At 43.1% G+C, this 59,952-nt stretch overlaps 4 protein-coding genes and 1 pseudogene across 4 annotated transcripts; 4 read left to right on the forward strand and 1 right to left on the reverse strand.

The window, feature by feature from the left end:
* The first annotated feature begins 4,382 nt into the window (after positions 1-4,382).
* LOC139417143 (claudin-7-A-like) lies at positions 4,383-18,948 on the forward strand. The gene is made up of 4 exons (XM_071166388.1): positions 4,383-4,863; positions 13,599-13,763; positions 15,355-15,439; positions 16,145-18,948. Exons 1-4 carry the CDS (start codon positions 4,641-4,643, stop codon positions 16,317-16,319), a joined length of 648 nt encoding a protein of 215 aa, XP_071022489.1. The 5' UTR covers positions 4,383-4,640; the 3' UTR covers positions 16,320-18,948.
* Positions 18,949-27,235: 8,287 nt separating this feature from the next.
* On the forward strand, positions 27,236-29,187 carry LOC139417144 (uncharacterized). Its single transcript, XM_071166389.1, has 4 exons — positions 27,236-27,552; positions 28,462-28,515; positions 28,785-28,889; positions 29,017-29,187. The coding sequence occupies exons 1-4, from the start codon at positions 27,486-27,488 to the stop codon at positions 29,091-29,093; spliced, it is 303 nt and encodes a 100-aa protein (XP_071022490.1). The 5' UTR covers positions 27,236-27,485; the 3' UTR covers positions 29,094-29,187.
* A 15,435-nt stretch (positions 29,188-44,622) lies between these two features.
* On the forward strand, positions 44,623-50,089 carry LOC139417145 (cornifelin homolog B-like). The gene is made up of 3 exons (XM_071166390.1): positions 44,623-44,728; positions 45,166-45,320; positions 49,967-50,089. The coding sequence occupies exons 1-3, from the start codon at positions 44,623-44,625 to the stop codon at positions 50,087-50,089; spliced, it is 384 nt and encodes a 127-aa protein (XP_071022491.1).
* A 1,001-nt stretch (positions 50,090-51,090) lies between these two features.
* LOC139417147 (cornifelin homolog) lies at positions 51,091-55,777 on the forward strand. Its single transcript, XM_071166391.1, has 4 exons — positions 51,091-51,098; positions 51,541-51,710; positions 53,719-53,903; positions 54,915-55,777. The coding sequence occupies exons 2-4, from the start codon at positions 51,581-51,583 to the stop codon at positions 55,140-55,142; spliced, it is 543 nt and encodes a 180-aa protein (XP_071022492.1). The 5' UTR covers positions 51,091-51,098; positions 51,541-51,580; the 3' UTR covers positions 55,143-55,777.
* A 342-nt stretch (positions 55,778-56,119) lies between these two features.
* Positions 56,120-59,685, reverse strand: LOC139417493 (UDP-glucuronosyltransferase 2B31-like; annotated as a pseudogene).
* Positions 59,686-59,952: the final 267 nt, after the last annotated feature.

The following is a 59,952-nucleotide window of genomic DNA, read 5'->3' on the forward strand; positions in this document are numbered from 1 at the left end:
TCAATGGGTCATAGAGTTGAGTACACACATATAGGTACTAAAGTGAAATAACATTACCTCTCTCATTACATCATAGTTTGACATAAGAAAAATGAACAAGACAATGTCACTAGGACTATCCTGCTGTCTCAGGACATTAGAGAGAAAACGAGGGAGAGCAATATAGAGAAATGAGGGAGAGTGGAGGAGGACAGAAGAAAGGAGGAGGAGGACATTAGCCCATTGTGGATTGTTGGCTATTCAGGGAAAGCTTTAGGACCCAGCATGTTTTATTGTTAACGGTTCAGTAACTTCCAAGGGAGCGTACAGGACTTTAATCACTGCTTTTCAGTCTCTCCAACACCCGAGGATGGTTGGGGGCCTGCAGGATAAAAGCAAAGAGGTGCAAGCCTTGCCCTTCTTAAGGGCTGATCTAGCTGGTTTTGCTCTCCCATTGAGCATTGTGCAACGGCAAAACATAAAAAAAGACAAATGTGTGTTTACCAGGAGGGAAAAGGTGGTAAAAAGAGAAAGGGAAGGAGAGAGAACAGTTTATTTTGTGTGTCATGGTGACTCAGGGGACTCTGGCCCCTAGTTCCAATATGGGCCAATAGGACGGTAGCTAAATCACATACTGTAACTAGGAGCAACAGCACTAGTGATCAGGAAAGAGAGAGCTATAGGGGTTCCATGAAGAGAAGTTACTTACTATCTCTTCCTCCAAGTCCAGCTATAGGACTAGAGGACATTCCTTAAATTACAAGGACCTTCATCCCAGCAACAATGGGCCCTTTGTTGACCCCCTGAGCCCAGCATTGAGGCCCCGGGCTTAGCTAGGAAGCGGCTGAACACTTGCCTAGTTTATACGTGACACTAATATGTGTCCTTCGACCTGATCTTGTCCACATTCTGGTTGTGCCCACATTTTCATAAGTATGTCTACACATGGTATTAAAATGTGTCTCATGTCTGTCCACAGTGGCAGTTGGTGTCAGTATGCTGTGATTGCTGGTGTGAGGGATTGAGATGGTTGGTGTACAGCCGAGCTTACATAAATGGTTCTCTACCACGCCAGTCAGGTATTTACGAGGCTAACAGTCTACTGTGAGAAGAGAAAGGGAGAGTGAGTTATGGCCCATGGCTGATCAGTAGCCTAACTTACTGTACAGAAGTAGGTCAGTGGCACTGCAGCAGTTAGGGTCCAACACACATGTGACCGCACACACACAACTCCAGGTCGTAGTCAGTACAAATAACATTATTCCCCCAAGGATTTTATTCTAGATTGTTAATGAGATATTCTATTGAGGTGTATCCTGTTTTTCTAATTACATAACTTCACAAACAAGTTTAACCTACTGACTTGCTAAACTGTGGACCTGCACAATGCAATCTGACTGTTGAATATTTTGGTATCACTTAAAACACTTAAAGCATCCAGGTATCATGTTATAAGCATGCATAAGCCTTTATAATGTTATAAACAGAAATGTAAAACATATGACTACAAGGAGAGCTGTGGTGATTTTAGCGTGTACATTTTGGTGGGGGCGGGGGGGGGGGGGGGGGGGGGGGGGGTGCATGCCAGCAAAGCCACTACACAACACAACACTAAACATTAATTGCGCTATAACGTTGACGAAAGGTGCCCACAAACTCTTAGGGCCTACATAAAGCTGTCCCAACAGTAGCTAATACAGCGAAAAAATACCATGCTATTGATTGAGGATAGTGCACAACAACAAAACACTTTTATCACGGCAACTGATTTGATACATTCACTTCGGAAGGTAAATAATATCCTTACATTCAGTAATCTTGCTCTGATTTGTCATCCTGAGGGTCCCAGAGATTAAATGTAGCGGTTTTGTTTGATAAAATCTATTTTTATATTTAAATGTACGAACTGGGTTCTAAAGTTTGACCCCACTGCTGTCTCTGGCTCCACACCCAACCGCCTGGCCATCTAGATCAAATCAAATCAAATCAAATCAAATTTATTTATATAGCCCTTCGTACATCAGCTGATATCTCAAAGTGCTGTACAGAAACCCAGCCTAAAACCCCAAACAGCAAGCAATGCAGGTGTAGAAGCACGGTGGCTAGGAAAAACTCCCTAGAAAGGCCAAAACCTAGATGAGTGAAGGTTAGTGTCTTTTCTGTAAGGAAGTTAATGATCCTTCATGTATGACATTCCCGGGAGTGTGTAAACTTAATTTTTTTATTGCTATAGCATTTTTGTATGTTTTCTATAGTTATGCACTTGAAAATGTATAAATTGGCCAATTCGGCACATTTGGGTAAACTCCAGGAAGATTTGATACAAAATATTGTGTTATGATGTAATTCTTCACTGGATCAGTCTGACACTTTGCACACAAACTGCTGCCATCTTGTGGACAATATCTAACTTACACCTAGAATCCTACATCACTGGCTGGCCTTTCTCTTGCATTTCAAAGAGAGAAAACACATGTTTTTTTTGTTTGTATTATCTTTTACCAGATCGAATGTGTTATATTCTCCTACATTAATTTCAATTTTTCACAAACTTCAAAGTGTTTCCTTTCAAATGGTATCAACAATATGCATATCCCTTCTTCAGGTCCTGAGCTACAATTAAATTTGGGTATGTCATTTGAGGCGGAAATTGAAAAAATTGGTTTTAAGAGGTGAAAGTATACCAAATTATTAGGGTGCGGTACATGGGCTACTAACAGTTTACTACACAACATAGACTTTGCATTACGGTCTTAGCTACAGCATACATATCTACCTGGCATATTACATAATTTATTCAGCAGCAAACAAAACATTTTTGGACTTACCTTGTTGTGCTGTGCTCACTTGAACAGGAAGGTGGCCCGGCGATGCTTCGTGGGGAAATTTTGTCATCAAACGCTGTCAAAGTCTGGCATTCTCTGGATTTATGGTGCTTTCAAGACAACTGCAAACTCCAAAAAAAATCATGATGATGTCAGTGATCTTCAGGTCGTAGATCTAGGCCCGAGTTCCGAATTTACAATTCCGAGTTGGATAAAAGTTCAAAATGTATTTTCCCAGTCGTAGCTCGTTTTTCCCCGAGTTCTCAGTTGTCTTGAACTCACTAGTCAGATTTTTCAGTTCTGGGTTAACAGTTGTTTTGAGCACGGCACAAATCATGCTTCATTGACAGCATGGCCGATGTTGAATGTTTATAATTTTAAACTATCATTTTAATCATTTCAATCTTAGACTCGGGAGCACACAGCCACTCCACTGAATAGCAGGCTAATGATGGCTTTGCAATGTTTGCAGTTAGCCACTGATTCCTTCCAAACCACTCATTGTTGAATTTGCAATTTCCAACTTGTTGTGTAATGTTTATATCCAATGGCCGATGTGCACCGATACAGTTTATCTATAATTTATCTTCATTTTTTCTCTTTATATGAGAAGGATTAAAAAGGATTTACCAGTAGATTGTCAACTTGATTTATGATGATGACTGCAAGCTAAGATTTTGATAGTATGATGTTGACATGACCAGTCCAATCAAAGCTATTGTAGATATGTCATTTTATCTGTGGCCAATGACCTTGAGCCTACTTGGCAGCACCCAAGGGGTTACAATTTTCTAGTTCTACCTTTGGTGGTGATGTAGTGTCCCCATGAGTGACAGAACACTGAGCCAATCACGGCGTAATGCTGAAACACCTGCATTTTGCAAGTGCCTTACTCAAGAAAACAAAAAAGATACCACGTTGGTATGCTGCTTTATTAACTCAATGATATATGTATATATATTACATTGTTACACTGATATTATTATTGCATATTACACTGATATGTGACACATATAAATGCCAAAATAACATGCAAAAACAGGAAAGCTCCCCAAAAATATGGGGCTCTGCCCCACCTGCCCTGCATGAAGGATCTCCTCTGAAGGAAAGGCATCCCTCACTGGAAAACAAGTTCTAAGAAAAAGTTATTTATTGTCATTTGGCCAGCTGTTGAAGGTAAAATATGAACCTGATGTGTCTCTAGACAGTTCCAGGAGAAAATGTACAAACAGTTTAATCTTTAAAAAAATGTGGAGGCGATTTTTTTTTCAACGGATAAAGCCTGGGAACACCTGTCAGCTAAGCAACGCTGGCATTCTGAAGCTGAACAAATAGTTACCGTCAGCCCGGTAGGAACTGTACGGTTGTTTTACAGTACCCACTTGCTCGAGAAACAATTGTAGCTTCCCTGGAATGAAGAAGTAGCATGGCCAATGGGCGTGACATAACGGTAAGGGCCCTGGGAGGAGGGGATGCGAGAAGAGACCTCTCACGCATCGCCGGGCACGGTGACTGGACACACACACACCCTCGCAGGCCCTCATGCAGAATTTAAATCCCCCTTCCCGCAAGCTCAGCACTACTATTCAAGGTGCGGCTCAAGCTATAACAGGTGGAAAGGAGATCAAGAACCACAACAAGATTGTGTTTACTGACGCTATTCTGACGCGTTTAATGAAGATAGGTAGATCTACCTTGCAAATATAGACTGCATTAAGATAACCGTTGTGTGCCTTTGGACACGCACAAAAGGATTCATAGTTTTTTCATCAACAGAAACGTATTTATTTAGACATATAGACAAAAATAATCGACAAAATAATTGTATTTTTAAAGATGGCAAACTCGGGAATTCAACTTTTAGGATTCGCCCTGTCACTCGTCGGTGTCATTGCACTTATCGTGGGGACCATTCTTCCACAGTGGAAGATGTCTGCATACGTAGGAGACAACATCATAACGGCGGTTGCCATGTACCAAGGACTATGGATGTCATGCGCTTTTCAGAGCACAGGGCAGCTCCAATGTAAAATCTACGACTCGATCCTGCAGCTAGACGGTGAGTATAAATAAACGAAATATTTATTCGACCGTTATATTTCTATGACGGTATGCGCGTCCTGTGCGCACCTCACGCACTGTGAATTACGCATGCATATAACCCGATAGGCTATCTTATTATCAAAGGAGGAATGTCATGATTATGGTGACTTGTTTCGGGAAAGTCTCACGTTGTACCAGTAAATGGAATTGATTGACGGGAGATACAGGTGAGCAGACATCTGAGCAGACACCTGAGACGGTCAGCTGAGGTCCCCACCCATTTTCCTATGGAGCAGTTCTTGTTCAATGGAGCACATTGGTGTCACTGATAAAGGTGTGACCTCGGGACTGTTCGTCATTTAATTGCCCCTCTCGTGGTTATCATTTAGTAGCGCCTTTTGTATTATTATACAGTGCGATACTGTTAACTCCTTTCCAGGTGCCACACTCACTGACACTTCAATCACTCTGGATATTACTCTTGAAAAATCAATTACAAACGTATCTGACATTTACTCTTATCAGAACCCCATTGAACACCTGGAGTTCTCAATCCTGTTACTGTTCCCGGCAACCTCTCCCCACCTCCCAACCCATTTTCCCCTCCCCTCTCTGCTGTCTATTCTCAAATGGCTGCGCCGGTCCACCCCCAAGGTGGTAAGGCCCCGACTGGCATGCCCCCTGCCCATTCATCACCCACTATACCCTGGCATAGAAAGGTGGCACAGGGAGGGTGCTGACTGGGGCTCCAGATGCCAGAGATGTCCTGGTCCTAACTAACTAACTAACTAATTAACGGTGAACAACCAAAAGAGTTGCCATTGCAACAGCAACACAGTAATCTGTGCAGGAATTTTACGCCCTTCCCCTCCCTCTTCCTCCCACCTCGGTTTGCCCCAGACCCTTAGGGCACCATAATGAAGAGAACCTGGGTGTAATTTGATATAACTCCCCATCTACTCTTCTTGGTTTCTCATGTCATACTGGTTGGTGAGAGGGATTTCATTGAACAGAGATGCCTGTTCAGATTTAGAACACTTAGAGTTCCAGTTTTTACTGGATGTAACTGCTGACAGTGAGCAGGTTTGGGGGTTCTAGGAATGGTACGGAGGGGGGGTCAGGGTGGCACTGTGGAGTACAGAGGGGTGAGGGTGGCACCGTGGGGTACAGGGTGGGGAGTCTGGGTGGCACTGTGGAGTACAGAGGGGTGAGGGTGGCACCGTGGGGTACAGGGTGGGGAGTCTGGGTTGCACCGTGGTGTACAGGGGGGTTAGGGTGATATTCCATGGTATTCCCAATTTGCATGCCTGGCATGCCCTCATTGTGTTTAGAATATAGCAGAGGAGGAATTTTTCTTCCTTCCTCTCTCCTCCATCCCTCCATCCCTCCATCCACCCATCCCTCCCTCCCTTTCTCCGTTTCTCAGGCCTGGAGTTTTTTTTTGTGAACTCAGGAATGGCCTGGACTGGCACAGACTGGTTTGGGGTGGCCTCTGCTTCTCCCTCTCTGTCAGTTTTATGAGATGTGGTGACAGATTAGGGGGTCCTGGCAGTAGCTTTCAATCCCCCCTCCCCTAAACAACAGCAGACTGTGTGATCATGCTCTCCACAGCCGACGTGGAGCAAGGGAGAAAGGGTGAAAGGGAGAAAGGGAGGGAGAGAGAGAGAGAGAGAGAGAGAGAGGGAGGGAGGGAGGGAGGGAGGGAGGGAGGGAGGGAGGGAGGAAAGAAGGAAGGAAGGAAGGAAGGAAGGAAGGAAGGAAGGAAGGAAGGAAGGAAGGAAGGAAGGAAGGAAGGAAGGAAGGAAGGAAGGAAAAATTCCTCTTCTGCCATATTCTAAACACAATGAGGGCATGCCAGGCATGCAAATTGGGGATACCATGGAATATCACCCTAACCCCCCTGTACCCCACGGTGCCACCATTGCAATAAATAGACCTCTGAACCTTTCACCTATTACTACCTGTCAGGGCAAGGAGATTGAGGTTGTAACCTCATATAAATATCTTGGAATTTTAATTGATGACGGCTTCTCTTTTTTTTGCATATTCAACAACAAAAATTGAAGCTGAAATTGGGATTTTATTTTAGGAATAAGGCCTGTTTTTCTTTTGAAGCCAGAAGGAGGCTAGCATCAGCTACATTTATGCCTTTACTAGACTATGGGGATATTTTATATATGAATGCTTCCGCTCAGTGTTTGAGATCAATTGACACTCTTTACCATGGTACTTTAAGATTTATTTTAAACTGCAAAACCCTTACGCACCACTGCACTTTGTATACCAGGGTTGGCTGGCCTTCTCTAGTCACTCGTAGGCTCAGTCACTGGTATACTTTTATTTACAAAGCCATTTTGGGTTTACTACCTTTTTATTTGTGCATTTTTATTGTTCAGAAATATGGTGGGTACTCTCTTCGTCCGCAGGACTTTATCCTGATAACTGTTCCAAATGTCCAAACTGAATTTGGTAAAAGGGCTTTTATGTACTCTGCGCCATCGTCTTGGAATACCTTACAAAATACTTTTAAACTGGAAGAACTTGTCCCGATTGTAGTTTTTCATGTTGTCTGTCTGTAATTTTTTTGTAATGACTTGGTGCTGCCTATCTTGGCAAGGGCGCTCTTGTAAAATAGATTTTAATCTCAATGAGCCCTTCCTGGTTAAAGAAAGGTTAAAAAATTTTTTTTAAATGTAAGACCTTCAGTCAAATTAAAATCAAATTGTATTTGTCACATGCTGCCAAATACAACAGGTATTTGGTACAACAGGTATTTGTATCACTGTATCTTACAGTGAAATGCTTACTTAAAGACCTTAACCAACAATGCCGTTTTAAGAAAATACCCCCCCCAAAAAATTAAATAATAATAAGAGAGAAGAAAAACAAATAATTAAAGAGCAGCAGTAAATAACAATAGCGGGGTTATATACAGGGGGTAAAGAGTCAATGTGTCAATGTGCGGGGACACATTGTCGAGGTAGTTGAGGTAATTACAGTGCCTTGCGAAAGTATTCGGCCCCCTTGAACTTTGCGACCTTTTGCCACATTTCAGGCTTCAAACATAAAGATATAAAAACGTATTTTATTGTGAAGAATCAACAACAAGTGGGACACAATCATGAAGTGGAACGACATTTATTGGATATTTCAAACTTTTTTAACAAATCAAAAGCTGAAAAATTGGGCGTGCAAAATTATTCAGCCCCCTTAAGTTAATACTTTGTAGCGCCACCTTTTGCTGCGATACAGCTGTAAGTCGCTTGGTATGTCTCTATCAGTTTTGCACATCGAGAGACTGACAATTTTTCAGCTCGAGCTGAGCTCGAGCTCAGTGAGGTTGGATGGAGAGCATTTGTGAACAGCAGTTTTCAGTTCTTTCCACAGATTCTCGATTGGATTCAGGTCTGGACTTTGACTTGGCCATTCTAACACCTGGATATGTTTATTTTTGAACCATTCCATTGTAGATTTTGCTTTATGTTTTGGATCATTGTCTTGTTGGAAGACAAATCTCCGTCCCAGTCTCAGGTCTTTTGCAGACTCCATCAGGTTTTCTTACAGAATGGTCCTGTATTTGGCTCCATCCATCTTCCCATCAATTTTAACCATCTTCCCTGTCCCTGCTGAAGAAAAGCAGGCCCAAACCATGATGCTGCCACCACCATGTTTGACAGTGGGGATGGTGTGTTCAGCTGTGTTGTTTTTACGCCAAACGTAACGTTTTGCATTGTTGCCAAAAAGTTCAATTTTGGTTTCATCTGACCAGAGCACCTTCTTCCACATGTTTGGTGTGTCTCCCAGGTGGCTTGTGGCAAACTTTAAACTACACTTTTTATGGATATCTTTAAGAAATGGCTTTCTTCTTGCCACTCTTCCATAAAGGCCAGATTTGTGCAATATACGACTGATTGTTGTCCTATGGACAGAGTCTCCCACCTCAGCTGTAGATCTCTGCAGTTCATCCAGAGTGATCATGGGCCTCTTGGCTGCATCTCTGATCAGTCTTCTCCTTGTATGAGCTGAAAGTTTAGAGGGACGGCCAGGTCTTGGTAGATTTGCAGTGGTCTGATACTCCTTCCATTTCAATATTATCGCTTGCACAGTGCTCCTTGGGATGTTTAAAGCTTGGGAAATCTTTTTGTATCCAAATCCGGCTTTAAACTTCTTCACAACAGTATCTCGGACCTGCCTGGTGTGTTCCTTGTTCTTCATGATGCTCTCTGCGCTTTTGACGGACCTCTGAGACTATCACAGTGCAGGTGCATTTATACGGAGACTTGATTACACACAGGTGGATTGTATTTATCATCATTAGTCATTTAGGTCAACATTGGATCATTCAGAGATCCTCACTGAACTTCTGGAGAGAGTTTGCTGCACTGAAAGTAAAGGGGCTGAATAATTTTGCACGCCCAATTTTTCAGTTTTTGATTTGTTAAAAAAGTTTGAAATATCCAATAAATGTCGTTCTACTTCATGATTGTGTCCCACTTGTTGTTGATTCTTCACAAAAAACTACAGTTTTATATCTTTATGTTTGAAGCCTGAAATGTGGCAAAAGGTCGCAAAGTTCAAGGGGGCCGAATACTTTCGCAAGGCACTGTATGTACATGCAGGTAGGGTTACTATAGTGGTTATGCATAGATGATAAGAGAGAGAAGCAGCAGCGTGGGGGGGGGGTGAAAATATTTTGGGTAGCCATTTGATTAGCTGTTCAGGAGTCTTATGGCTTGGGGGTAGAAGCCTCTTGGAGCTAGAATTGGCGCTCCGGTACCGCTTGCCGAGCGGTAGCAGAGAGAACAATCTATAAATTGGATAGCTGGAGTCTTTGACAATTTTTAGGGCCTTCCTCTGACATCGCCTGGTTCAGAGGTCCTGGATGGCAGAAGGCTGGGCCCCGGTGATGTACTTGGCTGTATGCACTACCCTCTGTAGTGCCTTGTGGTCAGAGGCTGGACAGTTGCCATACAAGGAAGTGATGCAACCCGTCAGGATGCTCTCGATGGTGCAGCTGTAAAACCTTTTGAGGATCTGAGGACCCATGCCAAATGTTTTCAGTCTCCTGAGGGGGAATAGGTTTTGTCTTGCCCTCTTCACAACTGTCTTGGTGTGCTTGGACCATGTTAGTTTGTTGGTGGTGTGGAAGCCAAGCTTTCAACCTGCTCCACTACAGCCCCGTCAATGAGAATGGTGGCTTGCTCGGTCCTCCTTTTCCTGTAGTCCACAATCATCTCCTTTGTCTTGATCAAGTTGGGGGAGAGGTTGTTGTCCTTGCACCACACGGTCAGGTCTCACCTCCTCCCTATAGGTTGTCTCATCGTTGTCGGTGATCAGGCTGTTGTGTCATCAGCAAACGTAATGATGGTGTTAGAGTTGTGGCTGGCGTGCAGTCATGAGTAAACAGGGATACAGGAGGGGACTGAGCATGCACCCTGAGGGGCCCCCGTGTTGAGGATCAGCGTGGCGGATGTGTTATTACCTACCTTACCACCTAGGGGCGGCCCGTCAGGAAGTCCAGGATCCAGTTGCAGAGGGAGGTGTTTAGTCCCATGGTCTTTAGTTTAGTGATGAGCTTTGAGGGCACTATGGTGTTGAAGGCTGAGCTGTAGTCAATGAATAGCAGAATAATGAATAACACGTAGGTGTTCCTTTTGTCCAGGTGTGAAAGGGCAGTGTGGAGTGCAATAGAGATTGCATCATCTGTGGATTTGTTGGTGCGGTATGCAAATTGGATTGGGTCTAGTGTTTCTGGGATAATGGTGTTGATGGGAGCCATGACCAGCCTTTCAAAGCATTTCATGGTTACAGACGTGAGTGCTATGGGTTGGTAGTCATGTAAGCAGGTTACCTTAGTGTTCTTGGGCACAGGGACTATGGTGGTCTGCTTGAAACATGTTGGTATAACAGACTCAGACAGGGAGAGGATGAAAATGTCAGTGAAGATACTTGCCAGTTGGTCAGCACATGCTCGGGGAACACGTTCTGGTAATTCGGCTGGCTCAGAGGCCTTGTGAATGTTGACCTCTGATACACTCATGCATGTTTCAGTGTTACGTGCCTCAAAGCGATTATAGATAAATAAAGTTATTTAGCTCGTCTGGCAGGCTCGTGTCACTTGGCAGCTATTGGCTGTGCTTCCCTTTGTAGTCTGTAATAGTTTGCAAGCCCTGCCACATCCAACGAGCATCGGAGCCGGTATAGTACGATCCGATCTTAGTCCTCTATTGGCGCTTTGCCTGTTTGATGGTTTGTCAGAGGGCATAGCGGGATTTCATATAAGCTTCCGGGTTAGAGTCCCGTTCCTTGAAAGCGGTGGCTGTACCCTTTAGCTCAGTGCGAATGTTGCCTGTAATCGATGGCTTCTGGTTGGGGTATGTACGTACAGTCACTGTGGGGACAACGTCCTCGATGCACTCATTGATAAAGCCAGTGACTGATGTGGTGTACTCCTCAATGCCATCGGAAGAATCCCGGAACATATTCCAGTCTGTGTTGGCAAAACAGTCCTGTAGTTTAGCATCTGCTTCATCTGACCACTTTTTTATAGACCGAGTCACTGGTGCTTCCTGCTTTAATTTGTGCTTGTAAGCAGGAATCAGGAGGATATCGTGCACCAGCTGTTGTTTACATAAATGCCTAGGCACCCACCCCGTGTCTTACCAGAGGCTGCTGTTCTGTTTTGCCAATAGAGTGTGTAACCCGCCAGTCTTATGTTCTTAATGTCGTTGTTCAGCCAAGACTCGGTGAAACATAAGATATTACAGTTTTTAATGTCCTGTTGGTAGGCTATACGTGCTTTCAGTTCGCCTCATTTATTTTCCAGCGATTGAATGTTAGCTAGCAGAACGGAACGCAAGGGCAGATTAGCCACTCATCGGCTGATCCTCGCAAGGCACCCTGATCTTTTGCTTCGAAATCTCTGTTTCCTTCTCCAGCGAATCATGGGGATCGGTGCCTGATCGGGTGTCTGCAGTATATCCTCGTGTCCAACTCATTGAAGAAGTACTCCTTGTCCAATTTGAGGTAAATATAATCCCAGTTCTGATGTCCAGAAGCTCTTTTCGGTCATAAGAGACGGTAGCAGCAACATTATGTACAAAACGAACAATTAGAACAATGCAACAAAAAAAAATTGCATGATTGGTTGAGAGCCGATAATACGGCAGCCCTACCCTCCGGCACCATCAGAAACAGGTCAACATTCACAAGGCCGTAGGGCCAGACAGATTACCAGAACGTGTTCTCCGAGCATGCGCTGACCAACTGGCATGTGTCTTCACTGACATTTTCAATCTCTTCCTGTCTGAGTCTGTAATACCAACATGTTTCAAGCAGACCACCATAGTCCCTGTGCCCAAGAACACTAAGGTAACCTGCCTAAAAGACTACCGACCCGTAGCACTCAAGTCTGTAGCCATAAAGTGCTTTGAAAGGCTGGTCATGGCTCACATCAACACCATTATCCCAGAAACCTTAGACCCACTCCAATTTGCATACTGCCCCGAAAGATCCACAGATAATGCAATCTCTATTGCACTCCACACTGCCCTTTCACACCTGGACAAAAGGATGGCAACTGTTCAGCCTCCGACCGCAAAGGCACTACAGAGGGTAGTGCTTACGGCCCAGTACATCACCAGGGCCAAGCTTCCAGACATTCAGGACCTTTATACCAGGCGGTGTCAGAGGAAGGCCCAAAAAATTGTCAAAGACTCCATCCACCCAAGTCAGAGACTGTTCTCTCTGCTACCGCACGGCAAGCGGTACCAAAGTGCCAAGTCTAGGTACAATAGGCTTCTAAACAGCTTCTACCCCCAAGCCACAAGACTCCTGAACATCTAATCAAATAGCTACCCAAACTATTTGCATTGCCCTCTTCTACGCTGTTGCTACTCTCTGTTATTATCTATGCATAGTCACTTTAATAACTCTACCTACATGTATATATTACCTCAATTACCTCAACACTGGTGCCCCCGCACCTTTACTCTGAACCGGTACCTCCTGTATGTAGTTCCGCTATTGTTATTTTTCTGCTGCTCTTTAATTATTTGCTATTTTTATCTCTTACTTTTTTTTGGGGGGGGGGGGGGGGTTTCTTAAAACTGCAATTATTTATTTAGTTTTATCTAACCTTTATTTCACTAGGCAAGTTAGTTAAGAACAAATTCTTATTTACAATGACGGCCTAGCAAAAGGCAAAAGACCTCCTGTGGGGAAGGGGGCTGGAATTAAAAATACAAAATAAATCAAATATAAATATAGGACAAAACACACATAACGACAAGAGACACAACACTACATAAAGAGAGACCTAAGACAACATAATAGCAAGGCAGCAACACATGACAACACAGCATGGTAGTAACACAACATAACAACAACATGGTAGCAACACAACATGGTAGCAGCCCAAAACATGGTACAAAAATTGTTGGTTAAGAGCTTGTAAGTAAGCATTTCACAGTAAGGTCTACTACACCTGCTGTATTCGGCGCATGTGACAAATTAAATTTGATTTGGAAGAGAGCGAGAGATGGAGAGAGAGAGGGGGGTAGAGGGGTGTAGAGAGACTTGCTGATCTTTTATTTTAATTTTAAATTCTGCAATATATCCCACAAGTCTATAAATTAAAGCTATCTATAGCTGTGCCACACCTCTCTCTCCCTCACTATCTTGCTACTCCTTTCCCTACTCTCCCTTTCCTGCTCTGGTGTGTGTGTGTATGTGTTTGCGTGTGTTTCTCAGGCACTCTCCAGGCCACTCGTGCCCTGATGATTGTTGGCATCATCGTATCCATCGCTGGGCTGGGCGTGGCCACCATGGGCATGAAGTGTACCACCTGCGGAGGAAACAACAAAGTGTGGAAGTCTCGCACCGCCATGACTGGAGGTGTCATTCTACTGGTTGGAGGTGTGTGTGTGTGTGTGTGTGTGTGTGTGTGTGTGTGTGTGTGTGTGTGTGTGTGTGTGTGTGTGTGAGAGAGAGAGAGAGAGAGAGAGAGAGAGAGAGAGAGAGAGAGAGAGAGAGAGAGAGAGAGAGAGAGAGAGAGCGCTATGTTGGAGGGGCTATAGAGAGCGATCAGAATAATCACCATAAGCGTTATATGTTCTTAGGGTCCAGAGTTTTCCTTACATGATCAAATGACTTGGTCATGACAATCTCAGGGCCCTACTTTTTTTAAACATTCTTTCTGAGCTGGTCTGAGATCTGTGCTTATTATGTCACTTCGTCATTCTGGTCCCTAACAGGGGCATGGCTATATAGAGAGATCAAGAGAATCATCCCAGGCATATACTGTATTTTTCTTTATGTGTAGGCACTTCTTATTTAACATTACATGAAAAGATCTGTGTTAGAGGTCACTTGATCATTCTGGTCCAGCATCTGAGATCTTAGAGAGTACCGTATGTAGGGGGTTTGACCCTCTATCTGGCCACCAGCTGCTCTCCCACTCATCTAAGCCTGACGAAGACCTTCGATTTGAAACGTTGTGCAATAAAAGTCACACTCATCTACCCAGGTTCCCCTGGAGGTCACATAGGGAGAGAATGGAGGATTTTTTACTGACTATGTGGCTTAGGGCCTCCCGGGTGGCACAGTGGTTAAGGGTGATGTACTGCAGCGCCAGCTGGGCCATCAGAGACTCTGGGTTCGCGCCCAGGCTCTGTCACGACCGGGAGGTCCGTGGGGCAATGCACAATTGGCCTAGTGTCCTCTGGGTTAGGGAGGGCTTGGCCAGTAGGGATGTCCTTTTCTCATCGTGCACCAGCGACTCCTGTGGCGGGCCGTGCGCAGTGTTTCCTCTGACACATTGATGCGGCTGGCTTCCGGGTTGGATGCGCACTGTGTTAAGAAGCAGCGTGGCTTGGTTGGGTTGTGAATTGGAGGACGCATGACTTTCAACCTTCGTCTCTCCCGAGCCTGTACGGGAGTTGTAGCGATGAGACAATATAGTAGCTACTAAAAACAATTGGATACCACGAAAAAGGGGTAAAATTCTTCTTTTTTTAAATAAATACATTTTTAAAAAGACAATGGCTATTACTCTGACACTATTCCTTGTTTAGTGCATTACTTTTGACTAGGGCCTATAGGGATCTGGTCAAAAGTAGTGCACTATATAGGGAATAGTGTGCCATTTGGGATGCTGGTTGCCTGCATCATGGCAGATATGCCCACATATACATCAACTCATTATTAACTCTCATCAGACAATGGCAGTAAAATCTAATGGTTAGGGCCTGTTATTCACAAAGGGTCTCAGAATAGAAGTGCTGATCTAGGATCCGTTCATTATTTTAGATTATAATTAATGGACGGGGGGACTAGATTTTTGCTCATTTGAAGACTCATAGGTCAATGGCAGTAAACAGCTAATGACTGGAACTCAATAGCTAGCCTCCCATTGACTACTTGAGTGTATAGCTCCCCTCTCTCAAATACCTCTTTATGATGTCTCGATGTACTGATTTGTCTGTATCTGTTTGATCTTCTCCTTCAGCTCTGTGTGCATTAGTGGCCTGCTCGTGGTTCGCTCATAATCTCATCCGGGCCTTCTATAACCCGTATTCTCCTGTCAACACCAAGTAAGTATCCCTACAAAATTCCTGAATGTATTGGCCTTTCCCTTCTATTGAGTGGTCTTATTTAAAAAAAGGTCCAATATGCAGAAATCGCACCGCCATTTCCTGGCTTCTAAAATTCTAATAGTTCACCAAATATCAGTTTGTGACAAAACAAACAACCCCTAGTGTAGTGCAGGGGTAGGTAGCCATGGTCCTCGTAGAATGCCGCATTCACTTCAAGTTTTTTTATTTAACTGACCTGGAAGACCAGGTGTGTTGAATTTAGGCAATCACTGAACTAATCAATTTACTCAATTGGGCAGGTGGGGTGCCTAGTTGGGACAAAGGGTTGCCTAACCCTGGGTTAGAGAATCATTGTATCATCTGAACCACTATGAAATATATTTTCAGATGTTTGAATCTGGTGTACAAAAACTAAAGTAAAAGACACAAAAACGAAACAAGAAAAAAAAATGAACGAGAAGCATAGAAATAGAGCACATAGAAGAGAGCTATCACTTCTTAGACTTGCTTTCAATGCAATGCACATTCTATGTGCATTAATACCTATCAAGCAAAGTTGGCTTGGCGCCGTGTTAAGTCTTTGATTATGGACTTAAAAGGCTGGAGAAAAAATGTGCACACCACATGGCTTTCCAGGAGAATAATGTAAGAACACTGTTCTAGAACAACGTCTCACTCTTCTCTCCATCTCCCCAATAACAGGTTTGAGTTTGGGGCAGCCATCTTCATCGCCTGGGGGGGTTCTTTCCTGGACCTGCTGGGGGGAGCCATGCTGGCATCTTCCTGCCCCAGGAGTAAAAAGCTGGTGCCCAAATACCCTGTCATGAGTGGCGTGAGTGCTCTCTCACCATCCAGCAGCACCAAGGAGTACGTGTGAGCTAAATCATGCTGCCAGATTATAATGAGATTCACAGCACAGAAATTGTTGTGAGGTTTACAGATATGCCCACACCCCACCCCACCCCAGCAGGACCGTTGTGATGTCTCTCACCCGCTCCCAAAATTCCACAATTGTTTATGAGTGGGCCTCACAAATACACTATAATTGGTTATTGGATCCCCCTTATATTATGTTTTAGGGTGCATGTTCTCGTATTACACAAACACACACACACTTCTCTTATTACAGCCAAGATGCAGCATCATGGCAAACACTCACCTCCCTGTAAGAAACACTGTCTACTTAAATGAACATTTCCATTGTAATTGAAGGTAGTCAATTAAACTTGTTGTGGTGCTAAGGTCCTACTCTTGGCATACTCATGGGACAGCTATGTATGTAAAATAGGAAACGGGACTAGCGCACCACCAATACTTTTACAATGGAGATTTTTGTAGACATGACCATCTCCAATTGTGTTCAATGTTCAATCCAAGTGGAACTTCACACTAGTTGTGAGTGACTGTATACGCTATGGTGAATCACCGGACAATTCACTGTTGCACTACAAAAGGGGGGGGGGGGCTTTTCATACAGGCCTGCAATGTACTCTGTCCCATTATAAAATCTCTCAGAAAAGTGATTCTCAACAGGTGCATTATTACAAGAAGTGTTTGTTTTTATTATTGTACTACGTAATATACAGTGCATTCGGAAAGTATTCAGACCACTTCCCTTTATCCACATGTTGTTGCATTACAGCCTTTATCTAAAATGTGTCAAATAAAATTAAATCCTCATCAATCTACATGCAATGTCCCATAACGGCAAAGCAAAAATAGGTTTAGAAGTTATTGCAAATGTATTAACATTTTTTTTTTTAAAGAAATACCTTATTTACATAACTATTCAGACACTGCTATGAGACTCGAAATTGAGCTCAGGTGCATCCTGTATCCATTGATCATCCTTGAGATGTTTCTACAACTTGATTGGAGTCCACCTGTGGTAAATTCAATTGATTGGACATGATTTGGAAAGACACACACCTGTCTACATAAAGGTCCCACAGTTGACAGTGCATGTCAGAGCAAAAACCAAGCCATGACGTCGAAGGGATTGTCAGTAGAGCTCCGAGACAGGATTGTGTCAAGGCACAGATCTGGGGAAGGGTACCAAAAACTGTCTGCAGCAAGGTCCTCAAGAAAACAGTGACCTCCACGATTCTTAAATGGAAGAAGTTTGGCACCAGCAAATCTCTTCCTAGAGCTGGCCACCCGCCCAAACTGAGCAATCGTGGAGGTGACCAAGAACCTGATGGTCACTATGACAGAGCTCCAGAGTTCCTCCGTGGAGATGGGAGAGCCTTCCAGAAGGACAACAATCTCTGCAGCACTCCACCAATCAGGCCAGACAGAAGCCACTCCTCAGTAAAAGGCACATGACAGCCCACTTGGAGTTTGCCAAAAGGCACCTAAAGGACTCTCAGATCATGAGAAACAAAATTCTCTGGTTTGATGAAACCAAGATTGAACTCTTTGGCCTGAATGCCAAGTGTTATGTCTGGAGGAAACCTGGCACCATCCCTACGGTGAAGCATGGTGGTGGCAGTATCATTCTGTGGGGATGTTTTTCAGCGGCAGGGACTGGGAGACTTGTCAGGATCGAGGGAAAGATGAACCTGCCCCAGAGTGCTCAGGACCTCAGGATGGGGCGAAGGTTCACCTTCCAACAGGACAACCCTAAGCACACAGCCAAGACATTGCAGGAGTTGCTTCGGGACAAGTCTCTGAATGTCCTTGAGTGGCCCAGTCAGAGCCCGGACTTGAACCCGATTGAACATCTCTGGAGAGACCTGGAAATAGCTGTGCAGCGATAATCCCCATCCAACCTGACAGAGCTTGAGAGGATCTGCAGAGAAGAATGGAAGAGATTCTCCAATACAGGTGTGCCAAGCTTGTAGCTTCATACCCAAGAAGACTCGAGGCTGTAATAGATGCCAAAGATTCTTCAACAAAGTACTAGAGAGTCTGAACACTTATGTAAATGTGATATTTCAGTTTTCAAAATTTCTACAAACCTGTTTTTTCTTTGTCATTATGGGGTATTGTGTATAGATTGATGAGGGGGGAAAACAATTTCATCCATTTTAGAATAAGGCTGTAACGTAACAAAATGTGGAAACAGTCAAGGGGTCTGAATACTTTCTGAATGCACTGTACATTATCATCAAACTTGGTTTATTATGTGTTTTATCATTTGTTCATGATTCTGTATGAAGGCATGCTCTGTTCTGATGTCCACAATAGCATTCTACTTAGGATGGAACAATTTATTTGGGACGCATTATAGATAGTATGCTAGTGGTGTTCTTAGAATGTAGCCTGTGTTTTAAATGTAGCAGACTACAGTAGTACCATTCCTAAGTGCTAGCGTAGTTCAGTTCAGCCTTGTATTTTTGCCATTGGCTTTAAACAGCATAAGGAATATTGGATCTTTGTGCTGCACATTACGAAGCTCAACCATCCTGCATTTGTCTGAAAAAGATGTTCAGCAGAATTTTAATGCTGGGTCCTTTTGTATTTGTTTGTTGTAAGCATAGAAATGAAATTGCTAGATAGTAATTACTAGGTTACTTATTTGTAATATTTCTACGGTTGTAAGATTAAGATGTTCTGAAAGGTTTTTAGAAATGTTTGTTTTAATAAAATGCAGTTTTAGGTTTTTTTTCTCTATCTAGCCCATTTTTTTGAATTATTGAAAAGTTGGATCAATGTTTTTTTCTCATCACAATAGTTTAAATGCAATGTCTTAACTGTCAACATCCCATTATACAACAAGTCTGGTAGTAAAATACACAACAGGAATATTATACAGCTTGTGATGTGTTTTTTGTCGTATTTGTCTCGACATGGGGGCTCGTATTTGGCTGTTTAGAAGTTTGACATAGCGTAATTCTGGAGGATGCTTAGCAATCAAATGTTACATTAAAAAAGAAAAGCTACTCTTTTACTTAAAATAATACATTATTATGCAAAACTCCTCCCATTTTCATGCAAATACTCCCAATGCACATAACAATTCCATCCATTTAAGTAATGTGATTGTGAAAGCATCACAATGAGCTATGATATGAAATGCAATGTTTCACTGAAAGACGTGACCAAAGTGTACAAGAAAGTTACAGGCTTTGGGTAGGTCAATATTGTCCATATGACATTGAAACAGTGTGTGTGTCTCAAACAGCACCATTTTCCTATATAGTGCACTACTTTTGACCAGGGCCCATAGGTCCCATGTAAGGAATAGGGTGCCATTTGGGACTAAGTCAATATTATTATAATATTTAAACACCAAAGAAGAAAGTAGCCCTTCTAGACAGGAAAATTGTCCTGACATGTTTTGATGCTTCAATAGAATCTGTGCATAGAAATATGTAAAGTTTCATCATCACATACAATTTAACAGTCATTCCCACAAAGTGTACCATTACGCCATAATATGAAAAACAACATATATTACATAAATTCTTTGAAAAAATGTGCTAAAAATTGTATAAACCAAAACTGTATTTAGTTTTTTTTCAAATGTTGCCCTTCAGAAGCTTTAAAGACGAGCCACAGTGTACTTTTCCAAGTGCAGATATTACTGCCGTAGTGGACTAGGAGCGGAACACGTTTTAGTACAATTCATTCACAGTATAAGAACAGCTAAATAAAGCACATTGTACAAGCTTTAGATGCAAAGGTCTATAGAATCCTAGTATTCCAGCAATAGAATTGTACTATTTGTGCCACGATGAGCGTTTCCATCTAATTTGGAGGTCACTTGTAATATTGATGGATTAAGGCCAAATTGATTCAGTTGAGTTTGGCTTCGAAGAACTTCATGGTCACATGTGGTGTTTAGGAGATGGGTGAGAGGATGAGGGACACGGGACATTGTCTGTTATTATTCATGTTATCATCCACGTCCTTGTCCCCTGGGTCCACTGGAAAGCGAGCAGTAACATGAGAGTTAAGGTTTAGTAGTTGCAATCTACTCATACAATTAGTGTTTAAGGTAGATAATAGCAGAATCATATTTTCTTCTTTATTTGGATAAGATAAAGTTATAAAGTGATGGGTTTAAATGAATCTCTGATGCAAGATACACTCTTGTTCTATACTCACTAAAAACAGAAATTATCACAAAAGTACAATATGGTATATCTCGCTCTAAAAATGTGTGGGTATACAATGAGAACATATATATTTCCACTTAAGGCTACTCACCTTTCTAAGAATGACTAATTTGTCCGAGCTTGGGCACACGGTGCCCTAGTCTCTGTGGGTTCAGTCTCTCTGTGCTACCACCCGGGTATGTCCCGGGTTGAACTGACCTGTTGGACCTGACTGTCTCGGGCCATTAGGTGGAATCAAATCTAGCATCCTGTACATCTCTACTCTACAGCAGGGAGCGCGCGCTCTTCTCCGTTTCGTCCACTAGATGCCCTCCTTGTTTCTCTTTTCTCACGTTGCTGGGGTTTACTTCCTCAACGGCATTAAAACAGTGTTCTGGGATTGTTTATAAGCGAAAGCAGCAGAAATAGCCCGTTGACACAACCTGTGGATGGGGAAATTGTTGCCATGAAAACATGGCGAGGCTACACGGACACACCTAGTGCCCAAATGGACGACTTAAGAAGCGCAGCTGAGAGTCGCGTGTGGAGACGAATGGATTGGGCTCAGGTTCAGTCAGTCCTTATAAGCCCTTCCAAATTAGTTTATGCTGGCTAGCTGGCAACAACAGCAGCATGGCGCTAGTTACAACTTGTGAAAGTAAGTGATGTTTATTTCGATGGGCGAGGGGAAAATAACTTTGTAGCCTATTGCTCCACATCTCCAATTTTTTCCATGCCACTTAATTTTATTTAGATTAGGATAGCATCCTACACGATAAATAACTTTTAATATCGGTAGTAAACATCTGGATGTCACCGTGATACAGTCTACACTGCTCAATGGGTAGAGTTTGCGCTGCAAGCCGATAAAACAACACCGGACACAGTGCCCTTCGCTCCCGCTTGCCGCAGGATGCCGCATGGTGAAACACCGCTTTCCATTCATTTCAATGGAAGGGGGGTCTTGGGCGGTGCGAATGTGAAGGTGGCGGGGGAGGTGGTGAAAAATGTCAACTTTTCCCAACTTCATGCAAATCACCAGCGTTGACCGCTGGGCAATGACCAATCATATCGAGTGGTTCCCATGACGAATTTGACGGCTGGAGGCTGGAGACTCCAAAAGGCTGGAGACTTTCTTCAGCAAAGATGGCTGACAAAAATACTAGGATGGAAGCAAATGTAAGTGATTATAACGTCATAATGAATCATGTAAAAAATGGACAGTTGACAAGAATACGGTAGTTAACGTAGAGACAAAACATTTATCATAAAGTTAATTAACCAAAATTGCGATTTAGCAAGCTAGCTGGCTAACTTTTTTGGTGTTGTGACATGAGTATGACATTGTAAATGTGATTGTTTAATGTTTTAGGTACTCCTGAAACAACCAGCAAACCGGGCTGTTGTCTTGTGAAACAGTGGATGTAAAGAATCTAGCTAGCTAAAGCATTTAATGCAAATTGAATGTACAATTTTGTAAGCTTGCCTTGCTGATATTTGCCATGCAATGCAGATACAGTTGAATTCCGAAAGTTTACATATACCTTAGCCAAATACATTTAAACTCGGTTTTTCACAAATCCTGACATTAAATCCTGGTAAAGATTCCCTGTCTTAGATCAGTTAGCATCACCACTTTATTTTAAGAATGTGAAATGTTAGAATAATAGGAGAGAGAACTATTTATTTAATATTTTATTTATTTCGTCATATTCCCAGTGGGTCTGAAGTTTACATACACTCCATTAGTATTTGGTAGCGTTGCCTTTAAATTGTGGGTGAAACGTTCCGGGTAGCCTTCCACAAGCTTCCCACAATAAGTTGGGTGAATTTTGGCCCATTCCTCCTGACAGAGCTGGTGTAACTGAGTCAGGTTTGTAGGCCTCCTTGCTCGCACACGCTTTTTCAGTTCTGCCCACAAATTTTCTATAGAATTGAGTTCAGGCCTTTGTAATGGCCACGCCAATACCTTGACTTTGTTGTCCTTAAGCCATTTGCCACAACTTTGGAAGTTTGCTTGGGGTCATTGTCCATTTGGAAGACCCATTTGCGACCAAGCTTTAACTTCCTGACTGATGTCTTGAGATGTTGCTTCAATATATCCACATAATGTTCCTTCTTCATGATGCAATCTATTTTGTGAAGTGCACTAGTCCCTCCTGCAGCAAAGCATCCCCACAACATAATGCTGCCACAGTCGTGCTTCAAGGTTGGGATGGTGTTCTTCAGCTTGCAAGCTTCCCCCTTTTTCCTCCAAACAACAATGGTCATTATGGCCAAACAGTTCTATTTTTGTTTCATCAGACCAGAGGACATTTCTCCAAAAAGTATGATCTTTGTCCCCATGTGCAGTTGCAAACCGTAGTCTGACCTTTTTATGGCAGTTTTGGAGCAGTGGCTTCTTCCTTGCTGAGCAGCCTTTCAGGTTATGTCGATATAGGACTCGTTTTACTGTGGATATAGATCATTTTGTACCTGTTTCGTCACAAGGTCCTTTGCTGTTGTTCTGTGATTGATTTGCACTTTTCACACCAAAGTACGTTCATCTCCAGGGGACAGAACACGTCTCCTTCCTGAGCAGTATGACGGCTGCTTGATCCCATGGTGTTTATACTTGCATACTATTGTTTGTACAGATGAATATGGTACCTTCAGGCATTTTGAAATTGCTCCCTAGGATGAACCAGACTTGTGGAGTTCTACAAAGAAATTCTGAGGTCTTGGCTTATTTCTTTTGATTTTCCAATGATGTCAAGCAAAGAGGCACTGAGTTTGAAGGTAGGCCTTGAAATACATCCACAGGTACACCTCCAATTGACTCAAATGCTGTCAATTAGCCTATCAGACGCTTCTAAAGCCATGACATTATTTTCTGGAATTTTCCAAGCTGTTTAAAGGCACAGTCAACTTAGTGCATGTAAACTTCTGACCCACTGGAATTGTGGTACAGTGAATTATAAGTGAAATAATCTGTCTGTAAACAATTGTTAGAAAACGTACTTGTGTCATGCTCAAAGTAGATGTCCTAACTGACATGCCAAAACTATAGATTGCTAACAAGAAATTTGTGGAGTGGTTGAAAAACGAGTTTTAATGACTCCAACCTAAGTGTATGAAACTTCCATGCAGACACAGCATCATTCAAAGACTGGAATATGATATTCCTGGTATTGGATATGACTGAAAAATGATCTCAAAGACATTCATACCTGAACTGCACCTTTATTTGCCAAGGTGAAGTACATGATCAGTGAATATATTAAATGTACAGGCTACAATATGCGGATCTCATGCATGGTAATAACTACATGTACTGTATATACGACTTTCATCCGTGGCAAAACGTTATATATTCTACTCAATCCATAGGCTTCATTAAAGTCATTCAAACTGTTTTGAAGTTGATACAACTGGCTATGATAGCTGAGGTTCATAGCTAGGTTCTGCACTAATATGTATACCAAACGTTTGGGTCCAAGCACAGATCGGCTAGATAGATAGCTACACATCCAAGCATACTGGTGTTTTTATCAGCACTCTGCATTTGACTCTGCACCCACCACTCCAGTGACAGAGTCAGCAGGAGCAGCTGCACCTCCTCTCCCATCCATGGAGGAGTGAGTCCTCCATCATATGGCCATTTTCCACCATATCGGTCAGCAATGGACCAGATGATGGAGAGGATGGACCGATGGGAGAGGAGTGGCCTCCCTACCTCACCGCCAGCACCACTTACCCCTCCTACGGCGTCCGGATCCGGTGCTCTGCGTCTGGCGCTCCCAGGGAGTACGATGGAACGGCGGCTGGGTACCAGGGGTTCTTACTACAGCTGGACCTGGCTACCGGTCATCCGACTCCCTCCGGGGAGGAGAGCGTGAGCGTCCTCGTCTCCTGTCTAACGGGTCGAGCCCTGGAGTGGGCCAACGCAGTGTGGAATGGCCCAGACTCGGCGAGGGATCACTCCCCCGAGTTCACCCTCCAGTTCCGGGCCGTGTTTGACCACCCACCGGAAGGCCGAGCGACAGGAGATGAGGAGCGCACAGGACTTTGCACTGGAGTTCCGGACCTTGGCCGATGGGGCGGGGTGGAACGACAGTGCCCTGATGGACCACTATCGCTGTAGCCTGCGGAAGGATGTCCGCCGGGAGCTAGCTTGTGGGGATTACACCCTCTCCCTCGACGAACTCATTGACATGTCCATCCGACTAGACAACCTGCTGGCTGCGCGGGGGCGTCCAGAACGGGCCCTGTTGGTTCCACCTCCAGGCCTCCCGCTCCAAGGGGGGACCGGAGGAGGAGGCTCCTCCTGCACCAGGTGTGGTCGTAGAGGACACACTGCCGATCGGTGCTGGAGGAGCTCATCTGGGAGTCGGGGTGGCAGGCAGAGCACACCTTGTTCACCCCCAGGTGAGTCAGCACTAGACTCATCCAGAGCTCCCTGTTTGTCATATGTACCTACTAATTTCTTTCTCTGAGTTTTCTCCCTCTCTATAGCATAAGGCGCTAGCCGATTCAGGCGCAGCTGGGAACTTTATGGATTGTGGGCTCGCGTTAAGGCTAGGGATTCCCCTGGTGGCGCTAGACCAACCTTTCCCCGTGCACTCCTTAGATAGCCGACCATTAGGGTCAGGGCTGTTCAGGGAGGCCACAGTTCGACTGGACATGGTAACGCAGGGGAATCATAAGGAGAGGATTAGTCTCTTCCTTATTGATTCACCTGCATTTCCAGTGGTGCTGGGAATTCCCTGGCTGGCTAATCACAATCCTGAGATTTCATGGAGACAGGGGGATCTCCGAGGGTGGTCAGAGGAGTGTTCAGGTAGGTGCATAGGAGTTTCCATCGGTGCGACGACGGTGGAGAGTCCAGACCAGGTTTCCACTGTGCGCATTCCCTCTGAATATGTCGATTTGGCTATCGCCTTCAGTAAGAAGAGGGCGACCCAATTACCACCTCATCAACGAGGTGATTGCGCGACAAACCTGTACTTCCCAGGAGTCACGTGTACCCGTGGTCCCAGGAAGAGACCGTGGCTATGGAGACATATGTCACTGAATCTCTGGGACAGGGGTACATTCGGCCCTCCACGTCACCCGTCTCCTCAAGCTTCTTTTTTGTGAAGAAAAAGGAGGGAGGTCTGCGTCCGTGCATTGATTATAGAGGTCTAAATTCCATCACAGTGGGATTTAGTTACCCGCTACCTCTCATCGCCACGGTGGTGGAATCATTTCACGGGGTGCGTTTTTCCACAAAACTGGACATTAGGAGTGCGTATAATTTGGTGCGTATCCGGGAGGGAGATGAGTGGAAGACGGCGTTTAGAACCACATCTGGCCATTATGAGTACCTCGACATGCCGTATAGGTTGAAGAATGCTCCAGCCGTTTTCCAATCTTTCGTAGATGAGACCCTCAGAGACCTACACGGGCAGGGTGTGGTGGTGTATATCGATGATATGCTGATCTATTCTGCCACACGCGCCGCGCACGTGTCTCTGGTGCGTAGGGTACTTGGGCGACTGCTGGAGCATGACCTGTACGTCAAGGCTGAGTGTGTGTTCTTCAAACAAGCCGTTTCCTTCCTGGGTTATCGCATTTCCACCTCTGGGGTGGTGATGGAGTGTGACAGCGTTAGAGCCGTGCGTAATTGGCCGAGGAGGTGCAGCGGTTTTTAGGGTTTGCCAATTACTACCGGAGGTTTATCAGGGGTTTTGGTCAGGGGCTGCGCCCATTATCTCACTGCTGAAGGTGTATCCATTGATACAGAACAGAAAGACGGAGCAACTGGGCCACGTCTCTGGCAACCGAACCGATAGAATGAACGACCGGTGTCAGGACTATATCTTGTGAAAGGATGAAATAGTATGAATACATTAATCAATATAACGTTTTTAATGAAAATATATCAATCATTATTTGAATATGTTGGTAACCCGATGTATAAAAGTGATAATGCCTTGAACCAGTGTTTGGAGGATATATTGGTATGGTTTGCCGGCCCTCGACTTCATCTCGGGCCTAACAACACCTGTGCAAATATATCCTCCGAACACCGGCTTCTCGGGCATTATCAATTAACTAGAACCAACCCGCTCCATCCACTCAATGCGTAATGAATGATGCGCGAACCACACAAAATAGGTGACTCATGTGGAGTTAGTTGCTCGTGTTTGCCAGATGCATTGAGGTCAAATGACAACATTTCATGGTAGCCCTTTAGCATCTATAAAGGATCTTTAGGCCTATGTAGAAAATTAAATGTTAATATTTCATTAAGAAATACTTTAAAACACAATAATAATAGGCCTAATGTGATCTAATTTCACAATTTTCATACGATTCAGAAGAGTTAGGCCCCAATGACCAAAAATACCTAATAGAAACAGATTGTGTTTAGAAAGTAACCTACAGGCCTATACCTTGCTTTTTAATAGTTACAAACTGAAAAACACATGGGTAAAAAAGCAAAGACTTAGCATTGGACAATGATCATCCACCTTGCAGATTGTAACTGTAATTGCAGAGATTTAATCTTTGCCAGATGAATAGAAACACTGTCCCAATCAGGCTCCACAACCACCACAACAACTCTTGAGTCCTCGAGGCTGACCGAAGAAGAGCCTTCATAGGAGTTTGTGTTTCACTTCCTCTTATGCTGCCCTATCTATCTCCATCATCATCGCATATCAGATGTTAGGGCATGCATGGTGGCAGAGAAAAACAAAAAGCCCATAAAACCTGTCCAGACTTATCTATCTAGCTCTCTGGCTGCAACACAAATAAGACGCATAGAGAGGTGATTATTGCCTGAGATTATAATGTAAATTGAACGGCTACGGATAGAGAAGAGCAGATGCTCTGAGCTTTCCTCCCAAGACCAAGACACTTCTACTACTATTCCTGTAACAGATTTACTGTAACAGTTTACTATTCCACTTGAACACATTACCAAGAAAAGAGACAGCACTGCTCTACTTTGTCCAGTGTCCACGGCTGCCATCATCATGTCCAAGCTCATCTGTGTGGCTCTCCTACTGGTCTTTCTGGTCTCCATTTGGTGCCACAACACAGGTGAATATGCACAATACTTTATGTGGGTTTACAATATAGGTGATATCAGCTTCATGTCACACTTGAACAGTGGTGTAAAGTACTTAAGTAAAAATACTTTAGAGTACAACTTAAGTAGTTTTAATGGGTAGCTGTAATTTACTATTTATAATTTTGACAACTTTTACTTTTACTTCACTACATTCTTAAAGAAAATAAGGTCCTTTTTACTCCATACATTTTCCCTGACACCCAAAAGTATTAGTTATATTTTGAATGCTTAGCAGGACAGGAAAATGGTCCAATTCATGCACTTATCACGAGAACATCCCTGGTCATCCCTACTGCCTCTGATCTGACGGACTCACTAAACACACATGCTTCATTTGTCAATTATATCTGAGTGTTGGAGTGTGCCCCTGGCTATCTGTTAATTTTTTTTAAGTGGTGCTGTCTGGTTTGCTTACTATAGGGAATTTGAAATTATTTATACTTTTACTTTTGATACTTAAGTATATTTTAGCAATTCCATTAACTTTTGATACTTAAGTATATTTAAAACCAAATACTTTTAGACTTCTACTTTAGTAGTATTTTACTGGGTGACTTTCACTTTTACTTGAGTCATTCTCTATTAAAGTATCTTTAGTTTTACTCAAGTATGACAATTGGGTATTTTTTCCAGCAGTGCACTTGAATTAAACAACAAAGTATTTGTTGTCTGCATATAGTCAATTCTGTACAGATAGATTTATCATGCCTGAACACTACTAGGTCAATGACTAACAGATCTTTTACAGTTAAATGCACCTTTTGAATGAACTGTTGTTTTCTCAAGGGTTACTCAGTAATGAATTGTTGCAGTAGTTCAACATTTATGACAAAATGGGACCAATGATTAAGTTAACTCTTCCTCCACTCTGTGTATAGTCTCTTCTACCAAATGGTCTGTGAGGGACGTGCTCCGTAAGTGTCGGTGCAAAGGTGAGCATGCCTATTTAGTAAGTGCTAAATGATAAATGCCAATGGTAACAGATTCATTGTATTTGTTGACTATAAAGCAATTACTGTAAGTTAACACCACTGCCTAATTAAAAACTTTAACTCAAACTTAAACTTAATTCTGTACAGTCTCCTACAAAGGTTATCATCATCATCATTCTCACTTGCATACTTATGATGACTTATTGAATATGATATGAATATAAAGAGATGTGTGTAATTTAGAACTGTGGATTTCATTCTCTCTCCAGTTCTTCCCAATGGGAGAGAGATCTGCCGCAAGCCACTCTTTCCCAAAACCCCTGAGGAGACAAAGCAACTTATTAAATGCTTCTGCAGGAAATATAAGTTGTATAGTGAGTATACTGTGTGTGTGTGTGTGTGTGTGTGTGTGTGTGTGTGTGTGTGTGTGTGTGTGTGTGTGTGTGTGCAGTTGTTTTTTGCTTTCTATAACTTTGTCTGCCTGTCTTTCTGTCTTTGTAGAACACAGTGCAAAGCTGAACTTACAGACAAAGCGGGACTTGGAGAAATGTTCATTTATCTGGTCCAACCCCTTCTGAGGATGAGAGGGCAAGGGGGTGAACAAATTATTTTAAATCATTGTTACACCAGCATAATCAGTCTTTTAAACATGTCAATCGAATAAATACATGATTTTTCTGTATTATCAATTCACATGTTGTGTTTGTATTCATTTTTGTGTATGTGTGTTGCGTTTTAGTCATAGTGTGAAAACATAATCACAACTTATTCAATTCAATCATGTTTTGCATGCAGAGCCCCTATACCATACAGATGAGTGCTTACAGTAGGTTTCACGGTGTCGGGTTGTCACACTCTAGAGCCCTTTTTATACCTGCCGTTAACATGCGTCCCTTCGTCCTGAACTTGACCTGAACTTGTCTCTTTAAACTTATGAGGTGCGTATTTTAATCGTTTACACCTGTCTGAAAAAATTGGGCACAATAAGAATGTGGACAAGATCAACTAACTAAAAACAAACTAGGTTTACCTTTTTGCCTGTGGATTACTCGTCAGAGTAGAGAAATACACTATTTTGTATGACTCCAGGTCAAAATTCAGGTAAAATAATGACCCAATCTCCAAGGATATGTACATTCATGTTTATTGTGTGTTTTGACCTGCCCCCAAATTAATATAGTTGGTTCACAGTTTGTTCTGATATTTTAACCTGCATGTCAGATTACAGACTCACACCATTGGGCTTTGGCACTAGAGTTACATCTCTCTCTCTCACTCAATCACTCAATCACTCTCAAATCATTGTTGCATGAACAGGCCTTCATGGTCAAATTGCTGCAAAGAAAGCACCACTAAAGGACACAAATACTAAGAAGAGATGTGCTTGGGCCAAGAAACATGAGCAATGGACATTAGAAAGGTGGAAATCTGTCCTTTGGTCAGATTAAATTTGAGATATTTGGTTCCAACCGCTGTGTCTTAGATTAGGTGAACAGATGATCTCTGCATTGGTCGTTCCAACCGTGAAGCATGGAGGAGTGATGGTGTGAGGGTGCTTTGCTGGTGACACTGTCAGTGATTTGTTTAGAATTCAAGGCACACTTAATCAGCATGGTTACCACAGCATTCTGCAGCGAAACTCCATCCCATCTGGTTTGCGCTTAGTGGGACTATCATTTGTTTTTCAACAGGACAATGACCCAACACACCTCCAGGCTGTGTAAGGGCTATTTTACCAGGAAGGAGAGTGATGGAGTGCTGCATCAACTGTTGGAAAAGCATTTCTCATGAAGCTGGTTGAGAGAATGCCAAGAGTGTGCAAAGCTGTCATCAAGACAAAGGGTGGCTACTTTGAAGAATCTCAAATATAAGATATATTTTTATTTGTTTAACACTTTTTTGGTAACTACATGATTCCATATGTGTTATTTTATAGTTTTTATTTTGCAATGTAGAAAATAGTAAAAATAAAGAAAAACTCTTGAATGAGTAGGTGTCCGAACTTTTGACTGGTACTGTGCATAAATTCCTTTTATCATATGATGCTGTACTTACTATAAAGTCAGACACCTTTGGTCATTCATAACACATACATAACGGCTTAATGATATAAATACACATGTATTAATACTTAGGGAATTATTACTAACAGCTAAAACAAAAAAAAATATTGAAGACGTTTTAAACATACATTTCCTTTTATTAGTATTTTTTTTCAGCGATCACTGCCTCATTGCCTACGTCCGTAATGGGTCTGCGGTGAAATGACCACCCTTCATCACTGTCAAACTCTCCCTAAAACACTTCAGCGAGCAGGCCTTTCTAATCAACCTGGCCCAGGTATCTTGGAAGGATATGGACCTCATTCCGTCAGTAGAGGATGCCTGGTTATTCTTTAAAAGGGCTTTCCTCGCAATCTTAAATAAGCACGCACCATTCCAAAAATGTAGAACCAGGAACAGATATAGCCCTTGGTTCACTCCAGGCCTGACTGCCCTTGACCAGCACAAACATATCCTGTGGCGTACTGCATTAGCATCGAACAGCCCCCGCGATATGTAACTTTTCTGGGAAGTTAGGAACCAATATACACAGGCAGTTAGGAAAGCAAAGGCTAGCTTTTTCAAACAGAAATTTGCATCCTGTAGCACAAACTCCCAAAAATTCTGGGACATTGTAAAGTCCATGGAGAATAAGAGCACCTCCTCCCAGCTGCCCACTGCACTGAGGCAAGGAAACACTGTCATCACCGATAAATCTGCGATAATTGATCATTTCAATAAGCATTTTTCTACGGCTGGCCGTGCTTTACACCTGGCAACCCCTATCAACAGCCCTGCACCCTCCTGCGCCCCCCATAGCAACTTGCCCAAGCCTCACCCATTTCTCCTTCACCCAAATTATGTTCTGAAAGAACTGCAAAATCTGGACTCCTACAAATCAGCTGGGCTAGACAATCTGGACCCTCTCTTTCTAAAATTATCAACCGAAATGGTTGCAACCCCTATTATTACCCTGTTCAACTTCTCTTTCGTATCTTCTGAGATCCCCAAAGATTGGAAAGCTGCCGCGGTCATCCCCCCATCAAAGGGGGAGACACTAGGCCCAAACTGCTACAGATCTATATCTATCCTACCCTGCCTTTCTAAGGTCTTTGAAAGCCAAGTTAACAAACTGATCACCTACCATTTTGAATCCCACCCTACCTTCTCCGCTATGCAATCTGGTTTCCGAGCTGGTCATGGGTGCACCTCAGCCACCATCGACCTGGCCAAGGCTTTCAACTCTGTCAACCACCACATTCTTATCGGCAGACTCAACAGCCTTGGTTTCTCAAATGCCTCGTCTGGTTCACCAACTACTTCTCAGACAGAGTTCCGTTGTCCGGGCCTGTTGTCCGGGCCTCTGGCAGTCTCTATGGGGGTGCCACAGGGTTCAAGCCTCGGGCCGACTCTTTTCGCTGTATACATCAATGATGTCGTCTTGCTGCTGGTGATTCTCTGATCCACCTCTACACAGACGACACCATTCTGTATACTTCTGGCCCTTCTTTGGACAATGTTTTAATGCTATGCTAGTCTATGATAAACTTACACCCATGCTTGTCTAGCTTTGGCTGTAAAGCATATTTTGACAGGGTGATTAACAAAAGGCTAAGCTGTGTTCCAATATATTTCACTTGTGATTTTCATGAATAGGAAGATTTTCTAGGAAGATTTATGTCCGTTGCGTTATGCTAATTAATGTCAGGCGATGATTACGCTCCCGGACCCGGGATGGGGAGTCACAAGATTAAAGTAACAACAAAGAAAGTTAGCAGGTCTGTTAGGAAACGCCTTTGTCACACCATCTGGATATGGGGATTTCTGTGCTGTGCCAGAAACTGTAAATGTGAAGATGGGAAACTGAGACATGGCTGTATCTAGGGGGATTTCAATTTAGCTGAGTCTGCTAGTTTGCACAATTTCGACTAGCTAGAAATTGCTGTGAATTCACCAAAATTATTTTAAATAACAACTGAGGTAGCTACAGTATATAATCTAACACTTAGCTACGATAAACTAATTTCAATTACAATAAATAAAGGCTAAACTTGCTTTTTTCTGTCCAGTGGCAGCATAACTGGGCCGTTTGATTTGCGAACACATCACATGATAAGCATCTCATCAGCAACACTAATACATACTTCTGGGTCACAGAATAGTAGAAAAGTGTCAATAACCATTCATGATATATGAAACATAATTCTCTAACCATGAACAATTATTCCTATTTTGGTTTTGGGTTTCACCTGTCTTTGTGCTTTGGGTTTTAAAACATGTTCCAAGTTCAAATAAATTCCACCAATGCAAACCACTGTATATGGAATACATATTGGCTTAAATTAAGAACTATTCTGGGTGCTGTCACACCCTGATCGGTTTCACCTGTCTTGGTGCTTGTCTCCGCCCCCTTCAGGTGTCACCTATCTTCCCCATTATCCCCTGTGTATTTATACCTGTGTTCTCTGTTTGTCTGTTGCCAGTTCATCTTGTCTTGTCAGGTCTTACCAGCATGTGTTCCTGTCTTCCTGCCTTTTCAAGTTTCTGTTTCCTAGTTTCCCCGGTTCTGACCATTCTGCCTGTCTTGACCCAGAGTCTGTCTGTCGTTCAGTACCTGCATGACTGTGAACCGATTACAAACCTCTGCCTGCCCTGACCCCGAGCCTGACTGCTGTTCTGTACCTCATTGACAATGCCCTGATTACGGACCTCTGCCTGCCCTGACTTGTCTTTTGCCTGCTCCCTGTTTAGGTCAATTAACATCTGTGATTCTAGCTGTCTGCATCTGGGTCTTATCCTGAGTTCTGATAGTATGAACTGGCCATTACTGACCCAGCAGATTCAGACCAGCTCCACAATGCTGTCTCAGAGCAAGGAGCCACCATTGGAAGACATGAGGAGTTACTGCACTGCCTTATGGAGGGACTCCATACCCTGGTGGAACGACATGACCAGGCGTTCGATACATTGCTTGAGCAATTCAAGAGATTCTCTACAAGGTAGTAAGCCACATCAGTAATGCCCCAGACTCTCAGCAACCCTGCCACCAGTGGCGCTTCTTCCCAGCCTACCCCAGTGTCTCGAGAACCCCGCTTACCACCTCCGGAGCGTTACGCTGGAGATTCTGGAACCTGCCGGGCCTTTCTCTTCCAGTGCTCCCTCGTTTTCGAGCTGTAGCCTTCTTTGTTCCCCTCGGACCGCTCGAGGATAGGGTACATTATAACGCTTATGTCAGGGAGGGCACATGCCTGGGCTACGGCGGTGTGGGAGCAACAGTCCGCCGTCTACCTCAGTATGCAGAAGTTTGTTGCGGAAGTACGGAAGGTGTTTGAGTCTCCATTGTCCAGGAGAGAGGCTGCTCGTAAACTGCTCTACCTACGTCAAGATGCCCGTAGTGTGGCATACTATGCGGTGGATTTTCGCACATTGGTGGCTGGGAGTACCTGGAACCCGGAAGCATTGTTTGACATGTTCTTTCACGGATTATCGGAGGTGATCAAAGATGAGCTCGCAGCCCGGGAGTTGCCCATGGACCTCGACTCCCTCATAACCTTGACCATCCGGATCGATGGGCGGCTACGAGAATGTAGGAGGGAGAGGGAATCTGTCCCCTGTCACCTTCACTCGCCCTCGAACCCCTGAAGGCATTTCCGAGAGTCTCCGACATCACCCGAGTGCTCACGGGAATCACAGAGGGCGGTCGACTCGCCTCCTCCAGAGCTCAAGCTACTGGGAAGGGCTCGATTGTCTCCAGATGAAAGTTTACGCAGACTGAACACCAGAAGCTGTATGTATTGCGGGACTACAGGACACTATATTTCCACCCGTCCATTGAAAGACCAGGCTCATCAGTAGGCACGAGTACTCTGGTGAGCTGTACAGGGATTTTTCAATCTCCCATTACTCGCACCCCTCTCCATGCCACCCTGTTATGGGATGACCAGGCCAAATCACTCCTGGTGCTCATTGATTTTCTGGGGCCAATGAAAGCTTTATCGATGCTACCTTAGTGTTGGAGCTTGGTATCACCACTCAGCCCTTCTCCATCCCCATGGATGTCAGAGCACTGGATGGGTGAAATACTGGCAGAGTGACCAGCAGTACAATTCCTATTGACCTACGAGTATCAGGGAATCACAGTGAATGTATGCAGTTCCTGCTCATCGAGTCTCCCCATGTACCTGTGGTTTTGGTGTCACGCCCTTTTTATGTCTCTATTTTGGTTTGGTCAGGGTGTGATTTGGGTGGGCATTCTATGTCATTTTTCTATGTTTTGTATTTCTTTCTTTTGGCCGGGTATGGTTCTCAATCAGGGACAGCTGTCTATCATTGTCTCTGATTGGGAACCATACTTAGGTAGCTTTTTCCCACATGGATTTTGTGGATAGTTATTTTCTGTTCAGTGTTTGCACCTTAGGGGACCGTTTCGGTTTAATTTATTCTCTTGTTATTTTGTATTAGTGTTCAGTTCAATAAACAAACATGAACCCTTACCACGCTGCGCTTTGGTCCGACTACTCTTCCTACCCTTCCTCACCTCAAAGCCGTTACATTTGGGATATTCATGGCTCCAGAAGCACAATCCCCTGATCAACTGGTCTACTGGTGCTACTGTGGGTTGGAGATTGTGCTGCCATGCTCATGCTCATCGCCCATCTGCCTCCCCCGCCGGCGCAGGGTTCTTCTTTGTGGAGAAGAAGGACCAAACCCTGCACCTGTGTATCGACTACAGGGGCCTCAATGATATCATGGTAAAAAAAACGTTACCATCTACCACTCATCTCCTTGGCTGTCAAACCTTTTCGGGGAGCGACCATCTTCTCCAAGTTGGACCTTCGGAACACCTACCATCTGGTTCGGATATGGGAAGGAGATGAGTGGAAGACTTCCTTTAACATGGCTAGGTGGCACTATGAGTACTTAATTATGCCATTCGGGCTGACCAATGCTCCCGCTGTGTTCCAGGCCCTGGTCAACGATGTGCTCCAGGACATGCTGAACCGGTTCGTGTTTGTGTACCTCGACAATATCTTGGTCTTTTCCCGGTCAGCTCAAGAACACATCCTCCACATCTGACAAGTCCTTCAGCATCTCCTGGAGAACCAGCTTTTCATTAACCTCTCTGATACAAGTGGGACGGTAGCGTCCCACCTCGACAACGGCCAGTGAAATTGCAGGGCACCAAATTCAAAACAACAGTATTCCCATAATTAAAATTCCTCAAACATACAAGTATTATACACCGTTTTAAAGGTAAACGTCTTGTAAATCCAACCACAGTGTCCGATTTTAAAAAGGCTTTACTGCGAAAGCACACCATGCGATTATGTTAGGTCAGCCAGCGCCTAGCCACAGAAAACCATACAGCCATTTTCCAGCCAAAGGAGAGGTGTCACAAAATTCAGAAATAGCGTTAAAATTATTCACTTACCTTTGATGATCTTCATCTGATGGCACTCCCAGGTCTCCATGTTAGACAACAAATGTTTGTTTTGTTCGATAAAGTTCATCTTATGTCCAAATACCTACTTTTTGTTTACGCGTTTAGTCCTGTAATCCAAATGCACAATGCGCGGGCACTAAGTCCAGATAAAAAGTCTAAATTGTTCCATTACAGTTTGTAGAAACATGTCAAACGATGTACAGAATCAATCTTTAGGATGTTTTTATCATAAATCTTCAATAATATTTCAACTGGACAATTCCTTTGTCTTTAGAAATGAAAGGGAACAGAGCTCATGCTCACAGCCGCGTGCGTGACTAAACTAAAGGCTTTCAACCAGACCACTGGTTCAAACAGCTCTTATTCCCTCCCCCTTCGCAGTAGAAGTCTGAAACAACGTTCTAAAGACTGTTGACATCTAGTGGAAGCTTTCTGACCCCATAGACACAGTATATTGGATAGGCAATCACTTGAAAAACTACAAACCTCAGATTTCCCACTTCCTGGATGGATTTTCCTCAGGTTTTCGCCTGCCATATCAGTTATGTTATACTCACAGACATTATTTTAACAGTTTTGGAAACTTTAGAGTGTTTTCTATCCAAATCTACCAATTACATGCATATTCTAGCTTCTGGGCCTGAGTAGGCAGTTAAACTTGGGCACGCTTTTCATCCAAAATTCTGAATGCTGCCCCCTACCCTAGTGAAGTCAAAACGTAGAAATGTGAGTTCCATTGCTCCAATATCTCCTTCCTTGGATACGTCATCGCTGCAGAACATATACAGATGGATCCAGACAAGGTGAGAGCGATGGTAGATTGGCCTCAACCCACATCCAGAGTGCAGCTGCAACATTTCCTGGGGTTTCTAACTTCTACCGCCACTTCATCCGAGGTTTCCTGGCTTACCTCATCTCAGCACTCACCTCTCCCAAGGTTCCCTTCACATGGTCGCCAGCAGCTGACCAGGTGTTCTCGGACCTCAAACGTCGATTCACTACAGCCCCCATCTTAGTCCATCCGGACCCATCCCGTCGGTTTGTGGTGGAGGTCGACGCCTCGGATGTCGGAGTGGGGGCCGTCCTGTCCTGGCCGGGACCAAAAGCTGCACCCCTGCGCTTTCCTCTCCCATCGTCTTAACCCTGCTGAGAGAAATTATGATGTGGAAAATCGAGAACTCCTTGCCATCAAGATAGTGTGACTTACAGTCATGCGTGAATACATTTTTACATATGGGGTTGTCCTGGGAATTTAACCCAATATCTTGGCATTGCAATGCTCTACCAAGATGCATTACAGGGTTAGAGATGCTTTTTGGGGCTTCAATTTAATATGATTTATAAGGCCTATATTAAGCAGTGTTTATGTCACCCTTTATAAAGCACAAGTTTATGTCATATTTGACATAGTGGGTTATGTCACATTTGACATGGGTGGTCATCCCACACACCCTTTATAAAGCATGGCCTGTGGTTATAGATGATTTGTAACACATGTATGTAGTGTTTATGAAGGATTTATGAAGCCTTTATAAGCTGCATGTCATTTAAAGCGTGACCACATTCTATTCTTATTTACAATAAAAATGACTACAAAATGACACAATACATAATTTACCATTAATTTCTATTGTGCAGAAAATAATCTGAAACACAACCAAAACAAACAGCAAATGTGTAGAGCCACAAGCTTGATGTAGTCATTGCATGCTATGAATATGGGACCAAATACTACAGTTTTGAGTACTTTAATACACATATAAATTCATTTGTCACAATATTTTTGGTCCTCTAAAATGGAGGGACTATGTACAAAAAGTGCTTTTCACCCGATATGGATTAAAATACCTTCAAATTAAAGCTGTCAGTCTACACTTTAACATCGTAGTCATTATATCAATTTAAATCCAAAGTTCTGGAGTACAGAGACAAAACAACCAAAAATGTGTCACTGTCCCAATATTGTATGAATTGATTAAACTACCTTTGGGCTATGAGCAAAAGTATGCCTCTGGGGTCAAAATGACCCCAGTCGGTAGCTTGAGGGTTAAACATGTAAATCAAATAAATAAAGGATTTTGCTATATTTTTACGTCACAAATGTGTTCTTGTGTTGATCCACATTATTTGCAAGTGGAAAAGCATAATGGTATTGGGTGTGTATATAAATTGTAAAGTAGCAATCACTACCATACTTAAGTCATTTGTTAAATGCATTGTGTCTCAGTCAGCAGTAGCCCCGATACACAACAGGAGAGTACATAGGTTTCAGTGGTGGGAATTCACACTCTAGGGCTCTCCTGATCTCTATCAACTCTCACTGACATCAGGGTCATCATTATATCTCAATGACAGGTCACACACACACACCACTGGGCTTTGGCGTCAGTTACATCATCAATCAACAACAGGAAGTCACAATCTTCAGGTGACAGTTTAATACTGTGAAAAGTGTTTAATAGTTATATTCAATATGGGTGATATACACCTGATTTGTTCTAGGATTCACACTCTTGGATGAATAACAGCAGCAAACAAATCAACGTCTGCACAGAAACAGGTTAGACAGCTCTATGGCGCCTCAAAAATCTGATTAGCAAATTTTTTGTAAACTTTCATGGGAACGTGAGTCCACTGCTGTTTACTCCATGTGGTTCAGTCATTTTACACTATGAACCCCTGGTAAGGAGGAGGAGCAGAGAGGCAAAACGTGACAGTCCAGTAATCTGAGAGGACTGAGCGATGGGTAAACACTGATCTAGAGAGTCCTGTACAGGAACCCAGTATTCTGTCCTCTCTTCTTCCTTCACACACTCTTAGAAAAAAAGGTGCTAGCTAGAACCTGAAAGGGTACATTGGCTGTCCCTCCAGGTAGAACTATCTCGGGTTCCAGGTAGAACACTTTCCACTGAAGGTTCTACGTGGAACCCAAAATGGTTCTACCTGAAACCAAAAAGGGTTCTCCTATGGGGACAGCCAAAGAACCCTTTTTTGTTTTACCTGTCTGTTTTAACCTGTAAGACCACCAGTGTGGTGGGGGTGTGTCCCTGTCTTCCTCTGCTGGACTGTATCAGCTATGTGCCCCCTCTGTCAGGAAGTGATAGAGGCATAGAGGTAAGGTCAAACTAAAGGGCCTTCTTCATTGATTCATGGTATTACACTAATTAATCAATTGTTTAATTGATATAGTACTATCAGGAAGGCATATTATTAGAATATATGAATAATATTATATTAATATACAGTATATCCTCCCACGTCAACATGATAATGTAATAACAGTCCAACAAAATGGTTTGCCAAAGAAAAACTTCCATATTTTTCTTGGTAAGCACTAATGTTGAATTTTTGTCGTTGTTGTTCAGTACCCCTAGTACCTTTATCTTTTTGCCGTACAGCGGAGGCCTATCTGAACTTTAATGTAATAACAGTGTAATACACATGCATCTTGCTATGTAGACAACGTGCGCAGACGCTAGTGGCTGGTAGGTGTTGTTTGTCAACACAATACCTTGACATGGCGCCTGTTTGTCTCTAGGGCCTTTGAAATTGATGATCATCAGGTCACACAGTCTCAGTCACTGACTGCACTTGGCAGTAAGCAAATCTGGGCAACATAGTAGGCCAAAAGTATTACATTTCTATGGCCTGACTCCAAGAGATGGTCTCAGCCCACTGCCAGTGCTCATCAGTTCCTCTCTTATCGCTCTTCTTTCTCTCTATCAGAGACGTTCAGTTCTGTCCTTTTGGTCCAAACATGCCCCTTGGCCCAGGCACCCTCTTATTGTTGATAAAGTGGACTGTTGCTACTACTGCAGTCTATAAACTATAGATACTTTCTGCTAAGCAGTATGTGTCTGAAGGTTTTCTTATGGAGGAGCATCTGATTTTCTTGTCATGACAAATAGAAAGAGATTTATTCACCTGTTGGACACCAAACGTGTTCCTAACGCATGGGATTATGTCCTAACCATGTGATCTAAACAGAAAACCACTCAAATCAGGACCGCAATTCCGATTACTCTGGGGTGGCCCTGCAGTACACTGCTTCTGTCTGTAGAGAGAGCTCTTTTACTTGTTTCTGCTTGTCACCCATTGACGTTATAGAAAGAACAGGCCATTTAAAAACTTGAAGACTAAGTAAAGATTTGAGCCACGCATGTACTGTATGTTATGTCTGTTGTCAAGATGTGTTGAGTTCGAGCAGTTCTAGAAGTCATTGGCATGTGAAGGCTAGATAATTCTATGTGATATGTCATCCAGGCTACGTTAACGCCCGTAGACAAATTCAGATAACACCCTACAAGGGCTTGTTTATTGTTTGTTTGTAACCACCTACATGGTTTGAGCTATTTGTATTTTTTCCCTCCCTCCCTCCCTCCCTCCCTCCCTCCCTCCCTCCCTCCCTCCCTCCCTCCCTCCCTCCCTCCTTCCCTCCCTCCCTCCCTCCCTCCCTCCCTCCCTCCCTCCCTCCTTCCCTCCCTCCCTCCCTCCCTCCCTCCCTCCCTCCCTCCCTCCCTCCCTCCTTCCCTCCCTCCCTCCCTCCCTCCCTCCCTCCTTCCCTCCCTCCCTCCCTCCCTCCCTCCCTCCCTCCATGGGAAACATATATTTTTACATTGCCAAAGCAAGTGAAGTAGATAATAAACAAAAGTGAAATAAACAATAAACAAAATGTACAGTAAACATTACTCACAAAAGTAAGAATAGAGACATTAGAGAAAGAATCGAGACATTTCTAATGTCACCTCTAAATACAGTGTTGTAATGATGTGCAAATAGTTAAAGTACAAAATAAAAAATAAATAAACATAAATATAGGTTGTATTTACAATGGTGTTTGTTCTTCACTGGTTTCCCTATTCTTGTGGCAACAGGTCACAAATCGTGCTGCCGTGATGGCACACTGTGGTATTTCACCCAATAGATATGGGAGTTTGTCAAAATTGGATTTGTTTTCGAATTCTTTGTGGGTCTGTGTAATCTGAGGAAAATATGTGTCTCTGATATGGTCATACATTTGGCAGGAGGTCAGGAAGTGCAGCTCGGTTTCCACCTCCTTGTGTGGGCAGTGTGCACATAGCCTGTGGCGGTCTCTCTAAATAGCAAGGCTATGCTCATTGAGTCTGTACATAGTCAAATATTTCCTTAATTTGGGTCAGTCCCAGTGTTCAGGTATTCTGCCACTGTGAAATCTCTTTTTAGGGCCAAATAGAATCCTAGTTTGCTCAGTTTCTTTGTAAATTCTTTCCAATGCATCAAGTAATTATCTACCTCTCTCTCGCTACCTCTCCTCTCTTTTGCTCCCTTACTCCCCCCATTTAAACAATGGCGAATGAAGGGATTATGAAAAACAGGGATGATGAGTGATATGCAGTATAAGTGGGTGACTCAGCTTTAAAACCCTTCCCTGCAGTCAAGGGAGCACATCGCCCTCTATAGTTGCATCATGTGTGGAATGTTATTAGTATTTTTCATTTATTAGTATTTTTTGCATTATTTCCAAAAACACGCCGAAAATACGAGTTTGAAAATGTTTCTATGTCAAACGGTTTTGTTACATTTCAGTCTTCTGTGATGTATATAAAGTGTCATATTGGGATGCCAACTCAAATTGAAATACATTTCAACTCTCTATCTGACATGATACAGGTGTCTGCTTCTTTGTAAAGCCCCTAACCATGTGTGTTAGGTGTATACCTTTGCTTCAAAGTAGATTTGTTTAAGATGACCAAGGAACACTCTGTCACCCTGATTTAGCACACTGCTGTATTAAAGTAGCTGGAAACAATCATGTTGATGCTGACAACTGGTCTTTCCTGTCTGGGTAAATAAACAGAGAGGGTAATTTCCACTGCTGCTTCTCTTTGTATTCATTCTGCACAACATGCACACAATGGAGTTACCTAAATTATTGCTACAACAACAATTGTCTCTCAGTGACTCTTTTAACGTCACTTTGGGTGTGATGAGGTGGAGGTGGAATGCAGTCAGTCGATGTTCTACTATCTCTCAGGTTTTGTTTTAGAGGTTGAGATGACCTCCTTCAACCAACTAACCCAGATTCCAGGAAACATGAAAGGAATTGAGTCATTGTCTATCTTTTTGTGAAAAATTACACTGGTCATTCAAAAAATGTATTCAGTTAAAATAGACCTCACTTTAGATTATCCCACACAAAAATACTTAACTAATGATTACTAAATGGTTTATAATGACCTATATTAAACATGTTATGAATTATCTTATTAATCATTAGTGCAAACTTTAAAAATGGTTTATACATGTGTTAATAACTAGCTTACTAACATTTACAAATGTAGGAGTAAAGATTAATGAAGATTACGAATCAACTATTTACTAACCCATTATAAATACTTAATAATTATGAATCATGGTTCTTATTGGTGTTATTATAAAGCGCTACCAGACACATTTCTTCAATATTTTAATTGTTAAACATTTTTTGGCCCCAGACTTTTGCAAGAAGTGGGACAGCCAAGCTTAGTACTGATCTGTTTGCGTACAGTATAGCACATTATTTTAGGTGATTCTAGAGCAGAGTTGTTCCTGGAGAACTGCTCTCTGTAGGTTTTCGCTCCAACCCGCAGTTGTTACTAACCTCATGCAGCTGATCAACTAGCTAATTATTAGAATCAGGTGTGGTAGACTAGGGTTGGAGTGAAAACCTACAGGACTGTACCTCTCCAGGAACAGGGTTGGAGAGCCCTGTTCTAGAGAAACAGTAGCACTGCAAGCTTTTTGGAAGAATCTTGATAAACTACAATGCTAACATACCTTCATATCTTCAATGCTACCAGATATCATAATTTAAAATAACTTGCATGGTTTGCAAGGTTTGTCAAGCTTAACTTGTTTGGACACAAAAAAGGCTTGATGATAATGATTAGGGCCCTGACGTTTTCCTGACCATGTGACCTGACCAGGAGAAACTATGCACATAACAGTAAATTACAGTGCCCCAGAATTTCGAGTTTGTCGTGGTCGGGTCAGTCTTTTGAGGTGTGTCTGACAGTCTCAACTATTTAGTCAAACTGGATGGACTAGTTAATGGGTGAACCAGTAAGCCATTGCCAAGTGTGTGTGTCCGCGTGTGCGTGTTGAGCCTTTCCTACATATGCCACACTTCTTGCTTGGTTTCAGTCACTCAGCATTCCTCTTCACCATCCTCTTCTCTGAAGCTAACTCAGGTAAAACTATGTCTATGAGCAAAGACCAGGGAACTTAGTCCCTCTATATGGAAAATCAATATTTGTGAAAATATGAAATATCTTTTGGCTATATTTTATATTTCAAATTTATTTTGAAGTATAAAAAATTGGCCAAACGTTTATTGAATATTTACACATATATTAAAATATGTATTTATTTTCTGTATGTCATAAGGAATGAAAGGGAAAGGGAAAGGGGAATCACATACTGCTGAATGTAATGATAATTTACGAGCCTGGTCTCACTAGATGTAACACAGTAAACATAAATCATGGACTCTCAAATTAGAATATGTTACGTATAGTATGGTTACATAAGACAGAGGGTTACTTGTAGGGTGGTTGGTCATGGTTAGTGGGCGCATAATCCAAACATCTAGGAATCCCAAAAGGGTGCGGGTTCGAATCTCATCACAACTTCAGCGCTTTAGCGGATAAGTAACTACTTACTACTTTTAAGCTACTTTGCAACTACTTAGCATGTTAGCTAACCCTAATCCTAACCTTAACCCTTTAACCTATCTCATAACTCTTTAATTTAACCCTAATCTTAACCCTAACTCTAAACTTAACCTTAACCCAAAGCCTAGCTAACATTAGCCACCTAGCTAACATTAGTGTTAGCCCCCTAGCCACCTAGCTAATGTTAGCCACAACAAATTGGAATTCTTAACATATCATGTTTTGCAAATTCGTAACATACTGTACAAATTGGAATTCGTAACATATTGTACAAATTGTCATTCGTAACATACACTCTCAAAACAAATCTAGAACCTAAAAGGGTTCTCCCGGCTGTCCCCATAGGAGAACTCTTTGAAGAACCCTTTTAGGTTCAATGTAAAACTCTTTCCACTGAGGGTTCTACATGGAACTCAAAAATAGTTCTACCAGGAACCAAAAAGGGGTCTCCTATGGGGACAGCTGAAGAACCCTTTTTGAACCTTTTTTCTATGAGTATATAATGTGAAATGGGTGACGGACATCCACAAATGAATACATACCATACCATACGAAATGTAACATGTCATACTAATTGGAGTGTTATGGATTTACAGTTTTACTCTATTACGTCTACCCCTGAGTCCAGGTTGAATTTACAGTTTGAGTTGGACTATGACTCCTTCTAGCTCATGTTCAAAGGAGCAGTTGTAAAGCCTGGGGACAACTAAGCTCTAAACACTAGGCTTCTCTGTACAGCATACAGCATTTTGAATAATTTCAACTCATTTTGAAGAATTTCACAAACTATCTTGAGAACTAGTTCTGGTGCCATTATTATTAAGCATGAAACATCGCCCTATATTCATTTGCTGGTGGGGTGACTTCTGTAAAAAAATACATATATACATATATATTATTTTTTAAATAAATCCTCACAGAAGACGCCACCATGGCAAACACGATGGTCATCCAGCAGCCCAAGCCCTTTGTTCAGGCCATTACCTCAAACCAATGGAGCTCCGAAATCTGTGACTGCACCAAGGATATGTCTTCGTGTAAGTGTGTGTGTTTGTGTGTGCGTACGAGCATGTTTGTGTGTGTACATATATTGATCGTATTTAAACAAGGCCTCTGTTACTGCTCAACTCCATTCAATGGGGGGCAAACTGGTTTCAATCAACAGCATAACACATTCGTTTAGAGTTTGAGCTCCCGAGTGGCGCAGCGGTCTAAGACACTACGGTCTAAGATACTGCATCTCAGTGCAAGAGGTGTCACTGCAGTACCTGGTTTGAATCCAGGCTGCATCACATCCGGCTGTGATTGGGAGTCCCATAAGGTGGTGCACAATTGGCCCAGTGTTGGCCGGGGTAGTCATTGTAAATAAGAATTTGTTCTTAATTAACTGACTTGCCTGAATAAATAAATGTCAATAAAAAATTAACCCATGGGTAAATCACTGTCATTTCTTGTCCTCTATCTCTCTTTATAGGTTGCTTAGCATTCTGGTGCTTCCCCTGCTTTGCCTGTATAACGGCGAGGGAGGCTGGGGAGTGCCTGTGTCTGCCCCTGCTAGACGGCTTCGGCCTTATCCCCCCCGCCACCATGTCCCTGAGGGTGGGGATCCGCCAGCGCTACGGCATCGAGGTAAGGACACACAGAACGCCATGACCTTGTCTAGAGTCATGACGTTTGGTTTTCTCATTGTTTACTGTTAGCACAAATCAAATCAAAGCAACATTTGTCACGTGCGCCGAATACAACAGGTAGACCTTACAGGGAAATGCTTACTTACAGGCTCTAACCAACCGTGCAAAAAAAGGTATTATGTGAACAATAGGTAAGTAAAGTAATAAAAACAACAGTAAAAAGAGAGTGAAAAATAACAGTAGCGAGCAGAGGTGGGACCAAGTCATTCTTAAGTCTTAGCACTCAAGTCCCAAGTCAAGTCTCAAGTCACGACAGGGAAGTTCAAGTAAAGTCTCAAGTCAAGTCTCAAGTCCTAAATCTTAAGTTTCGAGTCCTAAACAAGTCATAATGTGCTCTTCACCAAATGTAATACCAAGAGTAATAGTTAGTATATTACATTTACGCAAATCTTAAATGCTTTTAAAAATATGCATATATTTATTACCTTTCCCAATAAACATTATATTTCCATGGGTAGACATGAGAAAGACCCCCCCCCCCCAACAATAGTTATCGACTATCAAGGATCGCTATGGGGCGCAGTAGACTTGTGCACAATCGCCCAACCTTAACACACACACACACACTTTCTCTCTCTCTCTCTCTCTCTCTCTCTCTCTCTCTCTCTCTCTCTCTGTGTGGTTACAGTAGGCTAACGTATGTCAATGGTTTTAGGAACAGCAGTAACATCAGGCAGGATCTAGGCTACCAACTGCCTAGCCAGTTGTAGCTCAATCTTGGGTGCAATGATCACGTTCCCGCACTGACTGACTGTGTGGAGGCTCATTGATTTAACGTTACGTTAGCCTACATGATACACTGTAAAGTCCATGGAGAATAAGAACACCTCCTCCCAGCTGCCCACTGCACTGAAGATAGGAAACACTGTCACCACTGATAAATCCACCATAATTGAACATTTCAATAAGCATTTTTCTACTGCTGGCCATGCTTTCCACCTGGCTACTCCTACCCCTGTCAACAGCACTGCACCCCCAACAGCAACTCGCACAAGCCTTCCCCATTTCTCCTTCTCCCAAATCCATTCAGCTGATGTTCTGAAAGAGCTGCAAAATCTGGACCCCTACAAATCAGCGGGGCTAGACAATCTGGACCCTTTCTTTCTAAAATTATCTGCCGAAATTGTTGCCACCCCTATTACTAGCCTGTTCAACCTCTCTTTCGTGTCGTCTGAGATTCCCATAGATTGGAAAGCAGCTGCGGTCATCCCCCTCTTCAAAGGGGGGGACACTCTTGACCCAAACTGCTACAGACCTATATCTATCCTACCATGCCTTTCTAAGGTCTTCGAAAGCCAAGTCAACAAACAGATTACCGACCATTTTGAATCTCACCATACCTTCTCTGCTATGCAATCTGGTTTCAGAGCTGGTCATGGGTGCACCTCAGCCACGCTCAAGGTCCTAAACGATATCTTAACCGCCATCGATAAGAAACATTACTGTGCAGCCGTATTCATTGATCTGGCCAAGGCTTTCGACTCTGTCAATCACCACATCCTCATCGGCAGACTCAACAGCCTTGGTTTCTCAAATGATTGCCTCGCCTGGTTCACCAACTACTTCTCTGATAGAGTTCAGTGTGTCAAATCGGAGGGTCTGTTGTCCGGACCTCTGGCAGTCTCTATGGGGGTGCCACAGGGTTCAATTCTTGGACCGACTCTCTTCTCTGTATACATCAATGAGGTCGCTCTTGCTGCTGGTGAGTCTCTGATCCACCTCTACGCAGACGACACCATTCTGTATACTTCCGGCCCTTCTTTGGACACTGTGTTAACAACCCTCCAGGAAAGCTTCAATGCCATACAACTCTCCTTCCGTGGCCTCCAATTGCTCTTAAATACAAGTAAAACTAAATGCATGCTCTTCAACCGATCGCTACCTGCACCTACCCACCTGTCCAACATCACTACTCTGGACGGCTCTGACTTAGAATACGTGGACAACTACAAATACTTAGGTGTCTGGTTAGACTGTAAACTCTCCTTCCAGACCCATATCAAACATCTCCAATCCAAAGTTAAATCTAGAATTGGCTTCCTATTTCGCAACAAAGCATCCTTCACTCATGCTGCCAAACATACCCTTGTAAAACTGACCATCCTACCAATCCTCGACTTTGGCGATGTCATTTACAAAATAGCCTCCAGTACCCTACTCAACAAATTGGATGCAGTCTATCACAGTGCAATCCGTTTTGTCACCAAAGCCCCATATACTACCCACCATTGCGACCTGTACGCTCTCGTTGGCTGGCCCTCGCTTCATACTCGTCGCCAAACCCACTGGCTCCATGTCATCTACAAGACCCTGCTAGGTAAAGTCCCCCCTTATCTCAGCTCGCTGGTCACCATAGCATCTCCCACCTGTAGCACACGCTCCAGCAGGTATATCTCTCTAGTCACCCCCAAAACCAATTCTTTCTTTGGCCGCCTCTCTTTCCAGTTCTCTGCTGCCAATGACTGGAACGAACTACAAAAATCTCTGAAACTGGAAACACTTATCTCCCTCACTAGCTTTAAGCACCAACGGTCAGAGCAGCTCACAGATTACTGCACCTGTACATAGCCCACCTATAATTTAGCCCTATCAACTACCTCTTTCCCAACTGTATTTAATTTATTTATTTATTTTGCTCCTTTGCACCCCATTATTTTTATTTCTACTTTGCACATTCTTCCATTGCAAAACTACCATTCCAGTGTTTTACTTGCTATATTGTATTTACCTTGCCACCAAGGCCTTTTTTGCCTTTACCTCCCTTCTCACCTCATTTGCTCACATTGTATATAGACTTGTTTATACGTTATTATTGACTGTATGTTTGTTTTACTCCATGTGTAACTCTGTGTTTTTGTATCTGTCGAACTGCTTTGCTTTATCTTGGCCAGGTCGCAATTGTAAATGAGAACTTGTTCTCAACTTGCCTACCTGGTTAAATAAAGGTAAAATAAAAAAATAAATAAAACACTAGTAAAGTAATAAAATATATAGCTGTCGGCTATATTAGCCATGACTTACCGTTCTTTGTGCAGCTTCAAATGTCGAACAAAGTTGGAAATTGTTGCGCCTCCGTCTGTAATTTTCTTCCTGCATGTTTTGCAAGTTGCAATCTGTTTTTTGTTGATACAGCTTTGTCTTTCTATCTGAAAACAATAATTTTGGGTATCATCTTTCCAAGGGCTCCATCTGAATTCACCTGCCAACTTTCCTCTGCACTGCCACGCACAACTTTTTCTCAGCTGGCACAACTTGATTGGCTGCTGTCCGATTCAAACTGTAATCCGTTAAATGAAGAGTTGATGCGCTGCACACTTTTTTTAATAGCATAATTGTTTATATTTGGGCTTGGGGAGGGTATCAAGTCAGGTTGAGTCATAAGGCTCAAGTCCAAGTCAAGTCACGAGTCATTGGTGTTAAAGTCAAAGTCGAGTTGCAAGTCAGCATATTTGTGACTCGAGTCTGACTCGAGTTCAAGTCATGTGACTCGAGTCCACACCTCAGGTAACGAAGCTATAACATTAGCGAGGCTACATACAGGCACCGGTTAGTCGGGCTGATTGAAGTAGTATGTACATGTAGATATGGTGAAAGTGACTATGCATATATGATGAACTGAGAGTAGCGGTAGTGTAAAAGAGGGGTTGGCGGGTGGTGGGTGGTGGGACACAATGCAGATAGCCCGGTTAGCCAATGTGCCGGAGCACTGGTTGGTCGGGCCAATTGAGGTAGTATGTACATGGAATGTATAGAAGAACACGAGTCATAAGGCTTGGCATGCCTTATGTCTAGAGTTTTTCCTGATCACAGGATCTGACCAGGAAAAACTCTGGGCTTTATAGTTCTAGGCCACAATTATTGTTGAAGATGTTGTATTATTTAAACATTTTGTGAAAATAATGCATATGAATACAATGTCCATACAAATGATGTGTATCGCCCAGTTCCTTTGACTGTACATGTGAAAGTGTTATATCTCAAAATAGTGTACAACTATCAGTCCCTCCATCTCTCAAGTAATTCATGATCAAATCAAATCAAATTGTATTTGTCACATGCACCGAATACAAAAGGTGTAGTAGACCTTACATTGAAATGCTTACTTACAAGCCCTTTAACCAACAACGCAGTTTTAAGAAAAATACCTTAAGATAAAGAAGAAATATAAGTAACAATGTTCACCTCACCTTCTAATCTGATCTCAGAACTCTCCTAACCAGTTCCAATGACCTAAGTTTCAGGAGTACCTGTGGCTCAGACCATGCCCAATTTTTTTTTTTTGAGTACTCAAACTCTGTTTCAATACCTGCATACTGAGGGAGTTGCCTGTGTACCAGTCTGTCTGTGTTAACATTCCTCTCCTTGCCAATCCTAGTCATGCCAATCAATGAGTTGTAATGATAGAACAAACTGATCCGGGACCAGGCTACTCAGGGATTAATGCATAATGTTCTGAAGATGGCACAGTGCTGAACTCCGATCAGACAGTCTGTGTCCGCTAATTGATTAATTGATTCATGTAGTCAATGTTAACTGATCCTAGATCAGGTGTAATGTGATGTATCTCTGTCTCCTCCCTAAAAGGGCACCATGTGTAATGACTGTGTCTATTCATTCTTCTGCGGGCCCTGCACCTGGTGTCAAATGTCAAGAGAGATGAAGACCCGCCTCCAACCAGTCACTCTCATCAACCCACATGTAAGATAAGGACAGACCTCGTTCTTCCTCATCCTCTTCTTCGTCATCCTGCATCATCATCATCATATATCCCTCCTCTTCATCCTCTTCCTCCTCTACCTTCATCATAGTAATTAGACTAATAATAATCAACATCATCATCATTAGACTCGTGTTAATGGAATAGTAACAATACCAAGCCTGTACTTTCTACTACAGGAAGCTGCTGATGGGAGGACGGCTCATAATAATGTCCGGAATGGAGCAAATGATGTATTTAATACCATCCCATTAATTCCGCTCCAGCCATTACTACGGGCCCGTCCTCCACAATTAAAGGGCCACCAATCTCCCGTGCTTTCTATCCTCTGTTGACTCTTCTATCACCGACCACTGTCACCAAACTCATCACCATTGAACGTCACACACGTGAACACCTGTACTTTGAGCCACCCAAAACTGTTCTCCATTCAGTTTCAAGCAGGTCTGCAATAGTGTCCTGTTCTTAGGTTGTTCACGTTCACTTCCACCCGGCTGACAGCTGAAATAGTTTACTGTGTATCTGTAAAGGCCCTTTAGATTTTCTGGGGTGTGTGAAAGATGAATGAATATGTGTGTATAAACACATTTCCAAAACCCTTTTGAAAACTGGACCTTTTTATCTACCACTATGCGAAATGTACAAAACACGTCCAAATGTATTGTAAAAACATATGAGAGAAATAGGTGTGACACATTTCCAAACAACAAAACATACATTTATACTGCAAACATGAAAGATATATCTGAATGTATCTTAATTAATGGTGAATAAATGATTAAAAGATGAGTGCCTGTCCTGTCTCTGTGACGTTAATACAGAGGATACTGTATGTCACTGATCTTTAGTGAAGGTGTTGAATCTTATGCAAACCACACACATGCAAATAGTGACTGTTCTACAATTTAGTTCCTGAATGATATGATTTTTAAGGCCACCTCTGGTCCGGAGATACCTATCACAAACCTGGATACATCCAGGCAGAGCTGTCCATTTCAGGTGAGTATATTTTATTAAGAGTCATAATTCAATAAAACAGGACTTAGATTGAACACACCCCACTACTAGAATTATAGGCTGCAATGATTTGTATTTGATGGGGAGACTTATACGTAGACTACATAGACTTATACGTTTTAACATCAGATTAATGGTGAATACTCTATAGACTACAGTTTGAAAATAAACAGTACCAGAGTGCACACAGTAGCCTATTGGTTTGTTAAGTGATGATTGAAGGGGCTCCACTTGTAAGACGTGAATTAGCCACTTAGAATAGAAGGAAGTGCAGAGCTATTAAAGCGCATTTTGAAGCCAGGTGAAAGATGTGTGTGTGTGGGGGGGGGGGGGGGGATATTTCATATTTGATTTCAGCAAGTTGGCATTGGGGGGGCAGGAAAAAGTAACAATCCATTGATGTTTGTTGTTGCTTTTTGTTCAGGTTCTTTGTCCTTAGTCGAGTGGCCAGCCGGCCAGTCACCATGGCAACGAGTGTGATAATCAACAACCAACAATCTCAGCCTCCTCAGCCCCAGACACCAGCTTTCATAGCTGTCCACTCTAACCAGTGGAACACTGGCATTTGTGACTGCTTCGACGACTTGCAAGTCTGTGAGTTTGTCTGTCTATTTGTTTGTCCATTTATCCAGTGTCCCAGCGAATCATTCACATTTCTCTGCAAAAATGTTGAATTCAGAGTTCACTATTCATTTACATTGTTCACTATTCATTCACATTCACATTGTATTTCGGAATACCTTATTAAAACATTATTTTATAAAAAGCACATAAGTTATACATGACATTGTTCCGTTTTGACTTACGTCGTGCTTGGAATATTTTGAGACATCAATGGAGTATTATAGCCCATACAGTCAGGTCCATAAATATTTGGACATAGTCCAAGTTATTATTACTTTAGCTGTCTACCACAGCATATTGGAGTTCAAATTAAATAATGAATATGAGCTGAAAGTGCATACTTTCAGCTTTAATTTGAGGTATGCATTTACATCCAAATCAGGTGAATGGTTTTGTAATTACAGCACTTTTTATTTGTGCCTCCCCCCTTTTTTAATGGACCAAAAGTAATTGGACAATTGGCTGCTCAGCTGTTCCATGGCCAGGTGTGTGTTATTCCCTCATTAGTTCATTTACACGTAAGCAGATAAAAGGTATAGAGTTGTGTGGCATTTGCATTTGGAATCTGTTGCTGTTAACCCTCAATATGAAGTCCAAAGAGCTGTCACTGCCAGTGAAGCAAGCCATCATTAGGCTGAAAAGCAAAACAAACCCATCATAGAGATGGCAAAAACATTAGGTGTGGCCAAATCAACCATTTGGTACATTCTTAAAAAAAGAAAGAACACACTGGTGAGCTCAGGAACACCAAAAAGACCCGGAAGACCACGGGAAACCACTGTGGTGGATGACAGAATAATTTTTTCCCTAGTGAAGAGAAACCCCTTCAGTTGGCCAGATCCAGAACACCCTTCAGTAGGTAGGCGTATCTGTGTCAAAGTCAACAATTACGAGAAGACTAGTAAATAGAGGGTTTACCACAAGATGTAAACAATTGGTAAGCATCAAAAACAGGAAGACCAGATTAGAGTTTGTCAACAAAGATCTAAAAAAAGCCTGTATAGTTCTGGAACAACATCCTATGGACAGATGAGACAAAGATCAACTTGTACCAGAATGATGGGAAGAGAGAAGAGTTATGGAGAAGTGAAGGAACTGCTCATGATCCGAAGCATACCACCTCATCTGTGAAGCATGGTGGAGGGAGTGTTATGGCGTGGCCATGTATGGCTGCCAATGGAACAGTGGTTCCTTTCTATTTTCCTTTCTATTTATTGATGATGTGACTGCTGACAAAAGCAGCAGGATGAATTCTGAAGTGGTTAGGGATATATTATCTGCTCAGATTCAGCCAAATGCTTCAAAACTCATTGGACAACATTTCACCGTACAGATGGACAATGACCCGAAGCATATTGTGAAAGTAACGCAATACTTTTTTAAGGCAAAGAAGTGGAATGTTCTGAGATGACCAAGTCAATCACCTGACCTGAATCCAATTAAGCATGCATTTCATTTGCTGAAGGCAAAATTGAAGGCAAAATGCCCCAATAACAAGCAGGAACAGACAGCTGCAGTAAAGGCCTGGCAGAGCATCACCAGGGAAGAAACAGCATCAAGTGATGTCTGTCGGTTACAGACTTCAGGCAGTCATTGACTGCAAGGGATTTCCAACCAAGTATTAAAACACACAATTTAATTTATGATTATGTTAGTTTGTCCAATTACTTTTGAGCCCCTAAAATTGGGGGGCTATGTATAAAAATAGTTGTAATTCCTACACGGTTCATAAAATTATTTTGACAAAACCATTCAATTAAAGATGAAAGTCTACACTTAAAACAGATCTTGATTGTTTCCTTTCAAATCCATTGTGGTGGCGTGCAGAGCCAGAATTATGCAAATTGTGTCACTGTCCAAATACATATGGACCTGACTGACAGCGTTACTAGCCACTAATCAAAGTGAGTGAGATAAGTGTCGTAATCAGTGTTAACAGATCTCTTCCCTGACCTGCGCTTTGCGACCCTATGATCAGGCTGTTTTGCCTTCTGGTGCTTTCCCTATTTCGCCTGCACCACCACCTCAGAGTTCGGAGAGTGTTTCTGTCTCCCCATGCTGGACGGCTTATGTTCCTCCACCCAGCTGGTAGGGGTGCCAACCTGCATTCCTCCTGTGTCCATGTCCATGAGGGTGGCTGTACGTACCCGCTATGGTATTCAGGTGGGTTAATGAATGTCAATCTGAACGCCTGAATAAAGAAACTAGACAAGGACGATTGTTAGGGTAGGCCTACAGACTGTGTAAATGTGAGGCAGTACACACAACACAGCAAATCAAAAAACATGTTATTGGTCACATACACGTGTTTAGCAGATGTTATTGCGGGTGTAGCGAAATGCTTGTGTTTCTGGCTCCAAAAGTGCAGTAATATCTAACAAGTAAAATCGAACAATACACACAGATCTAAAGTAAAGGAATGTAATTAACAATATATAAATATTTGGGCCAGCAATGTCGAAGCGGCATAGAGTAAGATATAGAAGAATAGGAAAGAATACAGTATATACATATGAGATGAGTAACGCTAGATATATAAACATTATTAATTAAAGTGGCCAGCGATTTCAGGTCTATTTATATAGGGCAGTCACCTATAATGTGCTAGTCATGGCTTTTTAACAATCTGACCTTGAGATAGAAGCTGTCCCTCGGTCCCCGCTTTGATGCACCTGTACTGACCGTGTCTTCTGGATGATATCGGGGTGAACAGGCAGTGGCTCGGGTGGTTGTTGTACTTGATGATCTTTTTGGCCTTCCTGTGACATCGGGTACTGTAGGTGTCCTGGAGGGCAGGTAGTTTTCCCCCGGTGATGCGTTGGACAGACCGCACCAGACCGCAGTTTCCGTACCAGGCGGTGATATAGCCTGACAGGATGCTCTCAATTGTGCATCTGTAAAAGTTTGTGAGGGTTTTAAGTGCCAAGCCAAATTTCTTCAGCCTCCTGAGAGCTTCTGTCCAGTTAATACAACAGCCCGGTAGTCAGTGTAATCATACAGTATCCCAGGTTTGAAACCTCTGCTGATACCTCATTGCAAGTAAAAACAAAATCCTGGGTGGAACATTGCCAGAATCAGGCAGGAATAAGCAAGAAATCCAAGAATCATCCAAACTGGGATTTCTAGAAAAACAGGGAATTTTGGGATCATAACCCTGTCTATATATGTGTTCAGGGTGGCATGACGGCAGACTGTGTGTACTCCACCTTCTGCAACATCTGCTCCTGGTGCCAGATGGCCAGGGAGATCAAGAGACGCAAACAGACCTTCACCGTCATCAACGCCCAGCCCACCATGCTGCCCGGTCAGCCCATGTTGATGGCCTCCCAGCCTGGGGTCATCACATCTCAGCCTATGATCACCTCTGCCCCTCAGGCCATCTTGAGCACTAGATTCATGTAACCTTTGACCCAAGACACAGAAACCACACTGGGTTAGCCACGCCCTCTGGTGGTGATTTCATAGAGGTGATGTAATGGAGGTGATGCACAATGTATAAGACTTGAGGCATTGGAATTCATGTAAAATCTTGCACAATTCCAGCATTTACTGTACATAAGGATAGCTGTGAAATGTAAGTATCTACTATTTTAACTATGTCAATCACCCAATGCAGATTGTTATGTAATAATGAACATTTGGTGGGTGCCTATATTTGTCCTATTTCATATGTGCAAGTGTGTATTGTATGCATGTGTGAATTGGAAATGTATTTTTTCCATATCCCAACTCCCCCTGAGACACCCTCTGAGAGTGGGGTCACGGCCAGGGTCTGCCATTATCAACGGCGACCCTGGAGCATTTAGGATGAAGTGCCTTGCTCAAGGACACATCGATTCACACAATGTGACGTAAGTAAGCCTTCTGTTACCTTGAGAGCCAGACAGTTATTAATGTCTGTGGATAAGGCCAGTATCAGAGGGAGAGAGAGAAGGAGTGAGAGAGGGAGAGGGAGAGTAAGAGAGAGAGAGAGAGGGGAAGGCTGTAGCCCTCTCTGATAGGACTGTGCTAACAGTCACAGTGACTCATGTTCATCATTAAATGTTTATTTTTATACTGCTGTGACCTCCCTCCCTCTGACTTTCCAAAACAGTAAAGGACGTTACTGTACTTCAGGGAAGAGTGGAGTCCATCTCTAATGTCATGGATGTAATGTTGAATATGTTACAGTATGGTCCTACTGCATTTAAAAATTAAAACATCATCTATACAAAGATAATGTTCATGTGTAATGTTGCTTTGCCTGAAACGTGTATATTCTCAGTTAAACTCAATAAACATTTATCGAAAACAAGGATTTTCCAGTCTGCTTATGAAAATGTTACAATATAAACAATTTGGCAATATATTACGCATCAAGAAACTGTCAGTTAACAAGCTCACTCCAGCTTGGTCTTTCTCCTGGAGCTCTTGCAGCACAGTCTGCTGCAGACAGAAACTGAGGCCCAGAGAGAGGCCCCGCTGAGGGCCAGGAGCAGCGTCGCCACATCCAAGCTGTGGTTGGAGTACCAGGACATGCTGTAGGCTTCGGTGTGCAGGTGGGACGACGTTCCTCATCACGTAATCAAACCAGAAAGTGGTGCTGGCGACAGGGGACAAGGGCGTGTTGCGGTACAGGCCAAATATCTTCTGCATTCTGTGGCAGTAGGAGGGATTCTCCAGGACGTCCCTTAGGACCTCCAGGAAGTCCACTGTGGTGAGAGTGGCAGCCTCCAGACATTGCCAAACTTGTCAAAGAGGAGCGGCAGGCCCAGCACAGTTGTAGATGGCCTCTTCCAGGCCATTGGTGCCTCCGTGAGCCACGACGCAGGTTTTGGGTTGGCCCAGGAGGTTGCTCTGGGGGAGCCAGTGTAGCAGCAGGGTGTTGTTCCCCAAGGAAGAGGGTCTTTCTCCCAGGAACCTCCACAACACCGTGTGGGGCAGCAGGACAAAGGCTTGGGCCACCGCCTCGGTCACCTCCTTAGGCAGGGCGGACACCAGCATTCCCACATGACCACCACCCCGTGCTCTGCATGAAGGCCTCCAGGTCAGCAGAGAGCGGCCTGGCCGGACGACACAAGAAGCCCCCCATATAGACCACGTTGGGCATGGTGGGCCACAGGAACTCAAAGACAAAGTCCACCCGCATCAGCCACACGTCTGCTGAACGCTGCATGGAGAGCAAGTCAGCAGCAGAGGGGAAGTGACATTTGAGCAGGTTGGCGTACCGATGGTTAATAAAGAAATATTGCGCCACCACACTATAGACATAATGCAACACATTTCTGGTTCTCTAGAGGAAGTCCATGTGGTCAGAGAGCTCTTTGCCCGACACTGGGACGTAGGACAGTGGCGAGGGGGCAAAGGCGAAGTGACCCTCTCCCGTGTTGATCCAGGGCAGGTTGAAGACCAGAAGCAGACGGAGGTAGTTGGCCAGGTCATACTGAGCATCCCAGAGCTGAGCCATGAACGCTGGATCACCATGAACGCTGGATCATCTGCGCCAGAACGTCTGCTCTGACGCAGATCTTGTGGCCTGTCGGCTGCATGGATGTGATCTCGTACTGATGGAGGAAGGACCGCAGGAAGGGCGGCAGGGTCCGGATTCCCAGAATCGTTTGCAGCATCTTGTCGTGGAAGTTCTTGTCCACCTCGTCCTCCAGCATGAGGACGGTGATGGAGCTGTAGAGAGGGAACTTCTGGGAGATGTACCAGCTCTTGGCAGAGCACAGCACGGTGAGGTCGTGATCTCGGGAGTGGAGCTCATGGAGGATGACCTCCATGTTTACCCAGTGGCTGCCATCCACTGGGACCACCAGGATCTTCCTACTGCAGGCGCTACAATGGCAACCATTGCCGGGCGATAGAAGCAGGAAGTAGAGGGCAGCCAAGAAAGGAGATGACACTCATCATCATAGCTGTCTGTGGAGAAGTCATACAACAGATATGGAATTGATTAAGGAGGTGAAATCCAACACAACAAATAAAGAATGTGTGTTAAACAGAGCCAGCTCTGATGTGACTCATGTTTTGTGTTTTTTTATTTTATTTAATCTTTATTTAACTAGGCAAGTCAGTTATTTACAATGACGGCCTACCGGTGAACAGTGGGTTAACTGCCTTGTTCAGGGGCAGAACAACATATTTTTACCTTGTCAGCTCAGGGATTCGATCCAGCAACCTTTTGCTCTAACCACCAGGCTACCTGCTCCATGTGAGCTAATGCGAGCTAGTACTTTAGACGAGACTCTACAATACTTATTAAAGTGTGGTAATGCATCAACAAACAAAGTGTTGTATTATTTAATACAACTCAGAAAGCAGGCTACTGAAATACCATTACAGCCCAACTTCACTAAAGTCCATAGTGAACTTTAGTTTAATGAACCTTAATAACACTGCCCTGGTAACAACACAGTTAAGGCAATATGCTCTACAGAGGGGGCATTGTATCATATCGGTCTGCTTGGTCTGCTGGAGCCAGAAGCAGGGGACTGGAGTATTAAGTACTGAAAGGCTTCATGGATCCTGATCCATGACATGGAATATAAAATATAAACTTGCAAAGGTTACATGTGGAACAATGAATATATATATATCAATCTGAGTTCCCAGTCTCCACACATACACACGCTCTGTTCTTTGCAGAGTGCAAGGGTAATGTTGCAGTACTCTATTTGCATTGACAGAGGTACAGATGGTTTGATACACTGAGTGTACAAAACATTAGGAACACCTTCCTAATATTAGGTTGCACCCAATTTTGCCCTCAGAACAGCCTCAATTCGTTGGGGCATGGACTCTACAAGGTGTCTACAGCGTTCCACAGGGATGCTGGCCCATGTTGACTCCAATGCTTCCCACAGTTGTGTCAAGTTGGTTGGATGTCCTTTGGGTGGTGGACCATGATACACACGGGAAACTGTTGAGGGTGAAAAACCCAGCAGTGTTGCAGTTCTTGACACCGGTGCGCCTGGCAGCTACTACTCACCTTCCAACAGGACAACGACCTTAAGCACAAAGCCAAGACAACGCAGGAGTGTCTGCGGGAGTGGCTGAATGGCCTTGGGTGGCCCAGCCAGAGCCCGGATTTGAACGCAATCTAACATCTTTGGAAAGACCTGAAAAACGTTGTGAAGCGACGCTCCCCATCCAACTTGACAGAGCTTGAGAGGATCTGCAGAGAAGAATGTGAGAAAGCTTGTAGTGTCACACCCAAGAAGACTTAAGGCTGTAATCACTGCCAAAAGTGCTTCAACAAAGGTCTGAGTAAAGGGTCTAAATACTTAGGAAAATTTACAATTTAAGTTTTTTTTAAATATAAATTTGTTTTTGCTTTGTCATTATGGGGTATTGTGTGTAGATTGATGAGGATATTTACATTGTTTTATCCATAATGCTGTAATGAAACAAAATGTGGAAAAAGTCAAGGGGTCTGAATTCTTTCCGAATGCACTGTAGGGCCAGAGAACAACACAGACAGTGAAACATAGACAGACAGTGACACATTCAATACCGCCTTGCACACTCTTGCCTGTATCTAGCTAATCTAGAGTGAAATCATTCGTCCAACAGTTGCAAACAAGTGTATCTATTGGACAAATTCTGGTATGTTTATCCCCGTTTCATTTCGTTTGCTTCCGTTTAAGAAATGTTTTTCAACAGGATCGGCAGAATGAATACACCCCTGATCACTTGCCTGCATCTAGCTGATCTAGGGTGAAATCATTCGTCCAACAGTTGCAAACAAGTGTATCTATTGGACAAATTATGATATGTTTATCCCCGTTTCGTTCCGTTTGCTTCCGTTTAAGAAACGTTTTTCAACAGGATCGGCGGAATGAATACACCCCTGATCACAAGTAAACACAGTTCACTTTCATAGCAGCCACGTTGTATTCCTTCTCGCATCAATGCGCTCTCCTCTTCTCACCTTTTCCCTTCGCTTGTGGATTTCAATGCACATCACACCAGCTGTATGTGACCAAGCGGAAAAACCTTTCCAAGCCAAACCATATCATAACTGCTACACACATCCTACACCAATGGCACCATATTAGCTGAAGTAACATTCATAGTCAACATATCTAATAGAACTTACACGTTAGTAAACCCACTACAATCACCTAGTAACGTTAGTGTACAGTCAGTAATCTACTCAGTAAGCAGTTTAGCAGTTACACTGGCAGGCCCTGGTGGCAATAAATTTGTCAAACCAAAAGCTTACTTACTT

This window comes from Oncorhynchus clarkii, chromosome 9 (genome assembly GCF_045791955.1).
Source record: "Oncorhynchus clarkii lewisi isolate Uvic-CL-2024 chromosome 9, UVic_Ocla_1.0, whole genome shotgun sequence".
NCBI lineage: Eukaryota > Metazoa > Chordata > Actinopteri > Salmoniformes > Salmonidae > Oncorhynchus > Oncorhynchus clarkii.

Bases quoted from the DNA above. Each gene is read 5' to 3' on its own strand.
- LOC139417144 (XM_071166389.1), top strand. From the start codon at position 27,486: ATGTCCAAGCTCATCTGTGTGGCTCTCCTACTGGTCTTTCTGGTCTCC. The intron at 27,553-28,461 runs GTGAATATGCAC...CTCTGTGTATAG, and splicing joins CATTTGGTGCCACAACACAG to TCTCTTCTACCAAATGGTCT. The intron at 28,890-29,016 runs GTGAGTATACTG...CTGTCTTTGTAG, and splicing joins CAGGAAATATAAGTTGTATA to AACACAGTGCAAAGCTGAAC.
- LOC139417147 (XM_071166391.1), top strand. From the start codon at position 51,581: ATGGCAACGAGTGTGATAATCAACAACCAACAATCTCAGCCTCCTCAG. The intron at 51,711-53,718 runs GTGAGTTTGTCT...CCCTATGATCAG, and splicing joins CTTCGACGACTTGCAAGTCT to GCTGTTTTGCCTTCTGGTGC. The intron at 53,904-54,914 runs GTGGGTTAATGA...ATATGTGTTCAG, and splicing joins GTACCCGCTATGGTATTCAG to GGTGGCATGACGGCAGACTG.
- LOC139417145 (XM_071166390.1), top strand. From the start codon at position 44,623: ATGGCAAACACGATGGTCATCCAGCAGCCCAAGCCCTTTGTTCAGGCC. The intron at 44,729-45,165 runs GTAAGTGTGTGT...CTCTCTTTATAG, and splicing joins CACCAAGGATATGTCTTCGT to GTTGCTTAGCATTCTGGTGC. The intron at 45,321-49,966 runs GTAAGGACACAC...CCTCCCTAAAAG, and splicing joins GCCAGCGCTACGGCATCGAG to GGCACCATGTGTAATGACTG.
- LOC139417143 (XM_071166388.1), top strand. From the start codon at position 4,641: ATGGCAAACTCGGGAATTCAACTTTTAGGATTCGCCCTGTCACTCGTC. The intron at 13,764-15,354 runs GTGTGTGTGTGT...CTTCTCCTTCAG, and splicing joins TGTCATTCTACTGGTTGGAG to CTCTGTGTGCATTAGTGGCC. The intron at 15,440-16,144 runs GTAAGTATCCCT...CCCCAATAACAG, and splicing joins TATTCTCCTGTCAACACCAA to GTTTGAGTTTGGGGCAGCCA.